This window comes from Pseudophryne corroboree, chromosome 10 (assembly GCF_028390025.1).
Source record: "Pseudophryne corroboree isolate aPseCor3 chromosome 10, aPseCor3.hap2, whole genome shotgun sequence".
Taxonomy (NCBI): domain Eukaryota; kingdom Metazoa; phylum Chordata; class Amphibia; order Anura; family Myobatrachidae; genus Pseudophryne; species Pseudophryne corroboree.
In genome coordinates this window covers 242176180-242248268 of record NC_086453.1, presented here as the reverse complement: position 1 = coordinate 242248268, position 72089 = coordinate 242176180, and the positions used below count along the sequence as shown (strand labels likewise).

At 44.8% G+C, this 72089-nt stretch overlaps 2 long non-coding RNA genes across 2 annotated transcripts; both read right to left on the bottom strand.

Annotated features, from left to right (window-relative positions):
* Positions 1-16912: 16912 nt before the first annotated feature.
* On the bottom strand, positions 16913-44203 carry LOC134965467 (uncharacterized). Its single transcript, XR_010188380.1, has 3 exons — positions 44049-44203; positions 29782-29911; positions 16913-17421 (listed from the first exon to the last, which is right to left on the bottom strand). It is a non-coding gene; the product is annotated as an uncharacterized LOC134965467 (long non-coding RNA).
* LOC134965465 (uncharacterized) lies at positions 24015-25838 on the bottom strand. Its single transcript, XR_010188379.1, has 3 exons — positions 25727-25838; positions 24504-24612; positions 24015-24415 (listed from the first exon to the last, which is right to left on the bottom strand). It is a non-coding gene; the product is annotated as an uncharacterized LOC134965465 (long non-coding RNA).
* Positions 44204-72089: the final 27886 nt, after the last annotated feature.

Sequence of the window (72089 nt, the reverse complement as noted above, 5' to 3'; positions counted from 1 at the left end):
GTTATCGGTTGCCAATTTTTATGTTACCCTGGGACGAAAGTATTATGCGACACATATCATGCCGCTGTAGTGCTTCCTGCTTTTCCTCTTTATAAGGCGAAGCAGGAAACAGTACTGACGAGATGTATTACCATTTTGTCTGCCAGAATGTGGGAGTGGAAATTCCCCACTTTGGCGATCCCTGCCAGAGCCCACAGTGCATCAGCTTAGTGCTAATGTGCTGTGTATCTCCTCCTCACTAGCTCTACAGTACTAGGCTTGTGCGAGATCTTGCAAGATCGCCCATGCAGTCCGGAGCTGGCAGCCACCACAGCGTAATCGATAACTGCGGCTGACCGTTCATATATTGGTGGGGACATCGGTGTGCTATCTTGTAGATAGCAGGGCAGATAATGTCAGGTCACTTATCAAACATCACCTTAGTAATACATGGGGGAGGACTGGCAACTGCTGCACTTAAAGTGTAGTTACTGCTTTCTCCCCTATAGCTTCATAATACATCTATCTCTCTGTGTAAAAGAGTCTGATTTCTCCTGTATCATCACCAAATCCTTGGACTCTCTTCCCCAGTGTGCCACCCTCCACTTTGTCTCTGCTTCACACCTCTTTCAGTGGTCCAAAACCTAGTTGAACAGTGCTGCAGACATGTGGCGCCCTAATTACTGTTTAAAAATAGTAGTAATAATTGCGCAGGTCTAGCTGGGGCTAATTGTGGGACAGGCTGCTGGCTGTGACTGAGGAATCTATCTTTATCTGTGACAGCTCTTTAAAACAAAGAATGATCCTCCCTCAAGTCTCTCTATGGGGGTCATTCCGTGTTGATCGCTTGCTAGCTACTTTTAGAAGCCGTGCAAATGCATAGTCGCCGCCCACTGGGAAGTGTATTTTCGCTTTGCAAGGGTGCGAACGCGTGTGCAACCGAGCGTAACGAAAAAGTTTTTTGCAGTTTCTAAGTAGCTCTGGACTTATTCAGCCCTTGCGATCGCTTCAGTCTGTTTGGTCCCGGAATTGACGTCAGACACCCGCCCTGCAAATGTTTGGGCACGCCTGCGTTTTCCAAACACACCCACAAACGCCCTCTTCCTGTCAATCTCCTTGCGATTGGCTGTGCGAATGGATTCTTCGTTAAATCCATCACTCAGTAACGATCCGCTTTGTACCTGTGCGCAGTAGTAACCTGTTCACTGCGCTGCGAAAAACGGCATTGAGCGATCAACTCGGAATGACCCCCTATGTCTCCTCCTGTGCAGTGGCTGTAAATTTCTGTCATCCAGGCAGTAGCCCTTATCGCCCTCCCTCCCCCAATATGCCCATCTGTTTCTCCCTTTGCTATGCAGTGTCCACTATACTGAGCCGGGGAATGTGACTGTGCAGAACAACAGCTTTCTATTGGTCCACATGGTCACACTCCTGTCATAAAGCACATGAAGTACCCTTTATCATTCAAACTGTGTAAGCTTTGTAAACATTTTCTGATTATTGTACAGTTCACAAATGTTGCCAGATGGGATGTACACATTCTATTATCTGTGTAAGCATGCCTTTTGTTTGTGTACGGTTAATTTTATAACATGCTCCAGGCTATTGTGTGCAGGCATACCAACAAGTTGAATCCTACTTTAGCTGACCTGCTGGAGCAACAAACAATGTGGCATCTGCAAGTAAGCTGAGTACTGAAGCAGGCTCGCAGGCAGCTCCACACAAACAAAGAAGAACAGTATTCACTCTCATGGACATTCCTGACACAGGTAATAGCTATAGTTGGAATGATTGAATGGAGGCAGCTGTTTGTCAACAAGTGGATTATGAAACCTTTTCTACTGTCAGCCAAAAGAGAAAATCATTGAGCTCAGTCCCTACCATGTGGGTAGAGGAGTGAATAGAATGGCTCCACAGGCAATGAGGTATGGGAGTATATTATTTGCAGTTTGGGAAATCCCTAATGTTTGTTTGCAAACCTTTTACATTTTTATGTATCTTTAAAATAACAGTATATTTTTAGCTCACTATGGTATAATGCTTACATAATATATTTAACCAATGTTAATGTACCAGGATGACAAGGGGTAAAAAATAAGACTTACCTATTGAAAACCAGTTGTCTGGCAGGGTGAGTCCCGCTCATGAGAGCTCACAATCTAATGCCAAATGTCAGAAATGAGACCAGAAAAGCAAATGTCAGTCAGAGTAAAGATTGGGATATCAGTGATGGTATACCAGCACAGAAACACAGCAGATAAGAATAGGCTATTTGGGTTAGTTTAGGGGATTGCTTTTATTAGGGATAGGATATTAGAATTTGGTTAAGGTAATAGGTGTGGGATTATGGCTAAGGAGAGGTTTGCGGTGAGGGTTGGGTTAGAATCAGGGGTTAGGATTGTTAGTGTATTTGGGATAGAGTATTATGATTAATGTTTAGGATAAGGTTTAGGTTATGGTAGTAGGATAAGGGTTATGGATTTTCAACATCCCTGATTTACCGGTATTGCACTGGATTCAGAGTATGACCCCAGCTCCCAGGAATAGTGGTGCAGCGAGGGTGGTTTAGCCATCCGGTGGTCAGTGTTATGAAGGGAAAAGAGTCCTGGCCTACAGCAGCATCAGGAAGAGTTCCAGGTAGAAATGCACGGCCAGGTTACCGAGGTCCAGCTGGGGTTACATGATGTAACCAAGATGGAATACATTAAGTACGGATGGTGTAATGGTTAGCATTACTGCCTCACAGCACTGAGGTCATGGGCTCGATTCCCGCCATGGCTCTACCTGTGCAGAGTTTGTATATTCTCCCCGTGCTTGCGTGGGTTTCCTCCGGGTACTCCGGTTTCCTCCCACAATCCAAAAATGTACTGGCCCACCACTCGCTAGTTCCGCCACTGAGCTTTAGTCATTACTGGTGAGCACACCTCTCAGTCCAAGGTTTATGCCTGGGTACTCCCAGTGTTAGTCCAATCTGTTGGCTCTCTAAGCAAGTTCCTATGTAATACGTGCTGCTGTGCATCCATCAAACATAGTGACCTCTGAATACCCATTGGCTCCTCTGCTATAATCTACTGTTATTTATACTCAGAGACTCTCTATGTTTTCTCTGAACTGGGCACTTTCTGCAGTACCCTGACTTGATCATGTTTGTCAGAACCTACTGGTAATCAGAGACTGTTCATTGTGGCCTCTCATATCTCAACCTGTTCTGCCAGTACCAATAAACAAGTTCCATTTCATCTATGAGTAGAGTAGAAACCTTATTAAACCTTCTAGTTTTAAACATATGGCCTTATAAACAAAGGTTCTGCTTTCGAGTCCAGATGACTCACAGATTCTGACAATGACTAGTACAGATGTAGCCATGCTCATCATGGCTACATCTCCCGTCTACGTGCACACACAGCTTGGCTAGGTGCGCGCGTGCCTGGCCGCACCGAGCTGCATATTTTGCCACCCCAGTAAAAGTGAATAGGGCACGTTCATGCCTAAGGCAAGCATGTGCCTTAGATGCGAATACGAATATGGCAAACAAGGCACAAATGGGCCTAAATATAGCCATGATGAGCATGGCAACATCTGTATGTATGTGGGAGACAGGTAAGTTTTAGACTGAGGGAGAATTTGACCAGACATAGGAGGGAATTACATAGTCAAATCGTAAATTCCACAGCTAAATAGTAAAATTGGATTGGTTATGTTGACTCCATTCCCATGTTTCATAGCACAAATTCTACAAGTCATGAAGGCTCATTTAGGAGTGCATGTAGCTCTCAGTTTGACTTTGCTGATCCTATCCCTGAATTTGATCATGTCGTGAATGGTTTTGGTTTTTCCATTTTTTTTTCAATAATTAACAAAAACAGCTAAAATCACATAATTTGGGCCTTTTTTGTTCTTAGAATATTAGTAAACTCAATAACATTCATTTTCAATCATTTCCACTAAATTGTAACCAGCTCACAATATTGATTTCATCCAGTTTAAGCCAAAAGGCTGCATCGAGATAGCTGGCTGAGTAAGCTAAGTGACAGTGAGGTGAGGCCTAGAGGCAAAGAGACAATACAAGAATTAAAAACAGATTGATTGATTGATTGATTGATTGATTGATTGATTGTGGTAGGCAACTGTATAGTCCAGCTCCTTGAGTCCTGTTTGAGAAAGAGCGTTATATAAATAAAATTATACTATTATTATTATTATTATTGATGAACTCAACACACACAAGTTGTACTATTAAAAAGAGCAATTACTTTTTGCACAAATGACAACTCACAGCAGCGAATCATCCCGCTTATATTTTTTATGGCAACAATAAAAGAAGAAAAAGATTGATTGATTATGGTAGGTATTGGCAACTAAATGGTCACCTAGGGAAGACACTGATGTGAATGAACATTTCTATGTAAGGCCTAGCAGCAAATGACAATAAAAGAAGAATGAAAAAGCTTGATTGATTGATAGTGTTATGCACTGGTAAATGTAAAATCCATATGCTATGTAAGGTAAGGCCTAGTGGCTAAAAGACAACAAAAGAATAAGACAATAACTAATTCCCCCCACCAAAAAATATGCAGTCCATAATGAAAATAGAACTATAACCAATACAAATATCTCTGCAAATAGGAACATCCCCAATGTTCCCCCCCCCAAATGACAGCCCATTTTGAAAAGAAAAGTGGTGCAAGGATGTGCCTTGGGCCCTCACACCCTCCCTTATGTTTGATATTAAAAAGGACATGTATAGCTTAACAGAACAAGCACTTAAGTGACAGGGACTGCCACTTAGTGGCTGAAGTGCTTGCTTTGTGTGGGCAGCCACAAAACAAGCTACCAATGGGATTTAGTCAGATACAGTATGCTGACAGCTCTGCAGTGGCAAGATATCATTGTCACTACCATCCTTATACTCTTCCTCATCAGTACGTACATCACCCTCACACAATATCAATTAATCCCCGCTGGAATTCACCATTATAGAAATCTCTGTACTTTGACATAATTGCCAGGAAAGGCATTCCTCATGTAATTTCCAGTTTATTTTGATGAGCGTCATCTTTTCCACATTTTGAGGAATCAGCCTCCTACGCTACTCGCTTACAAGGTTCCCAGCTGTGCTGAAAACTGTCTCCAAGTACACACTGGAGGGTCGGCATCTGAAATAATGCAAAGTCAGTTTGCATAAGGGCCTCCAAATTGCCTTTTTTTCTTTTCAGTACTCAAAGGGACTCTGTGACAAATCTCTTTTGTACAGTGTCATGAGAATAATTCTCCACCATTCTTTAGATGGTGACCGTATCAGGTGGAGTTATGGTAGAGGTTTCACTTATGTTGGCCAATTCTTATAGACTCGACTAAATGTTTAAATGTTGTGTTGATTCCTTATCATCTCCACTCTGTCTTTTTGCCAAGCTGAGTTTTTTTCCTGGCAGCTGATAGAGAAACTGAAGGAGGAGATGTTGTGTCTTGTACCACTTGAGCTGACAACTTCTCACCAGGAGCTATTTGCATCTCTTAAGATCAGGGTCAGTTGAAAATAAAGTCCCGACATACAATTTAAACCTAGGATCAAGCATGTTTGCCAACATGTAGTGATCTTATTTCAAGATATCAGCAACCCTTGTATCCTGGCAAAGTGAACTACAGTAAGGAACCATGAAATGATTAAAGACACTTCTCAGGTTGCTACCACTAAGGGTTTCAGCACCTTTCACAACACAGAAATCAGTCTACACTGCACTGCAGAAAGGAACAGTCCCCATCATCTCCAATGTCATGGCTTGTTGTGTGGCTTTGGATGGCTTTTTGCTGTTCCTCCATGTACTAAAGCATATAAAGGGTGGCATTTTACATAGCTACAACCTCTTGTTTCAGTTGGTGGCAGGGCAAATTGATCTTTTCTTGTTGTCTCTGCATGCTGTTGCTGAATTCTTAAAAATGTCCCAACATTTTTTCTGGCCACAGACAGTATGTACTGTATGCCCTTGTCATTTAAAAAAAACATTTACCATCAAGTTGATTGCATAAGCAAAGCATAGGACATGTTGGTATTCAGCCAGCTGTAATGCCTTCACAATGTTTATGGCATTATAAGAAATAACAAATCCTGATGAAAGTCCAAGCGGTGTAAGCCATTTTTTCATGACATCCCTTAGTTTTTCTAAGAGGTTGTCAGCAGTATACCTCTTAGTGAAGCCAGTGATATACAGAGTAGCCTGTCCCTGAATGAGCTGGTGTTGTTTATTAGATACTGCAACTGAAGATGAATCACCCACCCAGTGGGCTGTCACAGTCATGTAATCTTTAGTTTCCCCTTGTCCACATATCTGTGGTTATGTGGACACTGGGTAAAAATGGACTTTTGTAGGCCAATAAAATTTTTTTTTATGTCCTGGTATAGCCAAGAAATGGCTTTTCTGGTAAAATGGAACTGAGATGGAATTCGGTACTGGGGACACAGGACCTCAATTAACTGTGAAAAACCATGTGCATTAATGGTGGATATTGAATGTAGATTTAATATGAGCATAGCCGTGATAGTGTCAGTGATTCACTGTGTGACTGGGTGAGAGCTGCCATACTTGCTTTCCCTTGCAAAGGATTGTTTCATAGTCAATTGTGTTTTTTAAATGCTAGTCTTCTTGGTCCCCTACTGGGATGAAGATCCATCCCCAGGAGCAGGCCTAGCGCTGAAGGATTCTTCTAAAGAATTGTGGATAGAGGAGGTGTCACCTAGCCCTAACAAATTGGATGAAAAACTACCTCTAATCATTACTGAGGATATTGAGTACTAAGGTGTTTGCAGTAAATATTGCTGATGCTGGGATATACTTGAGAGAAGGGAGATAGCTGATGCTGGACTGCTTGTTATTTTTTAGCACAAGTTACTGATTTTCTCCCCAAAACTTTCCATGAGCGTTCTGCAAATAACATAACAAGGAGGAGGTTCCTAGATGGTTAACAGCCCTACCTCTACTTACTATGGTTTTTCAAATACTACAGATGGCTGGAAAATTATTGCCAGGATTTGGGTAAAAATAATTCCACACATAAGTGTTGGATTTGTTGGTCCAGGTATGACAATGGCCTTATTCTTATCATGGTCAAGAGCTGCTTACACTGGTAAGTGACTTACACAAAAAACATCCTAATCCTCAAAATCCTCATTAGTGTCGGCATCAGATTCAGAAATATCAACATCATCCTTTTGCACTTCCAAAGTGGCATCCTCAATTTCTATGTTATCAGATATGCTTCTTCTGCTGCTCATCCCTACATTTGCAGAGGCTGCAGAAATGGTGGAAGGCATCTTCTTTGTGAGTACATTATCAGAGAGGTCAGGCTCACACATACTGTAGCACTTGTGGACACACTTGCGGGTTTACTTACTAAGTGCGTTTTTTTAGATGTGGAGATGTTGCTCATAGCAACCAATCAGATTCTAGCTATTATCTTCTATATGGGTCTAGAATAATAAGTATAATCTGATTGGTTGCTATGGGCAACATTTCCACTTCTATAAATCCGCACTTTAATAAATAAACCCCTTAGACTTTCCTTAAGTACTTGTGACATTTTTGTTTCTGAACACACAGTTTGTTCTACTTCCTTAGTGGTTTTCATTTTTTTACATCTCTTCTAGATTCTTAGCGAAAAGGTCTTGCATCATTATGAGAGTCATAAGATGCCTCACTGACAGTTGCAGAACCACCATTTATAAATAAATGCCAAAGCCTAAGTCTTTCCTTGCCATTGCATGTGGTAAATGTCATGTTGCCAATTTTATGATTTTCTGCACTGCACTTTCCCTTTAATAGAGGTGTTTTTGACTGTACCACTGAATATAATTTTTTTAAATTTTCGATTCCCTGACTTAAACCCTCTATGCCAATGAGCATTGGCTTTAGATGACATTGCAGGACTATCATTGTCATCTTGAAGAAAATAAAGAGAACTAGTCTCCTGGTAGTATGCCAATTCCACCCTCCTGGTGCTAATATTAAAGTTATATATAATATAAGGTGATATATGTAAAAAGTAAATTCAATACACTGCAGCGTATGTTTTAAGACTTGGTTAGAGTCTTCAGCATGTATAGTGAGTGAATAATTAAAACATTGCGCTGTGAAATGCTCAGTTATTATTTTAAAAACAAATAACAAATATAAAAAGTAAAAAATATATATAAAAAATATATATAGTGGCTATGTATATATCAGTGATGAGGTTGGGAGACTTCCGCAAATATCACATAAAATACATTTATTTCATGACACATTAAAAATAAAAACCTAAAATACTAATCACATATACATACATACATATATTTCATATATCAAAAAGGGACTATCCCTAGTCAACACACAAAAAAATAGATATAACTTTTTAAATTGTTCTATAAATGCATGTGCAACGATTATTGTGAATGAGTTGTTGAAGTCCTTAATAGGCAATGTGTAACAACTGTAACAAAAAATCTCTTGCACTGGGTCCACACAGGACAAAGTTACTTTGTATGCCGGCGTCCCGGCTACAATGTGAAGACAGTTCAAAGAAATAATGAAAGCGGTGCTGTATAGTTACCACTGTTTCCTCCTGCTGAAAAAGCATGTCCGTCTCTTTTCACTCAGTGGTGAGGCCGTCACCGCCCCGGGTGATGTGCGCCGGGATGGAATATCCAGAGGGGTGGAATGCAGGCTCTCGTGTAGAATGTGCTCACCGTAAAAGCTCTGTTTGCTCCGTTCGCTAACAGCCAGATGACAGCGGTGATAGATTAGCCTGCGACTGCGGGAGCACAACACCTCACTCGGATAAATGCGGCAGCAGAATTGCAGTGGGCAGTGATCCAAGCTTTCTATTTCCCATAGTGGTAAACCAGTGCAATACTATTTCAGGAGTATAGCGTAAACACGTTTAATCCCACAATACCTTGGGACATCATGACTAGTTGAAGCATCTACATCAGTGTTATTATTTGCTTGCTGCTCTTGCTCTTCTTTCAACTGGTCATCGTGATCCATATTGATGAACACACTCAAGTTGTACAAGAATAATACTTTAAAAGAATTATTTATTTGAACTTTTTTGTTCAGAAATTAATACTCACTGCAGAGTTACAGTATGTGTTATGTATAGACAGCATGGTACGACCTGCGAAGTCACAGTACTTGTGTGTTATGGACACACAATAGTAACTGTATTTGTATGTTAAGGATTAAGGGTACACAGTGGTCACAGTACTGGTATGTTATGGATATATTGTGTATAAATGTCCTGTGAAGTCAAAGAACTTGTATGTTATGGATACACAGTAGTCACAGTACTTGTATGTTATGGATACACAGTAGTGTACAGCCTGCAAAGCCACAGTACTTGTATGATATGGGACACCCAGTATTCACATTACTTGTATGTTATCAATACACAGTGGGGTACGACCTGCAATGTCACAGTACTTGTATGTTATGGATAAACAGTAGTCACAGTACTTGTATGTTATGGATACACAGTGGGGTACGAACTACAAAATCATAGTATTTGTATGCTATGGACACAGTGAAGTATGGCCTGAAAAGTCACAGTACTTGTGTGATATAGATACACAGTGGGGTACACCCTGCAAAGTCACAGTACTTGTATGATGTGGATACACAGTGGGGTATGGCCTGTAAAGTCACAATACTTGCATGTTATGGATACACAGTGGGGTACAACACAAAAGAAAAACAATTTTCTTTTCACTCTTTTTACGGTTTTTACCTTTTTTTACGCTTTGCAGATGGACACTGGACAGGGGAATCATCAGAACTGGAACAGATCGATACTGGACAGATGTGTCGTTAGCACTAGAGTGGCTAGAAACTTGCCATATTCATCAGCAGCACTGGAGTGAATGGACACGGGACAGGTGCATCGACAGCACTGAAGCAGATGGACACTGGACAGCCACTTAATGGACAAAGCACAGCCACTTCTGGATGGACACAGCACAGCCACTTAATGAACACAGCACAGCCATTTACGATGGACATAGGCAGCACAGGCAATAGTGTATGGAGTCTGGTCACAGCACAGCCACACGTATGGACACAGTACAGCCACTTCTCTGAAGTCGGGACACAGTCTGGACAGAACACAGCAGAGTACAGAGCAAAACACAGCAGAGTACAGTGCAACACACAGCAGCATGCCTGAGAATAGAGTGAAATGGTGTCAAGTCTCCACCGAGGTTCCTATATATAGAATCCAAAACCCGTGAGAATCTGATGCCAGGATGATGACATTTTGCCTCAGTTTGGAATCCGATTCTGGCAGGAAAACATGAGTCATGGCTCAGATTGGCTCAGATACCAGAAGTTTGGTGGTCTCAGATTCCAAGGAATCTGAACCATTCATCTTTATTAGGAATATAAATCAGTAACAAAAAAAAATGACTGTTATGAAATTGTAGTTTTTTCTTTGTACCTCCTATTGAGAAATGGCCATGAGGCATAGCAATGTACAAAAATCATCTGTTAAAGGACATAACCTAACCAGGTCACATTTTCTCCTAAAGTAGTCAATACAGTATCTTTCCCAATTTTTTTCCTGTAGGTGAAAAATGTATCTCATGCTCAAATTTACCATTTTGAAGGATTACTATTGTTGTAAATAGCCATTATAGGTGCCAGAATAGTAGAAATTACTGGAGGAATAGTCTAGGGTAATATAAAAACTAGAGAAGAGTGGGTTCGGATCTCCAAGTTCCGAACCACCATCCCCCCCTTCCCCGAACTTCACATTCCAAGCCGGGAACTGAGTCCGGCTCTGGAATTCCAACCAGACTGGGAAATTAGAACGAGACAAAAAGTCTTCATCCCGCTGTTGGATTCTTGTGGGTTTTGGATTCCATAAAAACAGCCGCACATCGCTGCCATTTTCACTCTGGACTTGGAGAGTGATGGAAAACAGACCTCTGTCTCTCTCTGTGGGTGGTGGCATCGTGTGGGGTCAGTGTGTGCTCTGTATGGGTACTGTCCTATCACTGTAGTGTCCCTGTGATGTTAGGGGTGCTGTCCTGGCTGTCACTGGTGTTTCATGTGCTGTTAGGGGTACTGCAGCTGTACATGGGTGTTGATGTCCTGGCTGTCACTGTGTTGTACAAGGGGCTGGGACACTGTCCTCATGTATGGTGTGAAAATACAGGGGTGCTGTTGTTAAAATAAATGTACACTGGTCCTGTCTTGTATGTTGTAACATTTTGGGGGTACAGTGACAATAAATGTACACTGGCCCTGTCTTGTATGCTGTCAAAATTCAGGGGTGCAGTAAAAATAAGTTTACACTGGGCCTGTCTTGTATGCTGTAAAAATACAGAGGCGCTGTTGTTAAAATAAAAGTACACTGGCCCTGTCTTGTATGCTGTAAAAATACAGGGGTGCTTTTGTTAAAATAAATGTATACTGGCCCTGTCTTGTATGCTGTAAAACTTCAGGGGTGCAGTGAAAATAAATGTAAACTGATCATGTCTTGTGTGCTGTAAAAATACAGCGGTGGTGTTGTAAAAATAAAAGTACACTGGCCCTGTCTTCTATGCTGTAAAAAGGGGCACTGTTCTGTGTGCTGTAATAAAGGGGTGCTGTACTATGAAATGGAGAACAAAAATTGGGGGGAAAAATAGTGGAAGATCAGGAACCACTTCCAGTTCCTAGTACTAGTGCTGAAGCTGCTGCTGCCACCAGTTATGACATTGATGATGCAATTCTATCAACGTCATCTGCTAAGGCCAATGCCCAATGTCATAGAGGGCATGTAATCCAAGAAGCATAAATTAAGAACAAAAAAAGACAATATCTGATAAGAAACGTAAAACTGACAATATGCCATTCACAAAATGAAGTGGCAAGGAAAGGCTAAGGCCTTGGCCTATGTTTATGATTGGTGGTTCAGCTTCTCATGAAGATGGAATCCGTCCTCCCTCTTGAAAATTAAAAAAATTAATGCATGTTAAAGCACAGGAAAAAACAACTGTGCGATCAGAGGAATCACAAATCCTCAAGGAGAGTCCGAGTGTGTCCACGGTTGCAATGTCTAGGCCTGACCTTTCCAAGGCAGTATAGAAAGAGGAGGCTCCTACCACCATTTGCATGACCCCTGCAAGTGCTGGAAGGAGCCCTGCCAGTCCAGTTGCTAATATTGAGAATGTCACTATAGAAGTACACCAGGATGAGGAGGATATTGGTGTAGCTGGCGCTGAAGAGGAAGTTGACGATGAGGATTCTAGTGGTGAAGTGGTTTGTTTGAATAAGGCAACAGAGGAGACAGTTGTTGGCCATTGGAAGAAAAGGCCCATTGTCATGCCTGGGTAAGATACCAAAAAATCCATCACTTTGGTGTGTAATTATTTCTCTGTGAGGATGAGGATGTAAACACTGAAGGGGTGAGGACTCAGAGGATGAGGATGAGGATGACATCTTGCCTCTGTAGAGCCAGTTTGTGCAAGGAGAGATTAATTGCATCTTTTTTTGTGGGTGCCCAAACAAACTAGTCATTTCAGCCACAGTATTGTGGCAGACCCTGTCGCTGAAATGATTGGTTTGTTAAAGAGTGCATGTCCTGTTTATACAACATAATGGTGGGTGGGAGGGCCCAAGGACAATTCCATCTTGCACGTCTTTTCTTTGCCACATCATTCCAGGGGTGCTGCCCTATGTGGGGTGCTACCCTTCTGCCCTATCAGTCCAGGGATGCTGCCCCACTGCTGCTTAATTCCAGGGGTGCTGTTGCCTGTTTGCTGTGCTGTGTAATTCTCCAGGGGTGCTGCCTATGCTGTATAAATCCAGGGGTGCTGACATATTATATATACCAGGGGTGCTGCTATACTTGAACCTAGGTTTAAATTAAATCCTATAGCAGAATATGAAACAAGATTCAATATCACAAGCAGATTTGTGAAAACATAGCCGCAAAGGTGGACTTGGAATTTGCAATTTTGACTAAGTGTTTTCCAATGAGGCCACATTTGTGGCCAAAGTCAGTGTGACTCAGAAGATACTTAATCATAATCCAGTGCAACTGCCAGAAAATTATTTAACCTTAATTTTGATTTATTATTAATATTCCTTATTTTGGGATTATTTATTTACAAGATGCGCATTTGTTGTACAGGGTTCTTTCCCTAAGGGTTGAGTAGGGTTATCGCAAGACCTTATGGTGTTAGGAGAACAGAGTTTCAGTGCTCTTGCATTGCATCAGCTTTCCATTGCACTGCAGCACCAGATGGGCCATGAGCTCCTGTGAGGCAAAGTTACTGAATAAGGCCCAGTATGGAGTCTCATGGTGGGTTACAGCAAGGAAGATGTCTAGCTTGCCAGGCTGAGGCAAGCTGTGGGCACAGAGGTTAGCATTGCTTCCTCCCACAGTCCTACTTATAGTATGAAATTATTTTCGATTGTAGAGTGCTAAGCTCCACTATGCCAGGGGATGAATAACAAAAAATGCACTGCACAGTCCTGCTTAGTACTGTACCGATCCCACTTGATCTCAACTTGCCCCATCCGGGGCTGCTGTGGGGGCTCAGGAGGCGCTGCTAAAACATCTAAGGAGCTGCTTTATTTTAAAGTAAAATATGAATTAAAAAAATAAGACACACTGGTATACTCACATGTGTGAAACTGGGACACACAGGTATGCTCACATGTATATAACTGGGAGCTGTGAAAAATGTAAATACGGCATCTGACACAAAATATGTAAATAAAAATGCAATAACAAAATAGAAAAAAAGAAACCCACAAGATTTTCACAAAATAAGTCTCCAGACTCTGTGGAGGGGAAAATTTCCAATCTTGATCCTGTGGTATACACCAGTTTATTTGCATCCCAACATTAAATACAAGATTATCATAATCCCTGAAAATGGAGAAGGGGGTACAATTTCGGAGGCTTTGGCCCCTAGTTTTTCAGTTTGTCCAGTAATGTGGTAATTATATATTTGCTTGGTTTAAGATCATTCTGTTCCACACCAATATAGAAGTGGAGGTGAAAGCCTGTGTGTTGATCCTGATTGCGTGTGCCTCTATAATTTTCAATCACCTTCTTGTTGCTGTCCTCTTCCTCTTGCCTCTTCTCATAATGTGAAAAGTCATCAAAGAAGGAGGTGGTATGTTTATAGCTAGCTATGATTTGGAGAACTTGGCAAGCTTTTTTCAGGGGGACCACCTGTCGCTGAAATGATGGGTTTATTAAACTGTGCATGTCCTGTTTAAACAACATAAGGGTGGGTGGGAGGGCCCAATGACAATTCCATCTTGTGCCTCTTTTTTTCTTTGCATTATGTGCTCTTTGGGACCTAGTTTTTAAAACTGCCATCCTGTCTGCCACTGCAGTGTCACTCCTAGATGGGCCAGGTGTTTGTGCCACCCACTTGTGTCGCTTAGCATAGTCAAAAAGCTACCTCGTTGGACCCTTTTGGCCTAAAAACAATATTGTGAGGTGTGAGGTGTTCAGAATAAACTGGACATGAGTGGAAATGAATGTTATTGAGGTTAATAACACCGAAGGATCAAAATTACCCGCAAATTCTGTGATTTTAGCTGTTTTTATGTTTGTTTGTTTTTAAAACATCCAGATCCAAAACCAAAACCCAAAAGTGTGGTTTTGTCAAAGCCAAACCAGATCCAAAACATGAATGGAGATCCAGATCCAAAACCAATACACAAAACTCGAATAGTGTCCGCTGCACATCTCTAATAAAAACCCACGGTAACCTTTGTATGATCTTAAGGTTTATGGTCAACAACCAGTCAATAATAAACACAGTCAAATCCCTAGTGCTTATAAAGTCACCAATCCTGCTCGATTATATTAAATAATTTTTCTATTAGTAAGCAGCTCCCAAATGGCACCACTGAAGTGTCAAAAAATTAAACTATATGAAGAAAGATATTAAAAATATATCAAGGGAGCGCTATATAATAAAAATAAAATTTTTAGTTACACCTCATGGATATAACAAATTAAAAACAGTATATCATGACATAATAGTTTACACATATAACATACAGCAATTATTCAATATTCATACTGATTTTGTAATAGCTGACACCAGTGCCGTAACTAGGCATTTTAGCGCTGTGTGCAAGAAATGACAGTGGCGCCCCCCCCCATGGAAGATAGGGGCAGTGCGCGCCGTAGGCGTGTGAAAAATTTATAGGGGCGTGGCTTCACGGGGAAGGGGCGTGGCCACAAAATAATAGCAATTCATACTACGGTGCACAGTAGTCTACATTATTCAAATTACGCTGCACAGTAGCGCCACTACACCAGGTAGAGCCCCTTTTATACATTACAGCAGACAGCGTCCCCCTTTTTACACATTACAGCAGACAGTCCCCCTTTTTACACATTGCGGCAGCCAGTCCTCCTTTTTACACATTGCAGTAGCCAGGCCCCCTTTTTACACATTGCGGCAGCCAGGCCCCCTCTTTACACATTGCGGCAGCCAGTCCCCCTTTTTACACATGCAGCAGCCAGTCCCCCTTTTTACACATTGCGGCAGCCAGGCCCCCTCTTTACACATTGCGGCAGCCAGGCCCCCTTTTTACACATTGCGGCAGCTAGGCCCCCTTTTTACACATTGCGGCAGCCAGGCCCCCTTTTTACACATTGCGGCAGCCAGTCCCCCTTTTTACACATTGCAGCAGCCAGGCCCCCTCTTTACACATTGCGGCAGCCAGTCCCCCTTTTTACACATTGCGGCAGCCAGGCCCCCTCTTTACACATTGCGGCAGCCAGTCCCCCTTTTTACACATGCAGCAGCCAGTCCCCCTTTTTACACATTGCGGCAGCCAGGCCACCTCTTTACACATTGCGGCAGCCAGGCCCCCTTTTTACACATTGCGGCAGCCAGGCTCCCTTTTTACACATTGCGGCAGCCAGGCCCCCTTTTTACACATTGCGGCAGCCAGTCCCCCTTATTACACATTGCGGCAGCCAGGCCCCCTCTTTACACATTGCGGCAGCCAGTCCCCCTTTTTACACATTGCGGCAGCCAGGCCCCCTTTTTACACATTGCGGCAGCCAGGCCCCCTTTTTACACATTGCGGCAGCCAGTCCCCCGTTTTACACATTGCGGCAGCCAGGCCCCCTCTTTACACATTACAGCAGACAGTCCCCCTTTTTACACATTGCGGCAGCCAGGCCCCCTTTTTACACATTGCGGCAGCCAGTCCCCCTTTTTACACATTGCGGCAGACGGTGTCCCCCTGAGAGAGAGAGAGAGAGAGAGAGAGAGATACTTACCATCTCCCTGCTGGCAGTCAGGCTCCTCGTGCAGCTCCCTCGGTGCAGGCAGTGAGGTGAGAAGGAGGAGGAGGGATGGGGAGCAGGGAGCCGCAGCAGCGCTATGTCATTGGTAGTAAGCGCCGCTGCAGCATCCCCCTCTCCTTCCGTATTGGCTGCCCGGCGCTGCTGTGGATGCTGGGATGGAGGAACCGCATCCCAGCATCCACAGCAGCACCGGGCAGCCAATACAGAAGGAGAGGGGGCTGCTGCAGCGGCGCTTACTACCAATGAAATAGCGCTGCTGCGGCTCCCTGCTCCCCCTCCCTCCTCCTCCTTCTCCGCTGCCCGGCGCTGGTCTCTTCTCCCTCCACAGCGCGGCGCATGGCGCACACAGCAGAGGCGGCATGTAATGAGTCAATTTGACTCATTACATGCCGCTGTCCGTGCGCCCTCAGGGCAACTGCGCTGTGTGCCAAGCCCACTTGGCACACACGTAGTTACGGCCCTGGCTGACACCGACATCACTGAATATGACGTGACGTATTATAGAAATAATAATGCTCCGTGCCTTGTAATGTCCTGTAAAAGAGGGATAATATTAGAACATATGATTGGTCTCTTGTGAAAGTCTTAGCTAGAAAAAGAGTAGACCCAATAATGTTCACCTTACTTAATTTCCATAATGCAGTGTATTTAGAAGTAGTGACGGCAAAACATGAGGCATTAGTCTGACAGTGCAGACACGATAGTAAGTCATCTTCCGTTATTGAATAAAATGACTGCATATAGGGGCAGAGGGAGGGCGCTGGAGATGTTCTATAGCGTTGCGGTGCTATGTTCCACCTGTGCCCACAGCGGTAGTATCAATGTCCATGCAGCCATGCTGACATGAACATATGGGGCTCTCTCTTACCAGATCTAAGAACTTCCTCAGCCGCCGTTGTAATGCAGTCCTTACTCAGATTGCTGCATAGTATGAGCAGGTAATATGCTGGCTGGGCTTGTCAGAGGAATAATGCCGGTGAGACGGTGTGTCCAGTGGATGCAGTTCCTTTGTTATTATGCGTTTCTCCGCACCTGTGTATCGGCGGTTTCGTCAGAGGATGTAACACAAGCTGACATGAGCAGTTTTTAAACCCAAAGGATCCATTCACAGTTTAGAGCAGATGATATTCTCACCTGTGGGATATATATGTAATCAGCTGTGATAGTATTTAGTCTATGTCTCATATGTGTCAACCTTTGTTACACTTCAATTTTACACATTATTAAATTTAAAATGAGCAGGATGGTGGCTAATTATAAAACATCATTATGTGCTTATAATATTTAACAGCATCAACAATTACATAATATCCAATTGTGAACTTCTAAGCAATTTCCTAATATCAGCAAGCATATAGATACAAGTTATGGAACACATAACAACAGGTCGATATCCATAGCATGATGGTCAGAGACATGGGCCAATATTTACTAATATTCATGTTTGAGTCGGTTTGTGTAGTGTTTAAACTCGTTTTGTATCGGGTGCATTTTCATGCAACTTTTTGAATCCATATACGCAAAGTTATGAAGCAGTCGACTTTATTGTTTTCGTGTTTTCCGATGTCGATGCCAGTCGGGTTTTTTTGGTACATTTACGCCCGTCATTGTCGTTTGCGTACGTGTTTTTGATGTATTTGCTGGTTTTTTTCCTAAGTTAAACGCGGCAGGGTTTTTTTTTCTTCGCGGCCGCATTTTCACTTTCAGTTTCGATTTTCATCCCCGTTCGTGATTGGTTGTGTTTCAGATGGTAGGAGTGTCTGTGCGCAACCATATAAATACGCCCCAAACCGTCCGCACCTCGTGGGTTTAGTTAGTGGTGAGGAGGAGGGAGGTTGTGCTGTGGAGGTAGGTGAATTTGTGGTTTGAAGAGGAGTGGTGGTAGCGATTTCTGAGTTATTATTATTATTATTATTATTACATTTTATTTATAAGGCGCCACATGTGTTTCGCAGCGCCGTACAAAGGACAGTACAGGGGACAAAACATTGCATTACAGTAAATAAATAACAGAAATAGAGTAGAGGTAACAGAGCACCACACATTCTCAAGACATAGTACAGCTAAGATGTAAGTATTGAGGGAGTGATCATCGTACTACTAGAGGCTGGTGGTCATAGATGGAGATGAGCCTTTACTAGCAGGATAAAGATGGTCGTTGAGTAGGGGAGAGCTGTGAGTGAAATGTGTTGAGACGAGGGCTTAGATAACAAGAGGAAAGAGGGCCCTGCTCTGAAGAGCTAACAATCTATTGGGGAGGGGCGACAGACAGATGACAAGAGGTGCAGGCAAGTGGGAGGTAGCCTGATGGCAGTATGCAAGCAAAGCTGAGATGTTCACGGCATGAGGCAGGGGGGGTGGAGGCGCGGCTTCAGCTCTGGGTTATGCATCAGAAGGGTACGCTTTGATGAATAGGTGGGTTTTTAGTGCCCGTTTGAAGCTTTGCAAGGTTGGGGAGAGTCTAATGGAGCGGGGGAGTGCGTTCCACTGAAGGGGTGCAGCACGGGCAAAATCCTGAACTCGTGCATGGGAAGCAGTAACCAGGGCGGTGGAGAGGCGACGGTCATTAGTCGACCGTAGGGGGCAGGAGGGAGTATGAAGGGAAAGGAGGTTGGAGATGTAGGGAGCAGTGGAATTAGAGATGGCCTTGTATGTGAGGGTGAGGAGTTTGAAGAGGATTCTGTAGGGGAATGGGAGCCAGTGTAGATTTTGTTGAAGGGGAGTGGCAGATGTGGTGCGGCGTGAGAGAAAGATGAGCCTAGCTGCGGAGTTCAGGACAGATTGGAGGGGAGCAAGATGGGAGCAAGCGAGGCCAGTGAGGAGGACATTGCAGTAGTCAAGTCGTGAGATGACCAGTGAGTGGATGATGAGTTTAGTTGCACTCTGGGAGAGATATGGCCTGATACGAGCAATGTTGCGTAGCTGGAAACGACAGGATTGTGCCAGAGCTTGGATGTGGGGTGCAAAGGAGAGGGAGGAGTCAAGAGTGACGCCCACGCAGCGGAGTTGGGGAACGGGGGAGATGGTGGTGTTGTCAACAATGATTGAGATATTGGTCGGGGGTGTTGCTCTGGATGGGGGGAAGATGATGAGTTCCGTTTTGTCCATGTTGAGCTTTAGAGAGCGTTCAGACATCCAGGAGGAGATTGCAGAGAGGCAGCTCCAAACCTGAGAGAGGACAGAGGGGGACAGATCAGGAGATGAGAGGTAGAGTTGTGTGTCATCAGCATAGAGGTGGTATTGAAGGCCAAATGAGTTAATGAGCGCACCCAGGGAAGAGGTATACAGGGAGAACAGAAGGGGTCCAAGGACAGAACCCTGAGGGACACCAACAGGAAGGATGGAAGGGTGTGAGGTGGTGCTTGAGGCAGACACAGAGAAGGAGCGGTTAGTGAGGTAAGAAGAAAACCAGTCAAGGACAGTGCTAGAGAGGCCAGCGTTTTGGAGTGTGCCGAGGAGGAGAGGATGATCTACGGTATCAAAGGCAGCAGAGAGGTCCAGAAGGATGAGCAGAGAGAAGTGGCCCCTGGATTTGGCCGAAAGCAGGTCATTGGTGACTTTTACCAGGGCAGTCTCAGTTGAGTGGAGTGGGCGAAAGCCAGATTGTAGTGGATCGAGGATGGAGTTGTCAGAGAGGTAGCTTGTGAGACGGCTGTAAACTAGTCGTTCAAGTAATTTGGAGGCGAAAGGGAGAAGAGAGATGGGGCGGTAGTTAGTGGGTGATGAAGGGTCGAGGTTGGGTTTTTTGAGAATAGGTGAGACCAGAGCATGTTTGAATGGTGAGGGGAAGATGCCGGTGGAGAGGGACAGGTTAAAGAGGTGAGCAAGGTGGGAGCAGGCAGTGGGGGAGAGGGAGCGGAGAAGACGGGAGGGAGGGGGTCCAGGGGGCAGGTGGTGGTGGGGGAGGATAAGATGAGGGAGTGGACTTCCTTTTCTGAAGTCGGATGGAAGGAGGACAGGGTGGGATAGATGGAGGGGAGGGATAGAGGGGGCAGGGGGGTAGCAGAGGGGTGACGGCGGGAGATGTCGTGTCGGATATCCTCAATTTTGGAGATGAAGAAGGAGGCAAAGTCAGTGGCAGTGAGGGATGATGGGAGGGGAGGAGGAGGGGGGCGAAGGAGAGTGTTGAAAGTTTCAAAGAGACGGCGTGGACAGGAGGACTGAGAAGAGATGAGTGCTTGGAAAAAGGATTGTTTGGCGAGGGGCAGAGCTGTAGGAGGAGAGAATAAACTTGAAATGGAGGAAGTCCGGCAGAGAGTGAGATTTCCTCCAGGAGCGCTCAGCGGAGCGTGAGCATTTTTGTAAGAAGCGTGTTAGTTTGGTGTGCCAGGGTTGGGGTTTGGAGCGGCGGAGGGGGACAGAGGAGAGGGGGGCCACAGAGTCGAGAGCAGTGGTTAGGGAAGAGTTATAGAAGGTGGCTGCCTGGTTGGGACAAGTCATAGTGGAAAGAGGAGAGAGGAAAGTCTCGAGGGAGGACAAGAAAGTGGGGTTGAGAGACTCAAGATTGCGTCTGGTGGTGGTGGGTCTGGGCGTGGAGAGGAGGAGGGAGGATGAGAGGGTGAAAGAAAGCAGATGGTGGTCAGAGAGAGGGAAGGGAGATTTTGAGAAATCAGAGAGATCACATCGGTGGGTGAAGACAAGGTCGAGGGAGTGGCCGAGATTGTGAGTAGCGGTGGAGGTCCATTGAGAAAGTCCAAAGGAGGTGGAAAGGGCAAGGAGATTAGTGGAAGCGGCATTAGTGATGTCAATAGGGATGTTAAAGTCTCCGAGGATGACAGAGGGGAGGTCAGAGGAGAGAAAGTGGGGAAGCCAGGCAGCAAAGTTGTCAAGGAAAGGTGAACAGTGGCCAGGGGGGCGGTAGATCACTGCCACAAGGAGGTGAATGGGGTAGAAGAGGCGGATAGTGTGGACCTCAAAGGTGGAGAAGGTGAGAGAGGGCTCAGGTGGGATGACACAGAAGGTGCAGTTAGGGGAGAGAAGGACGCCCACGCCTCCACCCTGGCGACCATCAGGTCTGACTGTGTGGGTGAAAGAGAGGCCTCCGTAGGAAAGGGCAGCAGGGGAGGTGGTGTCAGAGGAGGAGAGCCAGGTTTCAGTGATGGCGAGAAGGTGAAAAGAGTGGGAGATGAAGAGGTCGTGGATAGTTGGCAGCTTGTTGCAGATTGATCTAGCATTCCAGAGTGCACAGGAGAAAGGAAGGGAGGGGACAGGGGAGATAGGGATAAGGTTGGCTGGGTTCTGAGTGTTTGTGGGTGATTTTGAATTTGGGGGGCAACCTGGCAGTCAGGATTGGTATGTGAAGGGATCGAGGAGCCATAATTTGGTACAGTAGTGTTAAGGGGAATAGAATGGTGTAGGTGTAATATAGAATGAACAAGGAGAATGCGGGGTGTAATGTAAGCAAAAGTGCAAACAGTATTTTTAGAAATAATGTTAGGAACGGAAAGGCTGAGATGGATACACAGTGGTTGTAGATTGTGTTTATGAGAGTGTGAGCAATGTGTGAAAGCAGTAGGGCTGTTACTTAATCAGACAGGTTGTTCAGTGTCCAGGCTGTGCAGGCTGCAGTCGTTGCTGGTGGTGGTATGGGTAACTCACTGTAGTCTGTTGTTTGCAGTTCTTTTGTGGAGATGGGGGAGATATTCTGCTGTCCCTCTGTTTCTCTCCTGTTCATCTCCGTATATCTCCATAGATTATATCATCATACTTTGTACTAACATACTTAGCAACTAAAATGCTAGCAGCCTGAAGTGCTTGTAGCCTTGGTCAATACTAGTTAAATAACCATGCAGACATGGATGCAGGGTTAATTGATAGCAGCCCCTACCCTCTGAAAACTCCACCCACAGCAAAAGGTTGCATCAAGGTGTGAACAAATCACTATACCTCCACTAATACACAGTGAGAACAGACTATAGTCTGGCCCAGAAACAACAAGCAAAATACAAAATTATCAATACCTATCATAGTAGAAAAAGCATGTAATGTCTGGATGTTAAAGTTGCAGCAGTGAGAGATTGTCAATACCTATCATAGTACAAAAAGCATGTAATGTCTGGATGTTAAAGTTGCAGCAGTGAGAGATTGTCAATACCTATCATAGTACAAAAAGCATGTAAAGCGATTTCTGAGTGTGGTATTATGTTTGAAAGTCGTCTTGTCATTCTTGTTGTCTTGTATTTTGTGGTTTTGTCTCATTTTTAGTCCAAGTTATTTTTCTTTATAGTACCTTGTCAGTGTGTGTGTGTGTGTGTGTGTGTGTGTGTGTGTGAGTTGTGTAGTGGTAGTGGAGGAGTGTGTTGTTTGTCTTTTTTTTCCTGTGTTAACTGTTTACACACACAATTATGTGTGACTCAGAGGTGGAGGGTGTGAGTGAGGGGGAGGAGGTTGGTCAGGTGGAGGAGGTGAGTGTTAATGAGGATAGTGAGGTGGAGGAGGTGGGTGAGGTTGCTGCAGCAGCCTCAAGTGATAGTGACAGTCAGAGTGCTCCACAGCCACGCACCACTACTAAGACTGGGTGGAATGTTAAGTTTAGTTTTGCTGAAAATGTGGCATTGGTGCGTGAGCTGATGAAGTATCAGAGGCAGCTATTTGGCCCGGAGTCCGCCAAGGTGCCAACACGGAGGAAGACGGTGTTGTGGGCGAAAGTAGTTGCTGCTGTCAATAGTGAGGGGGTGGTCAAGCGGACTGAGGACACGTGCCGCAAACGGTACTATGACATAAAGCAACGTGTGAAGTCCAAAATGGCCAAGGAGGCCAAGTCGGCTCGGAAAACCGGTGGTGGGCAGCCCTATATTGCAAGTTATTTGGAGTATGAGGAGCCCATGCGGAGTGTAATCCCTCCAGAAGTTGTCTCTGCAACCCATGTCCGGGATTCAGATAGGCCCAGGAAGAATGGTGAGCATGTGTTTTTTTTTTTTTATTATTTGTTTTTTTTTTGGAATGTGTGTCATGTGACGTTGCATATTACTCCCATCTTCTAGTGTGTGTCAGCAAATACATTGTTTTGGTTAATGTTTTATATAAAAGTCAATGTAACATCTTACTTTATTGTATGTCATGTGTTTTTCAGACAGTTTTTTTTGCATGTGTAGTTTGGACTTGGTGTGTCTCTGAATTGTCCTGCAATAATGTTTTCCTGTTGTTTTTTTTTGTATTTAAAATTGTGACTATGTTTTATATTTAAGTGATCCATGTGGTTTTGTTTAAAAAAAGTGGTTGTGATGTTAGAGGCTGGAGTACTGGAAAGTGGTTTGGGAACCACTTACATGTGTAATGTCATCTTTAGATAATGTTATGTTTTTTTTGTATAATATTTTTTAAAAATTTTTGTTGTTTGCTTGTATTTGTACCGTGACACCACACTGCAGTGTTTTTTATTAAACAAATTTCTGCATTTTGTTTTTGCTCATATAGTGGTAATGTGTCTTTGGAGTGCCACATCACAGAGCAAATTAGATATTGCATCTGTAATATTTTTCCTACCAATACAAAATGAAGTTGATTTTTTTTTTAATTTTTATAAAACTTTCCTTGAACTTGTGGCCTATGTCAGTGTCCTGTACATGTTTTCCTGTGTTTATGTTGCCATAGTGCATATGTGTTTTGGTCATTGTTGTTGTTTTTTTATTTTTTCTGTTCCTTTTTTTATTTTATTAAAAAACCAAGCATTTCTAAAAGAATAAATGTTTATAAGCATAATGGGTGGATGTATACACAATAGCATGATTTTTTATTATAATTCATTTTATACAGTGTCTGAAAAAAGCAGCACTCCTCGTCGGCCAGTAACTCCTATCACATCGGATGATGATGATGCTGCGGAAGCAGGTAAAGTGTCCATTGTAGTATAGGGTATGCTTGTAAAGGAATGGCCATAACCAAATTGCACTTTCATTAAAAGGTCCATCAAAAGAAGTATGGAGCAGCAGAAGTGGCACTTCTGAAAGACATCACCACAAAAAACCTGTGGCCGAAAAGAAAGCAAGGTCGTATGTTCCGGCCCAAACACAGCAGGCTACCCTGCCACGAAGATTATCGTCCGTATGTTCTTTCCCCCCACTCCAAATTTTGGACACACCTCCAAGGCGTCATCCACACTCCCCTCATCTTGATTGTGAGTATCAAACTGAAATTTTTAAAAAAAAATTCAGTACGTAATCTAAAAATTTCATAACCGCATTAAGTCAAAACACATCAAAAAAGTAAATACTTACCGCAGTAAGTAAAAGCTGAAATGTAATCCAATCTAAATGTCCTTGTCCACATCCAGTAAAGATATGTATGTCCACTTGAGCCATACAGTATGACATTGTGTGTAAGATGCTGCAACAAAAAAGCATGTTTGTTTTTTTGAAAAAGTAAGGGTTTTTTTTTACAACATTTCACATGTGTGTTTGAGGTAACATTGCAAAATACATATAAAAACATGACTATGTTTGTTTGAACAAAGCTATAAGGTAAGACATTATGTATTCCAATGTGTTTTTATGGTGGAGTATGTGTGAGCTACAAAAAAAATAAAGTGTTTGCTTTCACAATTAAGTAACCAGACACATTTGCCACAAACAGGCATATGTATGTATTTAAGCTATGAGTGATGATGTTGCTAGCCAGAATAGTTGAAAGTAACAGTGAATCACATGTGTTCCATGTGGTAAATTTACTAAGATGGCCATTCTATTGAAGATGGGATGTTGCCTATAGCAACCAATCAGATTCCAGGTATTATCTTCTAGAAGGTGCTAGATAAATGAGAAGTAGAAGCTGATTGTTTGCTATGGGCAACATCCCATCTTAAATAGAACTCCCATCTTAGTAAATTGCCCCCCCACCCCCATGTGTAGTGATTTGTTTACATTTCTCAAACATATGGATAGCTAACGGAGATTTAATTAACATTTCAGCTTCGAGTCCTGGGAACAGCATCCCTTCACAACAACAGCAACACAGTGACATGGAGGAGACAAACATCTTAGAAATGCAGCCATTAATGCAAGGAATGAGCCCCCCAGCACCTGTGAGTACACCACCACAGCAAAGCACACCACCACCACAACACAGCCCAACAACACCAGGAACACAAGGCCCTGATCAGGTGTTTTGGACCATTTGGGCTAGACATCAGGCCACTAATGAAGATTGCCTAGGTAAGCAGACACAAATGTTAACAAGCCTACCATCTCACCTCAGAAGAATATCCAGAAATCTGAGTAGACAAAATGAGCAAACAACCAGAATAGGCAATACCATGGAACTCATGCGTACAGACATTACACAGGTCATGGGCAACTTACAGCGCATAATGGAAGAACAGCACAGACAGCAGCAAAGTTACATGATCATTTTTCAAAACAATCAAAAGATTAATGAAAGTTTAGTCCGAATAGTAGACAATCAAAATGCTGCTACACGTGAACTCAATGCCACCCTCACTAACCTGAATGAAACACTCAGATGCATGCACCAACCGCAAACAAGCAGCAGTTCTGGTACGACTACTCCAAATGTCACGCCAGTCTCATCACCACCAAGACGCTCCACCAGAGCACGACAACATAACAGTGCTAAAGGCAAAGGGCAGGACAAGCAGCCACCAAAAAAAAATGTGAAAAAAAAACAAGTTAGACATTTGTGATAAGTAACTCAAAAAAGTTAGCAAGTGTTTTTGTTGCTAAAATAATATAACACTTAGGTCCTTGACCCTTTTTTCAACATCATTAATTATAAGTGGCCCAAAAAATATTATAAATTTAGGACGCACATTTATTCAAAACCATTTTTATTTGGTATTGGAGGCGGGAAATGTTGATGGAGCCACACATACATGTTAGCAGGAAGTAAACTGACCCCTTGATTTTTTTCTAATCATTACTCTTTCTAGATTCCAATCATTCTCTTTGCCTGCAGATACAATAATTGCCAGCCAGGCAGAATGTCTTTAGCAGGAAGTAAACTGACCACTTGATTTTTTTCTAATCATTACTCTTTCTAGATTCCAATCATTCTCTTTGCCTGCAGACAATCCAAAATACAATGTTAGTGATACATATCTTAGCTATCTTATCTATACAACATTACAAGAAGAACACAATTGAGTTGCGTAAAAAGCTTGTAATATGTTGCCTTTGTTTTGTTTGAAAAACATTGTCCAAATGAATGTCAGTATTGTTTGGACATGTTTGTGTGTTTAAAATTATTAAGAATGTTTTGACACGTGATGCAGAAACAAACAAATATGTAATTTTACAACAATAAGCACAAACTGTGTATAATAATGTATATGTGTGGCAAACTGTGTATTTACTTACACATCATCAAGTTTACAGCATCAAACATTAGGAAATAAAATATTCCTGATTACAGTAAGTTTGTGTGTCTTAAATATGATGGTGCATCATACATAGGGACATATGTATTCCTCAAGGCTAACATATTATATGTTGAGGAGTGTTTTTTGGGAACACAGGTTCGCAAACTCGGCCCTCAGGAACCCACACAGTGCATGTTTTGTAGGTCTCCTCACAGAATCACAAGTGACATAATTAGCTCCACCTGTGAACCTTTTAACATATGTCTGTGAGTAATTCATACACCTGTGCTTCTACTGGGTTTCGTAAAAAACATGCACTGTGTGTGGTCCTGAGGGCCGAGTTTATGAACCTGTGCATTAGGACGTTACACCCAATGATAAAGTGAAATACTAAATGGATGATGTGGGCTTGTAAGAAATTAGCACTGCAAGTTTACGATTACTTATCCAGACTTAATGCATGCCACTCATAATCTGTTGTTTTGAGATTTAAAATACACACAATACACATGCGACATTTGTTTTTCATATAGCGAGGGTATGTTTGTATGTGTCAAGGAGACAGACACATTCTGAGTAATGGTTTTGGAGAAAAAAAACAAAACATCTATTTATGATTACACAAAAAAAGAAATAAGCAAACCAAGCTTACCTTAGAAATAGCGATTGATGATTTGTTGCCTAACCTTCCTCCCTACATCAGTACTCCAAGTATCACCAGATGTCTCTAATTCCTCTACTTGCTGGCTGCTTTCTTCCTCCTCCTCCTCAACATGTGGCAGATGTTGTTGCAAACACATGTTATGAAGAAAGCAGCAGCAGAACACAATTTGAGTCACCTTGGAGGGACTATACAACAAAAGGCCACCAGACTTATCCAGACACCGAAACCTAGATTTCAGCACACCAAAACATCTTTCTATCACATTCCGCGTGGACTTATGTGCATGATTGTAATTGTGTTCAGCAGGAGTATCAGGTCGGGACAATGGAGTTAGAAGCCAAGAGAAACAGCCATATCCTCCATCACCTAAAAGACAGATATAGTAACGTGATTCATGTTAAGATACAGCAACACATAAGTAACACACTGTGGGGCAGATGTATTAACCTGAAGAAGGCATAAGGAAGTGAAAAACAAGTGATATGTGCAAGGTAATAAAGGCAGCAGACAATCTGTCCCTAAGTATTAAGTTACATATTGGAGGTGATTAGCTGGTGCCTTTATCACCTTGCACAGATCACTGGTTTCACACTTCCTTATGCCTTCTACAGGTTAATACATCTGCACCTGTATTTGGACAAAGTATACTCAGGCCTACACATATCAAATTACATACCCAGCAGCCATCCATCTGGCATTTGTCCGTCCTCAAACTTGTCAAAGAGGGATGACTGACTGAGGATGAAGGCGTCATGGCAGCCCCCAGGGTAACCAGCAACAACACTCATTATTCTGAGATTTGCATCACAAACCACCTGCACATTTGTGGTGTGTTCGAAATGGCGGTTTGTATATATGTGCTGCCTGCCCCTAGGTGGTCTCAGCTGAATGTGTGTGCAATCTATGGCTCCAAGCACATTGGGCATGCCAGCCAGCTCATAGAAATCTACCCTGACGGCATGCTACTGAGACTCCTGGGTAGGGAAGCAGATTGAGACCTCGATGTGGGGCTGCAAAACAGCCAACACCTTTGTGTACATTTTAAAGAACAATAAACATGAGATTTTAGGACAGAACTGGCCACTGAGAAATTAAAACAAACACAAAACAGAAGAGGTCGTTAGGTATACATCACCTGGGTTAAGATTCTGGAAAATGAGGGCTGTGAGATTCCTATGACATCCCCAGACACAGCCTGAAAGCTGCCAGTAGCCAGAAAGTGCAACACAGCCAGGAGTTTGTGCAGGCCTGAGACAGGGCGAGAGCGTGCTGTCTCAGGATCTAGGCCCAGTTTGACAAGGTCATATAGACAGAAAATGTTGTTACGATTTAGACGGAACATCTGTATGACCTTATCATCGGACAATGCGTTCAAGTTTAAACGCCCCCTAAAAAAACGATGCCTGCGCAGCCTCCGTGGAACTTGTACAACCTGCTGACCATGTTCAGTTTCTTGGCCCTGGTTACTTACAGGCTGATGTCTGAGTCTGAGGAATCCCACAGCACACAAAAGATCACTGGCCCACAGTCCTGCTGCCATTTCTTGAGTGTAGGTGTATTGAAATGGGCCTAACATCCTTTTATAGGCATCCTAATTCAGGTGTGTGTGATTTTTTATTTGCAACACATGTAAACACGACTGAAAAAAGCAGGTCTATTTTTTTGCCACTTTTTTAACAAATCGCAAAAAAATACGACCGCATTTGAGCACTCAGAGACTAACACCCAAATACGAATGAATAGTGAATTCCCGTATTCTATGAAATAACAGCCGCATTTGACCGATGGTCTATTCATTCGTATTTCGGAACGTTGTCATTCAAACCATTATGAATAGACCAGACACTGCCGAGATTGGTGCTTAGTGAATTCCCGGATTGGGACTTAGAACAAAAAACACAAATCGGCCAAACTCGGAATTTTAGTAAATACTGGCCATGGACTTCCATAGAGAGAGACTCGGGTTCGGATCCTGGCACATATTGGTCACATTTATTTTTATTTAATATATGATTCTCAATTTTTTATAAATAACAAATATAGCATACTATTCCAAAGTGCTCATATAGCAACACAAATAGAGCACCAAAACATATAATTAACAATGCTCATTATGAAATGATTACTAGGATTACACCTGAGATAATTTATATAATAAAAAAGAATATATAGAAAACCGGACTACCGGTATCTAAACTCTAGGCATATATAGTGTATGCCTCAATATGATTTAGATTGAAAGCACGAATAACCACATTGTAATAACAATCATTTTTAATAATAATAGTCTGCAATTTAACTGTCTCTTGTATGTAACCTACATGGGGAATCAAAAAACTCACATTTTTCCAGCTCGGCAAATATTTTTTTTTATCTCACAATTCATCTAAGACTAACTTCATCTTCCTACTCTTTCAGTGAGAATTTAAAAAAAGGATGTTTGTAATATTTAATGATGAATTTTCCTAAGAATTATCTATAGATTTTCACAAAATTTTGAATATTGTCAGGGTATTACCAATGTTTATAGTGACCTGTATGTTTATTGCAGTTTTCCGTTCATCGTCATGTTGAATGCTGATCAAATTCTAAACTTCTCTGGGGAAAGTTTTGGAGAATGTCAATGTCCTTTCTAATTTCTCGAAGGGCTGAAATGAGAGGATGGTTATATTTATCCATAACAGTGATTTTTGTTTGACCCTATATCAATGCAATCACAGAGATCGCTATCACTTGCTACAAATAAATTCTTACCCCCAGCTGGGATGTGGGTGGTTTTATAATCATGAGACTGTCATCTGGATGATAGATAGACAATGTCTAGTTAGACAGTCAATAGACAGACATCATATGTTAGACAGACACTAGGTCGACAGGGTCAAAAGGTCGACATGAAAAAGGTAGACAGTACAATTGGTCAACAGGGTCAAAAGGTAGACAGGGTCAAAAGGACATGAAAATGGGCGACATAAAAAAGGTAGACAAAGGTTTTTTTATGTTACATGTTTTTGGAATTTTTCATACCTTCTGTATCCATGTCGGCACAGACCTCGAAGCATGCCGAGCAAAGTGTGCCATGCGAGGGGATGACTTTTTACAATTGGGGGTCCCAGATGAAAAAAAATATCCACACAAAACCCATAAATGCAAAAAAAAATGGTATCTACCTTTTTATGTCGACCATTTTCATGTCAAGCTTTTGACCCTGTCTACCTTTTGACCCTGTTGAACTTTTGTACTATCTACTTTTTTCATGTCTACCTTCTCACCGTCTCGACCTTTAGACCCTGTAGACCTGCCGACAGTCTAACATATAGTGTCTATCTATTGACTGTCTAGCTAAACACTGTCTATGTATTATACCGCACCCCCTGAGACTCAGATTTAACAAAGCAAACATATTGATTTTGGGGAGTTTAGCCCCTGGAATAATCCATATTGAATAATAAGAGCTCCAGTCAGGAGCAGGGACGTGCAGTCAGGGGAGGCAGTGCCTCCCCTGTCATTAATGATTAAAATAATACAAAGAAGATATTTATGACACATTTTCTGTGTCATAAGTATCTTCTTTTTATTAATTTAATCATTAGTACTATCTAAAATGGGTTGGGAGACACTGATCGTGGTGACTCCCATTGTGAATGGGAAAAGTGTGGGAGTGGGGGGCGGGCAAGGGCAGGGTCAAGCCACGGGCTGTAAAAGCCCATTCAAAATCTATTACAAAGCGGCACCTACTAAAGTGCTGCTTTGCTACAGGGACATGCTTTCAAACCATGAAAGCACGCCCCTGTCAGTGAGGCCACAGTGATTGGCCAGCGGATCCGTCACTGGATCCACTGTCATCACAGTGGGTTTGCTGGGACACGGCGGAGGTGCGGGCTTCAGAGGCGGCGGGACGTGGCGGGATGTAGCGGAGGTGCAGGCGACATTGGTGGTGGGACGTGGTGGAGCAGGACGCGGTGGAGGTAACCATAGTGGCAGGCAGGGATCCGAGATTCCTGCCTGCCATTCTGCAGAGTTTGGCAGCGGAGCGGTACCATTTAAAAAAATGGTGCCTCAGCATCATTTTTGAAATTCAAGATGGCTGCTGCGAGCCAATCATGGCTCACCAATCATCGCCACGCCCTCTCTTGCTGACTTATATAAGTCAGCTCGAAGCAGCGGTGTCAGTCCGACGGCGGAAGAGGAGCAGTGTAGAGCTCCTAAAGATAGAAGATGCCGGAAGTCCTGGATGGGTGGCGGCTATGCAAAAGAGCTTAAAAGCCACCACCCACCAGGTGAAGACGCCGAAAGTCCTGAGGAGATGGCGGTCATGCAAAACCGCTTAAAGGCCACCGCCTCCCAGGTGAAGACGCCGGAGGAAGACGCCGGAAGCCCTGGGAAGGCGGCAGCCATGAAAAAGAGCTTAAAGGCTGCCGCCTCCCAGGTGAAGACGCCGGAGGAAGATGCCAGAAGCCCTGGGAAGGCAGCAGCCATGCAAAAGAGCATAAAGGCTGCCGCTTCCCAGGTGAAGACACCGGAGGAAGACGCCAGAAGCCCTGGGAAGGCAGCGGCCATGCAAAAGAGCTTAAAAGCTGCCACCTCCCAGGTGAAGACGCCGGAAGCCCTGGGAAGGTGGCGGCTACCCAGGTGAAGACGTTGGAAGCCCTGGGAAGGCGGCGGCCTCCCAGGTGAAGAGGGCGGCCATGCAAAAGAGCTTAAAGACTGCTGCCCCACGTGAGACCCTGCTTAATAAAACTTTTTTTTTTTAAATGTGTGGTGTCATTTATTGTAATATTTTCTTTACAGGTTGACTACAGGTGCCAGTGGGCCCTTTATGTCTGGGCATGCTGGTGCTTGTGGTTCTCCAAGTGCTGGCATGCTGGGACCTGTAGGCGACCTGTAAAGAACAATATTAGCATTCAGTGAACCCCGCACCCACCGCCACACGGAGGTGTGGGGCATAGCACTGGGCTTCCAGCCTAGTGCTGGTTGTTGCTCGCGGGGGGACCCCCTTTTTTCTGGGGGCCCCACTTTCCTAGGAATTACAGCCCTGGGTTGACTGATTTGGGGGGTGCCTAATGTTATGGCAGGGGGACCAAACACTAAGTGTCTCCCCTGCTATGGCATTACCCCTCCTGGGTGGTTCATCCTGGTGCTGGTTTTAGTGATATATGGGGAATTACACTTTTATATTTTTTATTTCTCTATGGAGGGGGGGGGGGGGGGGTTGGTTAGCTGTCAGTGCCTCCCCAGCATCTGACCTCACCAGGCTGGGAAGTCTAGGGCTGGTTATTGATTTTTTTGTTTTGCTTTACATAACAGAACCTGTACGAGTCACTCTGAGCATTGCCTGGAAAAATACATCGACCACAGACAGGTGTAACATAGTTGATGAGGTTGATAAAAGACAAACTGCCCATCGAGTTCAACCTATAAATTTAATTCTTGCACTTTACTGTATTTAGGTATGTTTACTACAATGACCCAGCTGAAATATTGATTTTAAGTCTAACAACTATGATTCGTACTATTACAAAAATATTTATTTTAAACGCTATATCCCTCGCTAAATTTTACAGCTAGAAATTTATCTAATCCATTTTTAATTATCTAATCCATTACTGGATTAGTCTACCATTACTGCCTTCTCTGGCAGAGATTTCCAAATCTGTATGGCCCCTACTGTGAAGAACCCTTTCCTATGCTTGATATGAAATTTTCTCTCCTCTAACCTCAAAGGGTGAACACATGTCCTGTGTAAATTTTTCTCATTAAATAAATCACTTGATAGCTCCATGTGTTGTACCTTTATATATTTGAAAATATTAATAATGTCTCCTATTAGGCGCATCTTTTCAAGTGTAAACATATTCAATCTAGTAAGCCATCACTCATATTCCAATTCCTCTAACCCCTTAACCAATTTTGTAGCTCACCTTTGAACTCTTTCAAATTCCAAGATATCTTTTTTTTATAGTATGGAGTCCAGAACTGTACACAATATTCCAGGTGCGGCCGTACAAATGATTTATATAGTGGCAGTGTTTCTTTTACTATTCTGTTGCACTGTTTCTGCGAGTTCTATCAGGTATACAAAAGGATGTTTAGTAAGTCCAGGGTTTCTATTGCTATCTATTTTAGATAATTGATGTTAGGCCCAATTGTTTATTGCTTTCTAAAATTTAGTTTTTTGCAATTTCCCATTGGATTCGCCTTTAGTATAGGGCCCTGCACATATCACGATGCGCCGCCGAGGTGCCCGACGGCCGATACGGCCGACAAGCGACCCGGCGGCGGGGGGGCAGTGACGGGGGGAGTGAAGTTTCTTCACTCCCCCCGTCACGCGGCTGCATTGAAGTGCAGGCAAATATGGACGAGATCGTCCATATTGGCCTGCATGCACAGCCGACGGGAGACCAGCGATGAACGAGCGCGGGGACGCGCATCGTTCATCGCTGGAGTCTCCACACTGAAAGATATGAACGAGTTCTCGTTCATTTATGAACGAGATCGTTCATATCTTTCAGAAAATCGGCATGTGTGTAGGGCCTATAAGTCTCCAATTTGTCATCTAGCCGGAAAATCACAAATAAAGCCACCAAACTGACAACAAGTAAAACTAACCCTAAGGGTCATCTTTATTATTTATCTGCACTTGTTCCACATCATTTATACTGCAATATAAAATTAACCCATTTTGGCCCGGGTGGGTGGTTTTCTACCTAGCACTTTAAATAAATTTCCTTGAATAATGAATGCTGCAAAATGAAATGTGTGCATCTATCTATCTATCTATCTATCTATCTATCTATCTATCTATCTATCTATCTATATATAAACGATAATGTTAGCCATCACATATTGTTTTTTCAACCCTCCATTCCCTTTTTAGCAACTTTATTTGAAGCTAACAGTAATACTACCAAAAATGAAAATTTCTAATATAAAAAGTTAAACCTTTTTAAAATAGAAAAAAAATAAAAAGTATTCCTGTGTCATGATGTGCAGGGGTAGTAGTCACAACATATGTAATCATTTTTCACCTCACGTGCCCCACACCTGTGTTATCTGCGTGTAAAAATCAGTGGGTAGTTTTCTACCCAATGTGCCAATAGATTTAGTAATTTTGGAGCTTTTTTGTTAGACACTGAAGTTTGATCCCTGGAAGGGTGTTTACTCTCACTTTCTGGTGGTAATTCAGACTGTATTGATGCAGCGTCAGTAATCGCAGTCTGAATTTTCTGTGGAGTGCGCCCAGGCAGCGGGTGCATTGTGCGTGCGCAACCAGGAGCCCAGCGAGATGCTAAAAGCATCTCTGGGCTGTTATCGCCTCTGCCTGACAGGCAGTGGAGGTCGCGGGGTGGGAGGGGGGGTGCCTCCGGACAATGGAGGTGTGTCCAGATCGTGTGTGATAATGATTGTAGTTGTGCTAAATTTAGCACATCTATGATTAGGTCTGAATTAGGCCCTCTGTCTGTGGCTGAACAGCAGGATCCTATCCCAGGAGGCAGAGACATGGTGAGGGGGGTGCAATGGGGAAAAATGTAGCTGAAATGTACATATGGGATTATATTTACTAAAGTATGGGTTTTTAGAAGTTGAGATGTTGCCCATAGCAATCACTCAGAATCTACTTATAATTTATCTTACACCTTCTAGAAGATAAAAGCTCGAATCTAATTGGTTGCTGTGGGCAACATTCCCACTTCTAAAAACTCACATTTTAGCAAATATACCCCATGGTGTCTGACTAGTATGTTATTTTATCTTGGATATACAAGCAGTAGAGTTTTACTGTATTATATTCATATTTATTTATTTATTTATTTATTTATATCTATTATATTTATGTTATGTATGTATTTATTTATATTTATTTGTTTTTAAAAATACATGTAACTTTGGAGTTACATGTTTGAAAAGATAAAATAAAAGATAAAATAGAGTTACTGTATATTTTTATGTTTTTATTTTTATTAGATTAGACCAGTGGTTCCCAAACTTTTTGGAATCATGGCGCCCTAGAGTATCAGAATTTTATTCACGGCACCCCTTGGCCAAAAAATTCTTAGCAAGACATTTTTAAATAAATATTAAATAAAAAATGTAATTTATAGGTCATCTTTAGGTCCCATTATGTGGTGAGGAACAAGATTTGACTCTGTTTGACCACATATGTTATGATTGGCTACCACCAGCTCTGGTTTTGTTAATTACATTAACCAGAAATAATTTTGATTGGTCCTGGACCACCAATCCACGGCACCCCTGCAAATGTTCTAAGGCACCCCAGGGTGCCACGGCACACAGTTTGGGAACCACTGGATTAGACCATTCAGCAAATAAGCAGTTCATGCAATTTGGTGTCATTTCTTGCAATTTCTTGATCAATAAGCAAATAATCCCCTTTTCACTCGACACTCATGTAAAATGTTAATTCACAGGAGGCTTATCAGATTCTGATTCAAAGCCTGGTGTCTGTGTTCTGCAAATGGTTGCTTGTACCAAACCTTGTGGGCAATTCAGACCTGACCACAGCTGTACGTTTTCATACAGCAGCCGATTATCGAATGACTGCGCATGTGCAATGGATGCAGTGACAGGATGGTGTGAAAAATGAGATCGCACAGGCGTTTGCAAAACGAATGACAGGAAGAGGCTGTTTGTGGGTGGTAACTGACCGTTTACTGGGTGTGTCCAGAAAAACGCAGGCGTTCCCAAGTGTTTTTAGGGAGGGTATGTGACATCAGCTCCGGCCCCGATCAGCCTGATTTCATTGCACTGGAGGAGTAAGTCCTGGGCTCACTCTCCCTCTTCCCTTCCTTTCTCTGCAACACCCTCTCTCTCTCTCTCTCTCTCTCTCTCTGACCACCTCCCTCTCTTGCTCCTCTCTCTCCACTATTTCCCTCTCATTCCCTCTCATCCCTGACACCCTCCCTCTTTCTTTCCCCAACACCCTCTTTCAGTCCCCTCTTTCTTTTCCTGACAACCTCAATCTATCTCTTTTTCTCTAACGTCCTAGTGGATGCTGGGGACTCCGTCAGGACCATGGGGAATAGCGGGCTCCGCAGGAGACAGGGCACATCTAAAAAAGCTTTTAGGTCACATGGTGCGTACTGGCTCCTCCCCCTATGACCCTCCTCCAAGCCTCAGTTAGGTTTTTGTGCCCGTCCGAGAGGGTGCAATCTAGGTGGCTCTCCTAAAGAGCTGTTTAGAAAAGTTTTTTTTTAGGTTTCAATCTCAGTGATTCCTGCTGGCAACAGGATCACTGCATCGAGGGACTTAGGGGAGAGATTTCCAACTCACCTGCGTGCAGGATGGATTGGAGTCTTAGGCTACTGGACACTTAGCTCCAGAGGGAGTCGGAACACAGGTCAGCCTGGGGTTCGTCCCGGAGCCGCGCCGCCGATCCCCCTTACAGACGCTGAAGAGACGGCAGAACGGAGGTCCGGAAAACAGGCGGCAGAAGACTCCACAGTCTTCATGAAGGTAGCGCACAGCACTGCAGCTGTGCGCCATTGTTGTCACACGGCTCACTGACTCAGTCACGGAGGGTGCAGGGCGCTGCTGGGGGCGCCCTGGGCAGCAATATAATTACCTTTAGTGGCAAAATAAATACATCACATATAGCCATTAAGGCTATATGTATGTATTTTAACCCAGGCCAGTTTATTAAAAACCGGGAGAAAAAGCCCGCCGAAAAAGGGGCGGAGCTTATTCTCCTCAGCACTCAGCGCCATTTTCCTGCTCAGCTCCGCTGGTGAGGAAGGCTCCCAGGACTCTCCCCTGCACTGCACTACAGAAACAGGGTAACAAAGAGAAGGGGGGCATAAATTGGCGATATTTATATATTAAGAGCGCATATATAGTAAACAACACCTTCTAGGGTTGTTTATATACATTTATAGCGCTTTTGGTGTGTGCTGGCAAACTCTCCCTCTGTCTCCCCAAAGGGCTAGGGGGTCCTGTCTTCGATTAGAGCATTCCCTGTGTGGCTGCTGTGTGTCGGTACGTGTGTGTCGACATGTATGAGGACGATGTTGGTGTGGAGGCAGAGCAATTGCCGAGGATGGTAATGTCACCCCCTAGGGAGTCGACACCGGAATGGATGGCTTTAGTTATGGAATTACGTGATAATGTCAGCACATTACAAAAGTCAGTTGACGAAATAAGACGCCCGGCAAACCAGTTAGTACCGGTTCAGGCGTCTCAGACACCGTCAGGGGCTGTAAAACGTCCTTTACCTCAGTCAGTCGACACGGGTACCGACACAGATGAATCTAGTGTCGACGGTGAAGAAACAAACGTATTTTCCAATAGGGCCACACGTTATATGATCACGGCAATGAAGGAGGCTTTGCAGATCTCTGATACTGCTGGTACCTCAAAAAGGGGTATTATGTGGGGGGTGAAAAAACTACCTGTATTTTTCCCAGAATCAGAGGAATTGAATGATGTGTGTGATGAAGCGTGGGTTACCCCCGATAGAAAATTGCTAATTTCAAAGAAGTTATTGGCATTATACCCTTTCCCACCAGAGGTTAGGGCGCGCTGGGAAACACCCCCTAGGGTGGATAAGGCGCTCACACGTTTATCAAAGCAAGTGGCGTTGCCGTCTCCTGATACGGCCGCCCTCAAGGATCCAGCAGATAGGAGGCTGGAAACTACACTGAAGAGTATATACACACATACTGGTGTTATACTGCGACCGGCAATAGCCTCAGCCTGGATGTGCAGTGCTGGGGTAGTGTGGTTGGATTCTCTGACTGAAAATATTGATACCCTGGATAGGGACAGTATTTTATTGACTCTAGAGCAATTAAAGGATGCTTTTCTTTATATGCGAGATGCTCAGAGGGATGTTTGTACTCTAGCATCAAGAGTAAGCGCGATGTCCATATCTGCCAGAAGAAGTTTATGGACGCGACAGTGGTCAGGTGATGCGGATTCCAAGAGGCATATGGAAGTATTGCCATATAAAGGAGAGGAATTGTTTGGGGTCGGTCTTTCGGACCTGGTGACCACGGCAACTGCCGGCAAATCCACCTTTTTACCTCAGACCCCTTCACAACAGAAAAAGACACCGTCTTTTCAGCCGCAGTCCTTTCGCTCCTATAAAAAGCGACCAAAAGGACAGTCTTATCTGCCGCGAGGCAGAGGAAAGGGTAAGAAAGGGCAGCAAGCAGCCCCTGCCCAGGAACAGAAGCCCGCCCCGGCTTCTACAAAGCCATCAGCATGACGCTGGGGCTTTACAAGCGGACTCAGGAACGGTGGGGGGTCGACTCAAGATTTTCAGCAATCAATGGGCTCACTCACAAGTGGACCCGTGGGTCCTGCAGATAATATCTCAGGGTTACATGCTGGAGTTCGAAAGGTTTCCCCCTCGCCGGTTCCTAAAGTCTGCTTTACCAACGTCTCCCTCAGAAAGGACGTCGGTTTTGGAAGCCATTCACAAGCTGTATTCTCAGCAGGTGATAGTCAAGGTACCCCTCCTACAACAGGGAAAGGGGTATTATTCCACTCTATTTGTGGTACCGAAACCGGACGGTTCGGTAAGGCCTATTCTAAATCTGAAATCCTTGAACCTGTACATACAGAAATTCAAGTTCAAGATGGAGTCACTCAGGGCAGTGATAGCGAATCTGGAAGAAGGAGACTTCATGGTGTCCTTGGACATAAAAGATGCTTATCTACATGTCCCGATTTACCCCTCACACCAAGGGTATCTCAGGTTCGTGATACAAGACTGTCATTATCAGTTTCAAACGCTGCCGTTTGGTTTGTCCACGGCCCCTCGGGTCTTTACCAAGGTAATGACCGAAATGATGGTTCTTCTACGAAGAAAAGGCGTATTAATTATCCCTTACTTGGACGATCTCCTGATAAGGGCAAAGTCCAGAGAACAGCTGGAAGTCGGTGTGGCGCTAACACAAGTAGTGCTTCAGCAACACGGGTGGATTCTAAATCTTCCAAAATCTCAATTGACCCCGACAACACATCTGCTGTTCCTGGGTATGATTCTGGACACGGTTCAGAAAAAGGTATTTGTCCCGGAAGAGAAAGCAAGGGAGTTATCCGAACTTGTCAGGAACCTCCTAAAACCAGGAACTGTGTCAGTACATCAATGCACAAGAGTCCTGGGAAAGATGGTGGCTTCGTACGAAGCGATTCCATTCGGCAGATTCCATGCACGGACATTTCAGTGGGATCTGCTGGACAAATGGTCCGGATCGCATCTGCACATGCATCAGCGGATAACACTGTCACCGAGAACAAGGTTGTCTCTCCTGTGGTGGTTGCAGACTGCCCATCTGTTAGTGGGCCGCAGATTCGGCATACAGGACTGGGTCCTGGTGACTACGGATGCCAGCCTACGAGGTTGGGGAGCAGTCACAAAGGGAAGAAACTTCCAGGGCGTGTGGTCAAACCTGGAGACGTCTCTTCACATAAATATACTGGAGCTAAGAGCGATCTACAATGCTCTAAGTCTGGCAAAACCGCTGCTTCAGGGTCAGCCGGTGTTGATCCAGTCCGACAACATCACGGCAGTCGCCCACGTAAACCGACAAGGCGGCACGAGAAGCAGGAGTGCAATGGCAGAAGCTGCAAGGATTCTGCGCTGGGCGGAGAATCATGTCATAGCACTGTCAGCAGTGTTCATCCCGGGAGTGGACAACTGGGAAGCAGATTTCCTCAGCAGACACGACCTTCACCCGGGAGAGTGGGGACTTCATCCAGAAGTTTTCCACATGATTGTGAACCGTTGGGAAAAACCAAAGGTGGACATGATGGCGTCTCGCCTCAACAAAAAATTGGACAGGTATTGCGCCAGGTCAAGAGACCCTCAGGCAATAGCTGTGGACGCTCTGGTAACACCGTGGGTGTACCAGTCAGTGTATGTGTTCCCTCCTCTGCCTCTCATACCAAAGGTACTGAGAATTATACGGAAGAGGAGTAAGAACAATACTGGTGGCTCCGGACTGGCCAAGAAGAACTTGGTATCCGGAACTTCAAGAGATGCTCACGGAGGATCCGTGGCCTCTACCTCTAAGAAGGGATCTGCTTCAGCAGGGACCTTGTATGTTCCAAGACTTACCGCGTCTGCGTTTGACGGCATGGCGGTTGAACGCCGGATTCTAAAAGAAAAGGGCATTCCAGAGGAAGTTATTCCTACCTTGATTAAGGCTAGAAAGGAAGTGACTGTACAACATTATCACCGCATTTGGCGGAAATATGTTGCGTGGTGTGAGGCCAAGAAGGCTCCAACGGAAGAATTTCAATTGGGTCGATTCTTACATTTCCTGCAAGCAGGATTGTCTATGGGCCTCAAATTGGGGTCCATTAAAGTTCAAATTTCGGCCTTATCAATTTTCTTCCAGAAGGAATTGGCGTCAGTGCCTGAAGTACAAACTTTTGTCAAAGGTGTACTACATATACAACCCCCAATAGTGCCTCCAGTGGCACCGTGGGATTTGAACGTGGTTCTAAATTTTCTCAAATCTCATTGGTTTGAGCCTTTAAAATCGGTAGAATTAAAATACCTTACATGGAAGGTAACCATGCTGTTGGCCCTGGCTTCAGCCAGGAGAGTTTCAGAGTTGGCAGCTTTGTCATACAAGAGCCCATATCTGATATTCCATTCGGACAGGGCAGAATTGAGGACACGTCCTCAATTTCTCCCTAAGGTGGTTTCGGCATTTCACTTGAACCAGCCTATTGTGGTGCCTGCGGCTACTAGCGACTTGGAGGACTCCAAGTTACTGGACGTTGTCAGAGCATTAAAAATATATATTTCAAGGACAGCTGGAGTCAGAAAATCTGACTCGTTGTTTACATTGTATGCACCCAACAAGATGGGTGCTCCTGCGTCTAAATAGACGATTGCACGTTGGATCTGTAGCACAATCCAACTTGCACATTCTGTGGCAGGCGTGCCACAGCCTAAATCTGTAAAGGCCCACTCCACAAGGAAGGTGGGCTCATCTTGGGCGGCTGCCCGAGGGGTCTCGGCATTACAACTTTGCTGAGCAGCTACGTGGTCAGGGGAGAACACGTTTGTAAAATTTTACAAATTTGATACTCTGGCTAAAGAGGACCTGGAGTTTTCTCATTCGGTGCTGCAGAGTCATCCGCACTCTCCCGCCCGTTTGGGAGCTTTGGTATAATCCCCATGGTCCTGACGGAGTCCCCAGCATCCACTAGGACGTTAGAGAAAATAAGAATTTACTTACCGATAATTCTATTTCTCATAGTCCGTAGTGGATGCTGGGCGCCCATCCCAAGTGCGGATTGTCTGCAATGCTTGTACATAGTTATTGTTACAAAATCGGGTTATTACTGTTGTTGTGAGCCATCTTTTCAGAGGCTACTTCGTTTTGTTATCATACTGTTAACTGGGTTCAGATCACAAGTTGTACGGTGTGATTGGTGTGGCTGGTATGAGTCTTACCCGGGATTCAAGATCCTTCCTTATTGTGTACGCTCGTCCGGGCACAGTACCTAACTGAGGCTTGGAGGAGGGTCATAGGGGGAGGAGCCAGTACGCACCATGTGACCTAAAAGCTTTTTTAGATGTGCCCTGTCTCCTGCGGAGCCCGCTATTCCCCATGGTCCTGACGGAGTCCCCAGCATCCACTACGGACTATGAGAAATAGAATTATCGGTAAGTAAATTCTTATTTTCTTTTTCACTCATCTCTCTCTCAGACACCATCTCACTCTCTGACATCCTCTCTCTCTCTTACTCCCTGAAACCCTCTCTTTTGTTCTTCCATCTCTCCCTGACACATTCTCCTTCTCACTCATTCCCCTCATTCTCTGTCTTCCTTTCTCTCCTGCTCCCCTATGGGACATAGTAGGGACAGTGGTGGGGGCACTTTTATTGGTGGAAGCCCCCACAACTTAGTTTCCCCAGTGCCCCACTAGCCTTAAACCAGTCCCAGATACAACAGGCTATTTTGCAGAGTTGTAACGCGCTGGTAACATAGGGACTAATTTAGAGATGTATGCAAACTTGATGGTTTACGTACATCTCCGATGTTTATCAACCAGCGCATGCACAGGATCTGTACTGCACACGTGCAGATCTGTGTCTGCGACAATGGTCACTGAGTCCTGTGAGCTGCAGCATGATTGACATGCTGCTGTAGCTTTGGAGCTGAAGGGGTGGCTACGGCCATTGTTACAGAACATGACAACAAGTCAGCCCCTATTTTCTGGGTGTGATGAGGTCAGAGGTCCTGGGTGTCCTTAAATGCAACTGTACTGACCCCGTAAGTGTGAAAACACTGCCTATCCTGTGTAATCTGTGGGTTATTCAGATGACTGATATTAATGGAGATGATCCTATGCAGCATCTTCAGACACAGCAGTGGATCAAAGAAGCTAGCAGGGGGTGTCTATTTACACAAGATGCCTTCTATGAAATTAGCATATTTTTGCACAGCAGCTGTATCCAAAGACGTAGATACTGTATACATTTGTATGAACTGTGGCCATCTCTGAATCAGACCCATAATCTTTGATTTTGGCTTTTCTATCACCAAGCCGCAGAACAGAATTCTGTACTGTATTTATACATTTAACATTTTTCAGAATCTATAGCCTTGATAGTCGGCTGTGAACGTTTGAGCCCAACTTCAGCTAAACTGGAAAATGTATGATTAACTGCAAAACAGGGATAATATATTAGAACAATTGTGAAAATTCTACTTATCTTCATATTTATTTATATAAATTTAAGATGTATTTAGAAATGATAGAATTTTTAATGGGATTTTAATCAACCATATGCAGCCCATTACACAGCATCTCTTTATTGTGGTCCTAGGAGAAAATTCTCTAAAATTGTCACTTTATTTTATTATTGAGAACAAAACAACTACAGTATATTTATTTTAATTTTTTTCTTCCATGTTGTCTGTTGCTTAGATTTTGTTGTAAAGTCATTTTCAATTCCCAGATGGTTAAAAAAGCTCTCCCTCCCCATTACTATAATAGTAGGTTGCTATTTTTACACTGCTGAGGCATTTTTATGATCTAAAATTACAGTGTTCTTCTGCTACCACCAATTAAATAAATCTCTGGCTTGTGGTTCTGGATTTTGCATAGTCTATGAATGGAGTTTAAAGATTTTCTCACTAGGTGGCTATGCATTGTAATCTTCACACTGTGTACATCAATGTACTTTCTTGTATATACAAAAGCAATTTTGTTTTAACATTTATATTGTATGTAAAATATATTCTGCTATTTTTATGTTCTTGTGGTGATAGCAGTTTCATGTGTTTAGGCTTGACAAAAATAAAAGTAAAACAGGGTTGTGAAGGTACATAACTAGCTAATTAGAGAAATAAGAATATATATATATATATATATATATATATATATATATATATATATATATATATATATATATATATATATATATATATATATATATATATATAAACAAAAGGAAAATGTGGACTCATTCACTTGTACTTGATGAATAAATTAAATCCACATTTGTAGCCACAACATATATTCGGAATTCCACCTGATACAATAAAATGTTCACTAAAAGTCCACTTTAAATTTCCTGGACTGTTGCTCCCCTCGTTCTATGTCCCCGGAACTCCTCGGGTAAATGGAACTAGCAGAAAAATATGAAGAGGGGGCGCTTCATAGTGTAAAAACTTTTTAATCAAATAAAACTTCAGACATTAACAGAACTTTGAGATGTCAAGACTCGTACTGCATATAAACCAGTGTGGGCTGGTTACCACATGATACAATCAGTATTCCTCCCGGCAATTACCCGAACCTCATCTCTTGGCTCCCTGGACTCCTACCTCCCGCACCTGGCCGCCAACAGCGGTCACCGCGGGTCGGATCACTGGACCACTTGCTTCGGGACGGAGATAGCCGGAGGATGATGACGTCAGAGCAGCTCCGCCCTAACGCGTTTCGTCACTGACTTCGTCACAGGGCGGTGCCGTTCTGACGTGACAACTAGACATTTATTGGCTCTATTGGCCAATCATTAACTACATAGCTTGATAGCTACAACGGGGCAGTTCATTAAACACACTAAGCTGCAGGTTCTCCCCATCTGAACACCACGTGCAGCCACAATACACTTTATAGTTATTTCTATGCCACATTTTTAAATGGTGCCTGTATGCATATTGTTGCTTCATACCCTACTTGTATTAATTATATATTATATGTATATCATGATCTGTCCCGTTGTTTACATTATAAGTGCATACAAAAAAGAACACATTTACAGAAAAATATTTACAAGGAAACACATTTACAGAACTTGTTTAAGAAATTATTTATAAAAGGATTTTTTCTATTCCTTTAAAAAATTTTTATTTATTAATAAACACTAAAAACTCCTTAAGTAGCTCATATATATAAATATATATATATATATATAAAACTCATCTGCACCTTGTGCCTCTTATACCAAAAAATAATCAAGAATTCATCCTGAGATACCCCTTTACATCCATTTCAATATACTACTTTTTAACCGCTCACTTTTATAATTACATATCCTATGTTATTTTGCTTCAATTCATAGCCACTAAGAAACCTTCAACACACAGATGTTCCTATCTCTTACTTAATATGAGATAGGAACATCTGTGTGTTACATAGAATATGTAATTATAAAAGTGAGGGGTTAAAAAGTAGTAGATTGAAATGGATGTAAAGGGGTATCTCAGGATGAATTCTTGATTATTTTTTGGTCACACCAATGACTGGCTCTGGTACCCTCCTGTGGGGAGTATACCCCAGATATACTTACAGTCCATATACCAGGCGGCACTCAGAGACTTGTAACCAGCAGTATTAGTGCATAAAGACCCCGCAGGGTGCGCTTTATTGAGGTGACATTTCGGGGACAAAGTAGGGGAGAAGATCTTGAAACGTCACCCTCAATAAAGCACAACCTGCGGGGTCTGTTTGCACTAATACTGCTTGTTACAAGTCTCTTAGTGCTGCCTGGTATATGGACTATAAATATATATATATATATAGCCAGACATTTCATGACTTCCAAACACCAGGTCTCTGACCTACGATCCAAGCTCATTGATTGGATACCGCCACCACCCAGAGGTGGGGACCGTGCCCTATTACTGAAGAAAAAAGAGTTTTTGGATCCATAGACTTGATACGATAGCCCCGAGGGGCATGAATGAAAACAACCCCTTGTCAATTTTTCTGAAATAGAGTTTGGGCATAGCCCTGATATCACTTGACTATTGCTTTAATACAGGATCATGCACTATGTATCCATAATACGTTTACCCTGTTGATGATATTTCCTCAGGGTTGTTTTGATTTATGGTTATTCCTTTACCTATAGCACACTTTATTTGTACTTATATTTGCACTTTACTGCATCTAGTATGTATCCCCCTGTAGTGACCTCACCGGCCTTTGCTATACCATTTATTTACTAACAGTGATGACCCTTGTTTTGCTGCACTTACAAGTCAGGCAGCATTGACCTAAAACTGATATTTACAGTGCAGACCTATATCCCCACATTGCTGCCATACCCTATTGATACTTTATATAACGTTATTAGCAGTGAGAGCCAGTATCTAATGTTTACTTCGGCTGCCCCGCACATCGCGTCACCGGAAGTGACGTGATGCGTTCCACATGCGGTCCAAGGACGGACGTTGTCCGCTTCCTGGTCTCTGAGCCGCAACCATGGTGATATCACGTCACCGGAAGTGACGCGATACACCCCTTACGATCACTCACATTGACCGCACTACTGACACACTGCTACCACTTCCTGCTGGGCGCAGCCCACCACCATTGGGAGGTGATAAATATGCGGTCCAGCTATGCGTTCCACACGGCCGGTGGCCATGTTGGGGGCGTGGCTAGCGCCAATTACTATGGTATTTAGCAGGGGCCGGTGAGGCACCTTATGTGTCTCCAGTTTCCCTGCAACACTGATTAGAAGCTGAACTGCTGTCACTGCTGACTGTGATTATTCCTTGAAGAAGGCCCCGTCAGGGACCGAAACGTTGGACATTGATGGAGATCGTTTGATACATCATATGAACTGTGAGACTACTTTTTTCATTAAATTTACTTTTTGGCTTTATTTGATATTTAGTCTGGAGAGTGCTATCTTTTCCCACGAAAGTGGGATTTCCTGTATTGTACTATGGGCCCAGTCTCCTCTGTGACTGGATCTTGATAGGCACCCCAGCAGCTGACTGTATTAACGTGAGAGTGCAGGAATCTCTTGTATATATATATATATATATATATATATATAATACTAGGTGATTAATCGCGCCCTACGGGCGCTCTTCACACCGTCGTTAGGGGCTACGCCCCGTTAACCTCTGCACGCCTTTGAACATACGCAGGGTGGTAGATAACAGAATCAGAAACGCAGGGCAGTATAGAGGGCATACAGAAATGGTGTCCGGTTGAGATAAGATAGAGAGGAGTAGGGGTGGAGAGAGGGAATGTACAGAAACGCTGTGCGCTCGGTAAAGGATAGGGAGAGTCAGGGTGGTAGGGAGAGGATAAAGAGAGGCAAGGGGTTAGAGAGAAAATACCGTTGCAAGAGGCTACGACCCATTATCCCCTGCACGGGCTTCAGCTGTGCTATAATTGTTATTAGATGGAGTATTACCTGATTTGTTTTTTATGGCAGTGGGTAAATATTGTAAGGGGGGAGGGGGTGCGATTGCCAAGTAGGCCTTTGTGAGGGCGTGCAGAGTGGCCGCAGGGCACAATGAATAACATAGTGTAGTATATACTGCTAGTGTCTGCATTATGAAGTACCAGATGAGTAACAGCAATGCACTGTAGATAAGATACCAAGGTGCTGTGGCCACAGGTAGCAGAGCCGCTTATACACACAATGGCCACAGGTAGCAGAGCCGCTTATACACACAATACCCACAGGTAGCAGAGACGCTTTTTACACACAATACCCACAGGTAGCAGAGGCGCTTATACACAGTGGCCACAGGTAGCAGGGCCGCTTATACTCACAATGGCCACAGGTAGCAGAGCCACTTATACACACACAATACCCACAGGTAGCAGAACCGCTTATACACACAATACCCACAGGTAGCAGAGCCGCTTATACACACATTACCCACAGGTAGCAGAACCGCTTATACACACAATACTTACAGGGGGCAGAGGCGCTTATACACACAGTGCCCACAGGTAGCAGAGCCGCTTATACACACAATACCCCCAGGTAGCAGAGGCACTTATACACACAGTGCCCACAGGTAGCAGAGGCGCTTATACACACAATACCCACAGGTAGCAGAGCCGCTTATACACACAGTGCCCACAGGTAGCAGAGGGGCTTATACACACAATGGGCACAGGTAGCAGAGCCACATGTACACACAGTACCCACAGGTAGCAGAACCGCTTATACACACAATACCCACAGTGGGCAGAGACGCTTATACACACAGTGCCCACAGGTAGCAGAGCCGCTTATACACACAATACCCCCAGGTATCAGAGGCGCTTATACACAGTGCCCACAGGTAGCAGAGGTGCTTATACACACAATGGGCACAGGTAGCAGAGCCATGTGTACACACAATACCCACAGGTAGCAGAGCGGCGTATACACACAGTGTGCACAGGTAGCAGCGCCACTTATACACAATGGGCACAGGTAGCAGTGTTGCTTATACACATAATGGCCACAGTATTAGTGTTTCTAATTAATCCAATATCCATTGGTAGCAACTATGCTCACAAAAGTTTGGGGGGTTTGGAAAGGGGGTGGGTTCAGTGAGGTTCCTATCCGTGTGACTGATCAGCCCGATTCAGGGAATCACTTGTAGCGGCTGTGGATGGTGTCCGAGGTGCTACGTGTGGTGGAGGGGTGGGTGTGGGAGGGGGTCCAGAGGTGTTGTGGGTGGCGGAGGGATGGGTGCAGGGGCATGGATGGCGGAAAGGATGGATGCAGAGGTGCTGTGGGTGGGGGAGGGGTAGGTGTAGAGGGGGCGCGGATGGGGAGTGTAGTTGCTGTTGGTGGGGGAGGGGTGGGTGCGGGGGACTGTGGATGAAAAAGGGGGTATGGAGGTGATGTGTGTGTGGGAGGGGCGATGTAGGGTTGTGCGTTTGGAGGTGCAGGGGGGGTAAGCTTAGGTGATGGGTTTCAGAAGTGCTGTGAGTGGGGGAGGTGTGGGATGGCACGGATGGGGGATGTAGATGTTGTGGATGGGGGAGGGGTGGATGCGGTGGAGCTGTGGATAGGGGAGGGAGTCCGGAGGTGGTTCGGTTGGTGGTCCAGAGGTGTTGCGGGTGGGGGAGGGGCAGGTGTGGGAGGACCGCAGATGTGGAGGGTGTCTGTAGATAATGCGGGTGGGTAGGTGCTGTGGTTGTGGGAGTGGCGGGGGTGTTGCGGGTGGGGTAGGTGATCTGGATGGGGTAGGTGATGTGGATGTGCGGTAGCCAGGGGAGGGGCGGGTGCGGGGATGGCACGGATGGGGGAGGGGGTCCGTGGGCGCTGTGGATGAGTGAGGGGTGGGTGCGGGGTTACAGCGGTTGTGGTGGGCAAGGTGTGCTGCTGCAGTGGGTGGGGGAGGGTGCCGGTGCAGGGATACCGCGGTTGGGGTAGGGCGGTTGGTGGGGAGGGGAGGGGCAGGGGTGCGGTGGTGGGGAAGGGGCGGGTGTGGGGATGCTGCAAGTGGGGTGCCAGGGGTGGGGGGGGCGTGAGGGGGTGTGGATGGGGACTGTAGATGCTGCTGGTGGTGGAGGGGCAGATGCAGGAGGCTGTGGATGAAGGAGGGGGTCTGGAGGTGCTGTGTGTGGGGGAGGGGCGATGTAGGGGGAGGTGGGGTTGCAGAGGGGGAGGTTGGGTGATGGTTTGTAGAAGTGCTGGGGGTGGGGGAGGTGTCTATAGATGATGGGGGTGGGGGAGGGGCCGGAGGTGCTGTGGGTGGGGGAGTGGTGGCTGTGGGGGTGTGGTGGGGGTCTGGATGCGCCGCGGGAAGGGGTTAGGCGGGTGCGGGGATGGGCGGATGGGGGAGGGGATCAGAGGGCGCTGTGGGTGGGTGAGGGGCTGGTGCGTGGGTTAACACAGTTGGGGAGGGCCGGCTGTGGTGGTGTTGCGGGTGGTGGAGGGGCAGGTGCGTGGGTGTTGGGGGGGAGGGGCGGGTGCAGGGGTGCTGTGGGGGGGAGGGGGCCATTTGGCGGGGTGGTGCGTTTGGGTGGGAGGTGGGTGTGAGGGTGCCACGGTTGCGGGGGCGGGTGGTGCTGCAGGAAGGGGAGGGGTGGGGGTAAGGGAGCAGGGGTCCTGTGCGTAGGGGAGGGGCGGGTGCCATAGGTGGAGGGTTGGGAGCAGGGGTGATATGGTTGTGGGAGGGGTTGTGGGAGAAGCTGGTGTGGGAGAGCTGTGGGTGGGGGAGGGGGGGCTGCGGGTGGGAGGGTGGTGCCATGGGTGTGGGGACAGGTGCGGGGGGCAGGGACGGGTGCAGTAGTGCTGCGGTTAGGGTGTGGGAGGCGGCTGCGGGGGTTTCCGAGGGTTGGCGTGGGTGGGGGTACGGGAGCAGGGGTGTTGCGGATGGGGGAGGGGCGAGTGCAGGAGGGGCAGATGCGGTGGTGGTGCGGGTAGGGTGGAGGGGTGTAGTGGGGGAGAGGTGGGTATGGGGGTGAGGCAAGAGGCGGGGGTACCGCGGGTGGGGGAGGGGGCAGTTTGCCTGGGTGGTGCAGTTGGGGGTGGGTGGGTGTCAGGGTGCTATGGTTGCAGGGGCAGGTGAGGGGTGCTGCAGGTAGGGGAGGGGTGTGGGTGCGGGAGCAGGGTTGCTGTGCGTAGTGGAGGGGCGGGGTGCCATGGGTGGGGAGTTGGGAGCAGGGGTGATGTGGGTTTGGGAGGGTTGGGGGGGCTGTGGGAGAAGCTGGTGTGGGAGTGCCGTGGGTGGGGGAGGGGGGGGTCTGGGCGTGGGGGCGTTGTGCCATGGGTGGGGGACAGGTGTGGGGGGGCAGTGGCGGGTGCAGTGGTGGTGCGGATGGGGTTGGTAGGCGGCTGCGGGGGTTCCGAAGGTTGGGGGGTGGCATGGGAGGGGATGCAGGAGCAGGGGTGTTGCGGATGGGGGAGGGGTGGGTGCAGGAGGGGCAGATGCGGTGGTGGTGCGGGTGGAGTGGAGGATGCAGGGGTGTAGCGGGGGGAGAGGTGGGTATGGGGGTTGAGTGGGGGGGTTGCCACGGGTGGGGGAGGTGGCGGTTTGCCGGTGTGGTGCATTTGGGGGGGTGGTGGATTTGAGGGTACCACGGTTGCAGGGGCGGGTGCTACAGGTAGGGGAGGGGTGGGTGTGCGGGAGCAAGGGTGCTGTGCGTAGGGGAGGGGCGGGGGTGCCATGGGTGGGGGGTTGGGAGTAGGGGTGATGTGGGTGTGGGAGGAGCTGGTGTGGGAGAGCTGTGGATGGGGGAGGGGGGGGTGCTGGGGGTGGGGGCGTGGTGCCATGGGTGGGGGGACAGGTGCGGAGGGGGGGCAGGGGCTGGAGCAGTGGTGGTGCAGTTGGGCGGTGGGAGGCATCTGCTGGGGTTCCGAGGGTTGGGGGCGGGGGGGCGGGAGGGGTGGGTGCAGGAGGGGCAGATGCGGTGGTGGTGCGGGTTGGGTGAAGGGTGCAGCGGGGGGGAGAGATGGGTATGGGGGAGGGGCAGGGTTGCAGCGGGTGGGGGAGGGGCGGGGGGTGCTGCAGGTGTGGGAGCTACGGGTGGGGGCGGGAGTGCCGCGGGTGAAAGCGGATGTGGGGCTTGCGTTGGGTGCCGCAGGGGGGGGCAGCGGGCGTTGGTGCTGTGGGTGGGGGAGGGGGCAGAGTGCCACAGTGGTGGGTGGGTGGTGCGGGTGTTGGTGCTGCGGGTGGGGGAGGGGGTGGAGTGCCACGGGTGGTGGGTGGATGCGGTGGGTGCCGTGGGTAGGTGGCACGGGTGTTGGTGCTGCGGGTGGGGGAGAGGGTGGGAGTGCCGCGGGTGGGGGCGAATGTGGTTGGTTTCCGCGGGTGTTGGTGCTACGGGTGGGGGAGGGGGCGGGAGTTCCGCGGGTGGGTGGCGCGGGTGTTTGTGCTCTGGGTGCGGGAGGGGGTGGGAGTGCCGCGGGTGGTGGGTGGATGCGGCGGGTGTTTGTGCTACGGGTGGGGGAGGGGGCGGGAGTGCCGCGGGTGGGGGGCAGATGCGGGTGGTTGCCGCGGGTGGGAGGGGGGGCGAGTGCGGCTGTCAGTGTTCAGTATGTCCCCCTGACTCATCGGCAGCCGCAAGACTGTGAGGCGGGTAGTGTGAGTTCCGCTCACAGTCAGCGGCTGCGGTGTCACCAGAGAATGTACGGGGAGAAGGGAGACAGGGGACTGGGCGGAGATGGGGAGAGGACTGGGCGGACCGAGGGAGGGGACTGTTCCTGGCCAGATCTGTGCCTGTGACTCCGCCCAGCGTTACGGCCAGGCACAGAATCACAGACTTGGGCTAATATATAGGAGATATATATATATATATATATATATATATATATAGAAATAGAGACTAGGGCGCTTAGGTACAATTTTGTGGTGTCTATACCTTTTTAAGTTTCATGTCCCTTATAAGAATTAGAACACTTCTCAGTATATTATCTGAGCGGCAGCTTATAATACATAAAAATGTGTTTCGCAAACACATATAATTAGTTACAAGAATTAGTGAATACAAGCACCCAAGAGTATGGAGGATATAATAAAACAAGGGGGGGAAGGTATAAAAGAAAATGGTGATAAAAAACAGCTTAGAACACTTATCTGATATAGAGAAGCTTTTTCTCAGACAACCCTCTTTTGTGGCTTAAATACATGTGAAAAAAAGAAAAAAACAGCAAACATAGGCCCTCATTCCGAGTTGTTCGCTCGGTAAATTTCATCGCATCGCAGCGATTTTCCGCTTAGTGCGCATGCGCAATGTCCGCACTGCGACTGCGCCAAGTAAATTTGCTATGAAGTTAGGATTTTTACTCACGGCTTTTTCTTCGCTCAGGCGATCGTAGTGTGATTGACAGGAAATGGGTGTTTCTGGGCGGAAACAGGCCGTTTTATGGGCGTGTGGGAAAAAACGCTACCGTTTCCGGAAAAAATGCAGGAGTGGCTGGAGAAACGGGGGAGTGTCTGGGCGAACGCTGGGTGTGTTTGTGACGTCAAACCAGGAACAACAAGCACTGAACTGATCGCAGATGCCGAGTAAGTCTGAAGCTACTCTGAAACTGCTAAGAAGTTTGTAATCGCAATATTGCGAATACGTCGTTCGCAATTTTAAGATGCTAAGATTCACTCCCAGTAGGCGGCGGCTTAGCGTGAGCAACTCTGCTAAAATCGCCTTGCGAGCGAACAACTCGGAATGACCTCCATAGTGTGTACCATTTTTAAAACTTCATAGTGTATCACTGTCTTATTTCATAGGCATAATTAGGGAACCAGCTTTTTCCCAAGTAAGAACAATATATAACCTGGACAGTGTAATTGTTAAAATACATACATTTAATACACAATTTAACATAAAATGGCTGAATAAAATGTGTACAAGATAGCAAAATATATGAAGCTTATCTGTCCTTAAAAGGAAATGTCTGTAGGTAGTCCCAACGTCTTTCATCTGTCAGCATCCGGACTTCATCAAGGGGATAATTTGTCCTCCGTCTGGCGGTTGCTAGGTTACGTGAGTGCTTTCTGGATCTCCTGGTCACGTGACTGGGTCTTTCACAGTTGTTCAGCAATGAGCGCTCTGTGCAGCGATAATCAATGTAGATTAGGTGACAAAGTCAGTAGTGCCTCCAATGCGTTTCAGCCTCTGTTGGGCCTTCCTCTGGGAGAAATGGTTGCTTGACTAGTGAATAGCTTGGTTTTTAAAGGGTGTCTGTATTACTTGATCTGGTCATGTGGTTCGAGTATCGTATTCCTATAGGTCTAAACTCCTTATTTACCTTGTATCCATACTTTTATCCCTACAATAAACTGAAATCCCTAATTAATCTACTTTGTCACCTAATCTACAATGATTATTGCTGCACAGAGCGCCCATCGCTGAACAACTGTGAAAGACCCAGTCATGAGACCAGGAGATCCGGAAAGCACTCACATAACCTAGCAACCTCCAGACGGAGGACGAAGGAGGAAGCCGGTGACTGAGCTCGGTGACCAGCGGGAAAGGACGTCAGGTGAGTGTCCGTACAAGGTGGGGGTCACACAGCGGGCAGCTCTGCAGAGCACTCTCTTGGTTTCCCCTAACCTTAGACAGGCTTCACTCTCAGACCGATCGGCGCCCAGGGGGCGGCTGTAGCAAGACGCACCACGGGCAGCTGGGGCGAGAGAGGAGAGGCCAGAACCCCTTCTGATTTCCTACTCTGTGCTGTTACACCTGAGGCTCTTTACACCGTGAAGACCCCAAGGACTCACTAGAGCATAATTCCAAGTGTTACTGTGTGCTAACAGACTTGTGTGAAGCCGCAATCTGAAAGATAGACTGTGATAGATGTTTTAATGGACATCTTTTCAGAGGACTAAATCTTGAATCATTTGAATAAAAGAGCACACGGCAGTGCTTAAGAGAATTTACATTGGCCACCATTTATTTTTCATTATTGGTTTCAGTGTTACAAACAGTTAATCAATCTGGTCTCATCAGTGAATATTTGTAGAATTACCCTTAGATCATTTGTAGGGGATACATTAGATCACACATTTTATAAAGGGAACAGCTAGAGTATAACATACCCATCATAATCCACCTGTAAACAAACAGCACAATCCATCTATAAACAAACAGCATATAGCCCACTACAATAAGTAGTAGGATTGAGTGCAGCACTATAATCTATATTATGTGATGCCTACTTGGATGCTGTCACTCATATAATCCTCCACCATTCTTTCAATGGTGACAGAATCATATGCAGTGACAGTAGACATGTTATTAATCGTTGGCAGGTCCTTCAGTCCAGACCAGATATCAGCACTTGCTCCTGACTGCCCTGATTTCTGGGTCATTTTACTGAACGTTTGCTTTTTGGATTTTACATGCTCTCTACTATGATATTGGGCATCGGCCTTTGCAGATGACGTTGATGGCTTTTCACCGTCTCTGCCATGACTAGTGGCAGCATCTTCAGCACTAGGTGGAAGTGGATCTTGATCTTTCCCTATTTTACCCTCCATATTTTTGTTCTCCATTTTTTAATGTATGGAATTATATGCCAGTAATATATCTGGAATTAGATGGCAGTAATGTCTGGAATTAGATACCGCTAGATAGATACCAGATACCACTGTGACTGGCACGATGATGACCTATGCACAGTGACAGGACACTACCACAGCACACTACAGCAGCAAGACGCAGCACAAGACACTGAGCACTGACCAGTGATACTGAGCACTGATGATACTACTGAGAACTGACACTGAGCAGCACGATGCAGCACAAGACACTGTACTAGTATTAGTAATGTAGTATTACTGAGCACCACAAGACAATGAGCAGTGATACTGAGCACTGGTACTGAGCACTGATGATACTACTGAGAACTGACACTGAGCAGCACAATTAGCACAAGACACTGTACTAGTATTATTAATGTAGTATTACTGAGCACCACAAGACAATGAGCAGTGATACTGAGCACTGATGATACTACTGAGAACTGACACTGAGCAGCACGATGCAGAACAAGAGAAACACTGTACTAGTATTAGTATTAGTGAGCAGCACAAAAGCACTCTGGAATTGTGACCCCACAGATACCACTGTGACTGGAATGATGATGATCAATGCACAGTCACAGGACACTACTACCACAGCACCCTACAGCAGCAAGATGCAGCACAAGAGAGACACTATACTGGTATCACTGAGCAGCAATAAGCACTGATACTGAGCACCGATACTGAGATTTGACACTGAGAGACCACAGCCACGTCCTCTCGGTACCCTCTGCAACGCACGAGTGAAAATGGCGGTGACGCGCGGCTCTTTATATGGAATCCAAATCTCGTGAGAATCCGACAGCGAGATGATGTTTTGCCTCATTCGGGTTTTCCGAGTCAGGGCACATGGAGTTGGGGGGGGGGGGGGGGGGGTCGGTTCTCGGTGAACCAAATCCGCTCATCTCTAGTCACAAAAAATATTATTAATATAACAAACTGTGATAATATGCATATACCTCAATAATTTAAAGATCAATAAAGTATAAGCTGCATTATAACAACTGCTAATGGTATGCTTATACTGCTCTAATATACATGTAAAGAGATATGTAAACATATACAGGTAAGTGGACAGATAAAGGGCTAGATAAAAAGTGAACAATATAAAACACATTACCCACCAAGGGGCTGGTTATCAAAAAGAACATATAGTTCTAAAATGCCCTGGGAATCTTCCAATTTACCTACAAAAGTACATGCATAATCATAGAGATGGCTATAAAAAAATGAGACAACCCTATTTGCTCATTTAATCCCATAGGTGACAAAGTACCTGTATATTCATCGACTCTCACACTGAAGCAACCGCAATGACCGATCACCTCCCCGAATTGATGGGGGAATGTGGTCAATCATGCGGTACCTCAATGCAGTAAGTGGATGAGGAGCAAGGCAAAAATGCCTAGCTAACAGCTGCTCGCTCGTTCCTTTAAGCAAGGCTGCCCTTATAGCAGGCCTGTGGGCTGTAATACGTTCTTTGAACGTGCGTTCGGTCTTACCTATGTATGACAGCCCACAGGGACAAATGATTTGGTATATTATAAACTTCGAATTACATGTAAGGGTGTGTCTAATTTCATAATGTTTACCTGACAGCAGATGAAAGAATGTGTTACCAAAAATCATAAAACTGCAAGTCGTACATACACATTTTAAACAACCCTTTTTGCTATATGGAGCACTAGACGAGGTACTCCCCAATTCATGTGTAATATTGGTTTTTACTAAATAATGTCTAAGACTACGACCTCATCTATAGCTAGCCAGCAATTGGGTGTCTTTCATCTTAAGATCAGGGTCACTCTGAATCATGGGCCATACACATTTTGATATTCTATTTATGCTATCACTAGCACTATGATAACGAGTGACCCATGGCATCTTATCATGAAGTTTTTTGATGGTACTTTGTTTAAGCAGTTTTTGTCTATCCTGCCCAAGAGCCTTCTTTTCGCATCACTAAGTAGTCTGGGATTATATCCCCTACTAATAAACTACTGCTCCATAAAATCCATCTGTGCTGTCACAATTTCTCTATCAGAATTGACTCTCATCACTCTCAGAAACTGGGAGTATGGTAGTCTTTTTTTTTTAGTGAGATGTGGTGGGCACTCTGCATATGCAACAAGTTGTTCCTGTCTGTAGGTTTGCTATATAACGTAGTAACAATCTGTTGATTGGAAATCTTAATTTGAACATCCAGGAAATTAACACTTTATTTACTGATGGAATAATTAAATTTTACTGGATGGTCACTGACATTATGTGAATCAATGACTGACATAAACATCTCAATACTGCCTTGCCACAATATGAGCAAGTCATCAATAAATATTGTGTAATACACTATCTGTCTAGCAATTGCTTCATCAGAAAAATATATGTCCTGCTCTACCGCAAACATAAACATGTTAGCATATGATGGGGTCACACTGGACCCCATCACACAGCCAACACACTGAAGGAAGAACCTATTATCAGACAGAAAAAAATTGTTTGTCAAAATCAGATTCAATAGCTCTAAACATAGTTCCACATTAGGATCGGCATATTTAGGATAATCCGTTACAAACTCTTTAACAGCCAAAAGTCCCATGTCATGAGGTATGATCGTATAGAGCGAGGTCACGTCTACACAGGTGTTCTTCAGTATGCCGGCAGTTGGCTCCCGGCGACCAGCATACCGGCGCCGGGAGCCCAACAGCCGGCATACCGACACTTATTCTCCCTCGTGGGGGTCCACGACCCCCCTGGAGGGAGAATAAATAGCGTGGCACGCTTAGCGTGCCACCGTGCCCATAGCGTGGAGAGCAAGGGGTTTATTTGCGCTCGCCATACTGTCGGTAAGCCGGCGGTCAAGCTCCCGGCGCCGGTATGCTGGTCGCCGGGAGCCCGACCGCCGGCATATCATAGTGAACCCGTCTACACAACATAACCAAAGCTCACTTCCATCAAGTGTAATCTCCTGTTATTGATTAAGAAGTACCGCCATGCCCCGCAAATACTTAGGGTGGTCCTGGATTCATGGTTGAAACAAGCTGTCAAAGTAAACGGCTGTTGGTTGAAATAGGGACTTGGTAGCGGCTATGATGGGATGCCCTGGGAGGGTTGTGTAGGGTTTTATGCACCTTATGAGTGGTATAAAATAAAGGTGTAATGGGGTTAGATGGAATCAAAGCATTCATTAAATCCTGCAGAATAACTCCTGTATCCACTCCATGCTTGAGAATATTGACAAGCTTCTGTTTAAATAAAGCTGTAAGATCCTGGGATAGTGGTCAATATGTAACAGTATCGCTCAGATGTCGCTGAATTTCTCTTATATATTCTGTTTTATCTTTGATGACAAGGGCACCACCCTTGACTGCCGGACGAAATACAAGGGAATCATTGTTAGCCAGTTTACGCAGGGCATGATGTTCCTCTTTACTAAAATTAGGGTGTCCTGCTTGAGATGTAACCAGAGTGTTCTTGACTTCTACCTCGAGCATTCTCATGAAGGTTTTAATAGTGGCATTAAATGATTTAGGCTCAAGGTTGATCAATGCTGTATCTTAGTTAATGCTTGTGGGAGCACATATTTACTTGGAACATTCTCCATCGCACTTGGGGTTTTTGCAAAATGTTCCTTAAGTTTCAACTGTCTGTGTAATCAATATTTGTCAGTCTGCATTGAAACGGATCAATTGAAGTGGTAGGGACGAATGAGAGACCTTTTGATAAAACAGATATCTCCAAAGCCGATAATTCATATGTAAACAAATTGATAACTACGTTTTGGTCTGTTTGGGTGGCCTGCCGGCACGTCCCTTTCCTTGTGCATTGCTGCCCCCTCCTTGTGTATTTTCTGTGCCTCCTCCTGCTATCTTGGCCCTTGTAGTGACCCCTAAAGGGCGTTCGTGGTCACCCAAGGGATGCGCAGGTTCAGTATCACTGGTCAATTATTTAAATTTATATGGTGAGTCTGTGCCACGAGTATTCCTATTTCTATGGCGGAAGAATGGTTTGTGAGAGAATGGAGGACAGCTTTTATCTGTCCATCTATACGCACTGTGATTCTCATAATCCAAATCCACTGCAGCCCTTTTGTCCTTCTTAAATTTGACCAATTCTTTTTTATACAGTTGTAGCTGTGAATCCAACTTCACCACCCACTCAGTGTTGGCATCACTGGCTTTATCAAGCTTATGGGTCACTTCAAAAAATGCTAACTTATGTTTCATGTTGGTCATTTCTTTAGTGGAATGTTCTATAATCTATAAAATTAAATCCATTTATTTAAAATCGCTACCCACTTACGAATTCTCAATCCCCTTGGGATTTTCTTAGCTCTATGATATTCACTCAGAGAAACACAGTGGTAAAAGATTTCTATCTCCTTCTTCTTCATTCTCAACCAATCACGGTTAACATCTTCCATAGAAGTCTTATCTAATTGAGCAGTAAGGCTCTCTTTATACAATATTTCATCAGCTTCAGATTCGGAGTAACTAAATAAATCGCCAATAGGATAACTCATATGCATATAGCCACTCGCTGTATCAGATACTTCATCATCTGCCATTATAAATCACAACATGAACGTACTGTCTCTTTAAAAAGTAAATGTCTTAAGTTAGCAGCAATCATAGCTTAACAGGCAATCACATAAACCCAATTTTCCAACTGGCGTCATAAATGAATCTCTCCTCCACTCTTGTTCACAGATTGCATAAAGTGCATAAGTGCTTGATTAAAAATATATATGTGCAAAACCGTGAAAAGATATTTAGAAATAAGCCATTCACTTGATGTCAATATCAATATTCATCCAGGGACCCTTGACTAAATTGGAACCATGCACATGCTTGCAGCATAGTAACCATATACAATTATGGCAAAAGTCTGGCTCTCCTCCTTACAACCACAAATGATCGGGTTCCCCCACAGTAAATAGCATACATACAAGGTCCATTGGTGTGGCACTACTGATACTCAAAAATGACACTTTACAACAGCATGTAATCAGCAACGTTTCAGTGCATAGCTTATTACACTGTCATCAGGCTAAATAAAGTATAAGGATATGCTTACCTTAAAAGCATACCACCATGGGAATGCCGTCCCCGGAAGTGGGACTGTGCACACAACTGGCGGTGTGATGTTAGTGACGTCACAAATTGCTACTCACTATTGTGCTCCCATCACCATAGCAACGGTTTACTGCTGCTTAATACAAATCTACAGACATGGAGCATACAACGTTACAACAATATTATTAATGTAACATCACAAACAATATTATTAATATAACAAACTGTAATAATATGCATATACCTCAATAATTTAAAGATCAATAAAGTATAAGCTGCATTATATCAACTGCTTATACTGCTCTAATATACATGTAAAGAGATATAAACAGAAAAAAATCCCCCTATGGCGCTGAAATGGAAGCAGCAAGAGATGGTACTAAATAGGTCACCAAACTACTGCAACAATAGAAAAAAGAAAAGTACAATCTCACTTTGCGCTTCCAAATGTCCAAACGGTCCAATGGTCCTCACAAGGGAGTATGAAGGTATTCAAACCAACATGAAACAAAAAACATAAAACACCACATAGTGTAATACTGTAAAAGATGAATGAATAGAGTTCCTCCCAATGTGTAGAAAGATAGTAATGGTGGCAAACAGTCCCAAATCCAAGATCCACCTCCATCTGAGAAGAGTACACCGAAATGATGTTTTGAAGGGGTGTCAGCTGAGATGCACAAACATCGTTTCCATTTATGGTATGGCTGTTTGTTCACCACTTTGAAATTTGTTAAAACTCTTAAATAAATGAGTTTCTCTAACGTCCTAGTGGATGCTGGGGACTCCGTCAGGACCATGGGGATTAGCGGCTCCGCAGGAGACAGGGCACAAAAATAAAGCTTTAGGATCAGGTGGTGTGCAATGGCTCCTCCCCCTATGACCCTCCTCCAAGCCTCAGTTAGGTTTTTGTGCCCGTCCGAGCAGGGTGCAATCTAGGTGGCTCTCCTAAAGAGCTGCTTAGAAAAAGTTTTTAGGTTTTTTATTTTCAGTGAGTCCTGCTGGCAACAGGCTCACTGCATCGAGGGACTTAGGGGAGAGAAGTGAACTCACCTGCGTGCAGGATGGATTGGCTTCTTAGGCTACTGGACACCATTAGCTCCAGAGGGAGTCGGAACACAGGTCTCACCCTGGGGTTCGTCCCGGAGCCGCGCCGCCGACCCCCCTTGCAGATGCCGAAGATGGAAGAGGTCCAGAAGCAGGCGGCAGAAGACTTTTCAGTCTTCCTGAGGTAGCGCACAGCACTGCAGCTGTGCGCCATTGTTGTCAGCACACTTCACACAGCGGTCACGGAGGGTGCAGGGCGCTGGGGGGGCGCCCTGGGCAGCAATGTATAATACCTTTTTTATGGCTAAAAATACATCACATATAGCCCCTGGGGGCTATATGGATGTATTTAACCCCTGCCAGGTCTCAGAAAAACGGGAGAAGAAGCCCGCCGAAAAGGGGGCGGGGCCTATTCTCCTCAGCACACAGCGCCATTTTCCCTCACAGAAATGCTGGTGGGAAGGCTCCCAGGCTCTCCCCTGCACTGCACTACAGAAACAGGGTTAAAACAGAGAGGGGGGGCACTGATTTGGCGATATGACTACATATATTAAAATGCTATAAGGGAAAAGCACTTATATAAAGGTTGTCCCTGTATAATTATAGCGTTTTTGGTGTGTGCTGGCAAACTCTCCCTCTGTCTCCCCAAAGGGCTAGTGGGTCCTGTCCTCTATCAGAGCATTCCCTGTGTGTGTGCTGTGTGTCGGTACGTGTGTGTCGACATGTATGAGGACGATGTTGGGAGGCGGAGCAAATTGCCTGTAATGGTGATGTCACTCTCTAGGGAGTCGACACCGGAATAGATGGCTTATTTAAGGAATTACGTGATAATGTCAACACGCTGCAAGTCGGTTGACGACATGAGACGGCCGGCAAACATATTAGTATCTGTCCAGGCGTCTAAAACACCGTCAGGGACGTTATAATGCCCATTTTACCTCAGTCGGTCGACACAGACACAGACACGGACACTGACTCCAGTGTCGACGGTGAAGAAACAAACGTATTTTCCTTTAGGGCCACACGTTACTTGTTAAGGGCAATGAAGGAGGTGTTACATATTTCTGATACTACAAGTACCACAAAAAAGGGTATTATGTGGGGTGTGGAAAAACTACCTATAGTTTTTCCTGAATCAGATAAATTAAATGAAGTGTGTGATGAGGCGCGGGGTTCCCTCGATAGAAAATTATTTGCGGTATACCCTTTCCCGCCAGAAGTTAGGGCGCGTTGGGAAACACCCCTTAGGGTGGATAAGGCGCTCACACGCTTATCAAAACAAGTGGCGGTACCGTCTCCAGATACGGCCGCCCTCAAGGAGCCAGCTGATAGGAGGCTGGAAAATATCCTAAAAAGTATATACACACATACTGGTGTTATACTGCGACCAGCGATCGCCTCAGCCTGGATGTGCAGCGCGGGGTTGGCTTGGTCGGATTCCCTGACTGAAAATATTGATACCCTTGACAGGGACAGTATTTTATTTACTATAGAGCATTTAAAGAATGCATTTCTATATATGCGAGATGCACAGAGGGATATTTGCACTCTGGCATCAAGAGTAAGTGCAATGTCCATATCTGCCAAAAGATGTTTATGGACACGACAGTGGTCAGGTGATGCAGATTCCAAACGGCACAAAGATGTATTGCCGTATAAAGGGGAGTAGTTATTTGGGGTCGGTCCATCGGACCTGGTGGCCACGGCAACTGCTGGGAAATCCACCGTTTTTACCCTAAGTCACATCTATGCAGAAAAAGACACCGTCTTTTCAGCCTCAGTCCTTTCGTCCCCATAAGCATATCTGCCCAGGGATAGAGGAAAGGGAAGAAGACTGCAGCAGGCAGCCCATTCCCAGGAACAGAAGCCTTTCCACCGCTTCTGCCAAGTTCTCAGCATGACGCTGGAGCCGTACAGGACCCCTGGATCCTACAAGTAGTATCCCAGGGGTACAGATTGGAAAGTCGAGACGTTTCCCCTCGCAGGTTCCTGAAGTCTGCTTTACCAACGTCTCCCTCCGACAGGGAGCCAGTATTGGAAACAATTCACAAGCTGTATTCCCAGCAGGTGATAATCAAAGTACCCCTCCTACAACAAGGAAAGGGGTATTATTCCACACTATATTGTTGGTACTGAAACCAGAAGGCTCGGTGAGACCTATTCTAAATCTGAAATATTTGAACACTTACAAAGGTTCAAATCAAGATGGAGTCACTCAGAGCAGTGATAGCGAACCAGGAAGAAGGGGACTATATGGTGTCCCGGGACATCAGGGATGCTTACCTCCATGTCCCAATTTGCCCTTCTCACCAAGGGTATCTCAGGTTCGTGGTACAGAACTGTCACTATCAGTTTCAGACGCTGCCGTTTGGATTGTCCACGGCACTCCGGGTCTTTACCAAGGTAATGCCCGAAATGATGATTCTTCTTCGAAGAAAATGGACGACCTCCTGATAAGAGCAAGGTCCAGAGAACAGTTGGAGGTCGGAGTAGCACTATCTCAAGTAGTTCTACGACAGCACGGGTGGATTCTAAATATTCCAAAACCGCAGTTGTTTCCGACGACACGTCTGCTGTTCCTAGGGATGATTCTGGACACAGTCCAGAAAAAGGTGTTTCTTCCGGAGGAGAAAGCCAGGGAGTTATCCGAGCTATTCAGGAACCTCCTAAAACCAGGAAAAGTGTCAGTGCATCATTGCACAAGAGTCCTGGGAAAAATGGTGGCTTATTACGAAGCGATTCCATTCGGCAGATTCCACGCAAGAACTTTTCAGTGGGATCTGCTGGACAAATGGTCCGGATCGCATCTTCAGATGCATCAGCGGATAACCCTATCTCCAAGGACAAGGGTGTCTCTCCTGTGGTGGTTACAGAGTGCTCATCTTCTAGAGGGCCGCAGATTCGGCATTCAGGATTGGATGCTGGTGACCACGGAGGCCAGCCTGAGAGGCTGGGGAGCAGTCACACAGGGAAAAAATTTCCAGGGAGTGTGATCAAGTCTGGAGACTTTTCTCCACATAAATATACTGGAGCTAAGGGCAATTTATAATGCTCTAAGCTTAGCAAGACCTCTGCTTCAAGGTCAGCCGGTATTGATCCAGTGGGACAACATCACGGCAGTCGCCCACGTAAACAGACAGGGCGGCACAAGAAGCAGGAGGGCAATGGCAAAAACTGCAAGGATTTTTCGCTGGGCGGAAAATCATGTGATAGCACTGTCAGCAGTGTTCATTCCGGGAGTGGACAACTGGGAAGAAGACTTCCTCAGCAGGCACGACCTCCACCCGGGAGAGTGGGGACTTCATCGGGAAGTTTTCCACATGATTGTGAACCGTTGGGAAAGACCAAAGGTGTACATGATGGCGTCCCGCCTGAACAAAAAACTGGACAGGTATTGCGCCAGGTCAAGAGACTTTCAGGCAATAGCTGTGGACGTTCTGGTAACACCGTGGGCGTACCAGTCGGTGTATGTGTTTCCTCCTCTGCTTCTCATACCCAAGGTATTGAGATTTATAAGACGTAGAGGAGTAAGAACTATACTCGTGGCTCCGGATTGGCCAAGAAGGACTTGGTACCCGGAACTTCAAGAGATACTCACAGAGGACTCATGACCTCTGCCGCTAAGAAGGGACTTGCTTCAGCACGTACCATGTCTGTTCCAAGACTTACCGCGGCTGCGTTTGACGGCATGGCGGTTGAACGCCGGATCCTAAGGGAAAAAGGCATTCCGGAAGAGGTCTTTTCTACCATGGTCAAAGCCAGGAAGGACGTGACCGCACAACATTATCACCACATGTGGCGAAAATATGTTGCGTGGTGTGAGGCCAGGAAGGCTCCACGAAGAAATTTCAACTCGGTCGATTCCTGCATTTCCTGCAAACAGGAGTGTCTATGGGCCTCAGATTGGGGTCCATTAAGGTTCAAATTTCGGCCCTGTCGATTTTCTTCCAGAAAGAATTGGCTTCAGTTCCTGAAGTCCAGAAGTTTGTCAAGGGAGTACTGCATATACAACCCCCTTTTGTGCCTCCGGTGGCACTGTGGGATCTCAACGTAGTGCTGGGATTCCTCAAATCACATTGGTTTAAACCGCTCAAATCTGTGGATTTGAAATATCTCACATGGAAAGTGACCATGATGTTGGCCCTGGCCTCGGCCAGGCGAGTGTCAGAATTGGCGGCTTTGTCTCACAAAAGCCCATATCTGATTGTCCATTCGGACAGGGCAGAGCTGCGGACTCGTCCCCAGTTTCTCCCTAAGGTGGTGTCAGCGTTTCACCTGAACCAGCTTATTGTGGTACCTGCGGCTACTAGGGACTTGGAGGACTCCAAGTTGCTAGATGTTGTCAGGGCCCTGAAAATATCGGTTTCCAGGACGGCTGGAGTCAGGAAAACTGACTTGCTGTTATCCTGTATGCACCCAACAAACTGGGTGCTCTTGCTTCTAAGCAGACGATTGCTAGTTGGATGTGTAGTACAATTCAGCTTGCACATTATGTGGCAGGCCTGCCACAGCCAAAATATGTAAATGCCCATTCCACAAGGAAGGTGGGCTCATCCTGGGCGGCTGCCCGAGGGGTCTCGGCATTACAACTCTGCCGAGCAGCTACGTGGTCGGGGGGAGAACACGTTTGTAAAATTCTACAAATTTGATACCCTGGCTAAAGAGGACCTGGAGTTCTCTCATTCGGTGCTGCAGAGTCATCCGCACTCTCCCGCCCGTTTGGGAGCTTTGGTATAATCCCCATGGTCCTGACGGAGTCCCCAGCATCCACTAGGACGTTAGAGAAAATAAGATTTTACTTACCGATAAATCTATTTCTCGTAGTCCGTAGTGGATGCTGGGCGCCCATCCCAAGTGCGGATTGTCTGCAATACTTGTACATAGTTATTGGTACAAAAATCGGGTTATTATTGTTGTGAGCCGTCTGTTCAGAGGCTCCTACGTTGTCATACTGTTAACTGGGTTCAGATCACAAGTTGTACGGTGTGATTGGTGTGGCTGGTATGAGTCTTACCCGGGATTCAAAATCCTTCCTTATTGTGTACGCTCGTCCGGGCACAGTATCCTAACTGAGGCTTGGAGGAGGGTCATAGGGGGAGGAGCCAGTGCACACCACCTGATCCTAAAGCTTTATTTTTGTGCCCTGTCTCCTGCGGAGCCGCTAATCCCCATGGTCCTGACGGAGTCCCCAGCATCCACTACGGACTACGAGAAATAGATTTATCGGTAAGTAAAATCTTATTTTTTGTTCCTAATTTTGGTCCCTTTCTGGCTTTATAATTATGTCATGAGGGAAATCGGCTCCCACTTACACAGTGAAGATTGACCTGGAGCCTTAAAGAAACATTTACGTGTTTTACATCATCTTATCACAAGTAAGCATACATGTAAGGACCCTTTTATGACATCCCTTTAAAACATAATTTTGGTGTACTCTTCTCAGAAGGAGGTGGATCTTGGATTTGGTATTGTTTGCCACCATTACCATCTTTCTACACATTGGGAGGAACTCTATTCATTCATATTTTACAGTATTACACTATGTGGTGTTTTATGTTTTTTGTTTCATGTTGGTTTGAATATCTTCATACTCCATTGTGAGGACCATTGGACCATGAAAAGAGATATGTAAACATTTACAGGTAAGTGGACAGATAAAGGGCTAGATAAAAAGTGAACAATATGAAACACATTACCCACCAAGGGGCTGGTTATCAAAAATAACTTATAGTTCTAAAATGCCCTGGGAATCTTACTTACAGAATTACATGCATAATCATAGAGATGGCTATAGAAAATGAGACAACCCTAGTTGCTCATTTAATCCCATAGATGACAAAGTGCCTAAACTGTATATCCATCCTCATGATGTCTCTCCCATAGATCCGAGAAGCGGTGCCAGCGGCAGGAGACGGAGGGCAGCAGCGGTCGGGAAGCAGGAGCGGGGATTGTGAGTATTAAATTTTTTTTGTGGAAGTGGTGCAACTAGGGGGCACAATGCTACAGGGGGCACAGTACTGGGGCAATACTACTGGGGGCACAACTCTACAGGGGGCAATACTACTGGGTGCACAACTCTACAGGGGGAACAGTACTGGGGGCAATACTACTGCGGGCACAGCTACAGGGGGCACATTACTGGGGGGCACAACTACTGAGGGCACAGCTACAGGAGGCATAACTGACCATGCCCCTTCTACATGAAGCCACGCCCCTATTTTTTCACCCTGGGCACCACAAGGTCTAGATCCAGCCCTGTATGCATGCATGACCTTCAGACTTAATTTACTAGATTTCTACTAACCAATTGATTTAATGTTACACAGCACTCTCAAGGCTGTAGTCTGAGTAATGAGGTAACTGATTTTCACTATATTTACTCCTTGTCTGCTAGTCTGCACATGCTCCTGAGTAAAACTGTCTAACTGAAACAGCTGTTGAGCCGACCATTGTGATGTACTATCTTATATATACAATTGATTGGTCTGTTTGTTTTTTTGTCTGTCCAATTATGCATTTGGACACCCCTTCCTTGATTGGGATGAAACCAATGGGAGGTGGTCCACTAGAATACTGGCAAGGTTTTAGAGGGGTTAGGATCCCTGTTGGAACTCCTGTTGGTGTACGCTGGACAGAACTTTGATTGATCTGGGGAGCCTGTTCTGAGCCTTCGACTGTATGGATTTCGATAAAAACTTCACAGAGTAGTAACATTGGATCCCAGAAGATGTATTAGGGGGATGAGGTTCTGGTTGGACCATATTGTGTACCCAAAAGCCTGGAATAGCAACACTGATAACAAAAGGAATCTTGCATTGTAAAGTGATTTTACAACTGAACAGAAAGGATTAAACTGGGGATTAAGGCTACTGGTAACACCCCCCCTCCCCCCAAAAAAACCCACAAAACACGGGACAGTTACCTCATTGGTGTGTTGAAAGAGCTGCTAAGCTGCTAATTATTTTTAAAATGAAGAATATAAGAACAAAACAGAATAAAATTGTAACAGGTGTTTTAAGTAAATCAATTATCACATATTTAATAAAGACACACAATAAATATGACAAATGTATAAAAATTCATAAATAGAAATTCTGAAAGAGCTTCAATGCCAGTCTGTGGACCACAATTAGTCTGTCATATGGGCACATCAATACGCCAGTAATATCGTGAAACAGTTCAAATCTATCATTACAGATCCTTTGTGCAATATGAAAAAAGTTAGGAACTTCGGCCCTCATTCCGAGTTGTTCGCTCGGTAATTTTCTTCGCATCGCAGCGATTTTCCGCTAATTGTGCCTGCGCAATGTTCGCACTGCGACTGCGCCAAGTAAATTTGCTATGCAGTTAGGTATTTTACTCACGGCATTACGAGGTTTTTTCTTCGTTCTGGTGATCGTAATGTGATTGACAGGAAGTGGGTGTTTCTGGGCGGAAACTGGCCGTTTTATGGGTGTGTGTGAAAAAACGCTGCCGTTTCTGGGAAAAACGCGGGAGTGTCTGAAGAAACGGGGGAGTGTCTGGCCGAACGCTGGGAGTGTTTGTGACGTCAAACCAGGAACGAAACTGACTGAACTGATCGCAGTTGCCGAGTAAGTCTGGAGCTACTCAGAAACTGCTAAGAAGTGTCTATTCGCAATTCTGCTAATCTTTCGTTCGCAATTTTACTATGCTAAGATTCACTCCCAGTAGGCGGCGGCTTAGCGTGTGCAAAGCTGCTAAAAGCAGCTTGCGAGCGAACAACTTGGAATGACCACCATCCAGTCTTTAGGTAAATAGTTACCAATTTCCTTGGGGTTGTTGCCGGGTATTCCACCTAGCAAGGGTCCAGTACACAATCCGGTCCTACGCAGCTATTCTAAAAGAAATCCTCCATCTGTGGCACAGGATACAGACGTTACTGATGTACTAATATTATCGAAACAGTACCATACATGTAAGCGCCCTCAGATCTGTTTGTTTTGCTATTGGTGTATCCTGACGAAAGGGCTGACGCCCTGAAACATGTTGATGTAACACACCGCCAATAAAGGCGACTGCATAAGAGTCCTTGGAGTGCCGTGCTTTTTGTATGGATATATATATATATATATACAAAAGAAAAAAGGAGGGTACCCAATAGCGCTAAGAGAATGAAAGAGCAGCACCTCTAGAAGAACCTCCTGTTAGCAAAGGTCAGGGGAAAAACAGCAAAACAAACAGATCTGAGGGCGCTTACATGTATGGTACTGTTTCGATAATATTAGTACATCAGTTTAAAACAAAACTATTTTCAATTACATAGAATATAATTTAGTCATAAAAGTACAGAATAAAACAATGTACGTCTTTGTGATTTTACAGGGGACGTCTTCGGATATATCCGGTTTTACATTGTTTTTAGTGTATTTCTTTGTTGAAACATGCAATACAGAAGTAGAACAAAAGATCAACCCAACGCACTTCGTCCCTATCGGGACTTCATCAGGGGTACTTTATCTAAACAATAAAATAGAACTGAATATATGAACAGTACTAATTTCCAAATATTTGATTCTTTAAAACATATGTGGAGCCATTGTCAAAGTCAGAAAAATATCACGCTGCACGTTGCCATATATGCACTTCATGTGTGTGTGCACGCTGCATATTTAATCAAAATAATGTATTTTATAAGTTAATATTCCCCTGAGTTCAGCAAAGTATGGTATATTAAAGATGGCTCTTTGACCTTAGAGATTCCCCAAACAATAGTTTGCATGTTAAAAGGGCTTCACATGTTCTTATGCATAGTTAAGGACAGGAATAGTAATTGAAGATTAATTGTATTCCGAATAAATTACACCTAAGAATAGTCAGTTTCTGTCCCGCAGACGGAGTACAATAGCCTTTAATTACACTGAGCTTTGAGACTCAATGAGGAGGGCCAACACCTGTGTTTACGAAATGGGGCTGGATTTGTCTCCAGAAGAATGATTGCTGAGATGTCATTGTCTCAACTGAAAGTGGACAGTGAGACAGTATTCGCCAAAAAATAGCTTCCCACAAGACAGGAATTTGTTAGTCATCACCCAACGTTTTGCATAACCAAGGTCACTGATACAGCTAGCCCACATGTTGTGAAAGACACACACTTCCTGTGGTTGACACACCCCCACAGCTGGAATGCAGGTATGATTATATCCACTGGAAATCACAGGGCACAGACACTCACTCAGAACTAAGCTAGCACCCAGCAGCATGGCTGGTTCATCCCCAGGACTGACCTCCAAGCGAAAGGCTAAGTATTGAATCCACATGGCTGATTGGCATAGAATAGTTTAAAGTAGTTGTGAAATGATTGGTATTGAATAGTTAGTGGAGATACAAATGGCTTAAGGTTAATGAGGCTTGTGCAGTTGTGTGATTGTTATGTGTTGGTGATAATACTCTATGAAATCTGTAATGAATTGGAACAGTAGACAATCTGTAGCATAGCATTCCTGGTATACATTTATGGTTGGTGATTTATAACAGATTATAGTAGTTTTACATGATGCATCTTGCTGGAGGTTTAAAGTCAAAGCATACTTCCTTTTGTTACTGTAGTCATGTGCTTGTAGCAATGGCAGGCTGATATGTGTGGTTCTTGTGATGATTCATATAGCATAGCCAGCATACCATATGCTCTGGTTATTGAAATACTGAGTTTGTTTGGAATGTGAAATTGAATAAGATGGTTCTAGGAAGTTGGATTGGAATGTGGAATAAGATTAGTTGGTTTGTAAGAAATGGCTGCTGCTGGGTGTTTTCCCCTCCCCCTTTGAACCATGTGTTGCAGTCTTTGGAATCATGGGAGGTTTTTCCCAAAATGGAGTCTAGCTTCTGCCCCATGCGGCATTGTAGGGACAATTGTGTTGCTGGGTGTTGTGTATATAGGGACAGGCAGCCTGGGTAAGCTCAAGTATTTTCTCCACAAAGATTCTCAGCATTGACTAACTGCGCAGCGATTGTTCCTCACATGTGTAAGTTTCTCTGCAGCCATACAACCATATTGTCTTATTGTTATTGTTAGCCATTCTCTCTCCCCCTCTCTCTCCCCTCCCCCTTAAACGTACTTGTGTCTTTATTGTATTTTATGTGTAGTTACTTGGTTAGATATTCTATGTTATCTTGGTAGTGTATAAATTGTAAAGTGTATTCTTTTGCAAAGTGAACGTTCTCATTCTCTCACTAAAGGCGTTAGAACCTTAGACCGGTATTTGGTTGATTATTGTATTACTAAGGGGTTCTCAGAGCGTCATAGTCGCTCATACAGCTTTTAAGCTAACAAGGTTACACTGCATTACATCTACACATTATCACTGCACAAATGTTTACAGTATAAGTACATTCCTTAAGGTATAGTTAAGGGCGTACCCTTGCGGTACCTTTTGCGCCAATTGCGTACTGTGTTCTTTAACCTTTAACGTGTTTTTAATAGGACAAATATTATAGACATTGTCAATTGGGAGCTCGTCCTCCGGTCTTCACATATCTGCACTAGGTAACTTTAGCAGACATTATCGATCAGCAAAAGGCGGGAAGGTGCTATCCCTCGCAGTGCTGACCAGATAAGCGCCTGCTTCACTTAGTAAGGAGTGCTGAGGGAATTCGGGAACTGGAAGGTAAGAACAGTACGTTATTGTCTTTGTAAATCTGGTTTTTATTTCTATTTGGTGCCAACTACACACGCAGATTGGATGGTTTGTCTGTTTAAATAGGTTTAAAATTATTTTTAATCGCTCTGCATAGCGTGATAACTTTAGGAGTTTGAATTATGACTTTCTTTGTGACAAGAAGCAGCATGGTCTGTCCACCATTTTGTGTGGCCCTCATGGAGGTGGAAGGGGGAGGAGCAGCGGCCATTTTGGGAAGGTAAAAATTTTTTTTTTCCCAAGCGGCTGATTTTCAGTTGACTCAGGAAATAATCAGCCATCCATTGTCAAAAAGAAATCATCATTTAATGAGTTTTTTTTAATGCATTTATTTAGTCTATATCATAGTCAATCATAAGTAATAGTGATTGGTACTTATATGTAATATCTATATGCGTGTGCTTACATCAATGTATGTTATTAGATTAAATTTAGAATTGCATGTTCATTTGTGTAGTTTTCACATCTCACCTTCCTGTTTGCCATTTGCATTGATAACGTGCTAAGAAAGATTTGTTGCTATTAGAAGTTAAAGAGTAAAAGTAATACATTAAGGGGTAATTTGTAAAGCACGCACACAGCTTTGCCTAAGATACAAGGAAAGACCTGGGTGGTGCTCGGTAGATGATTGACGACCATCTACATTGATAAACGTGTTAATTGTATTTCTGTGGACATATCTGGCTGGCATACACGTGTTTCTAACAAAAGGGTTAGACTAGTGTACGCAACGTAAAGGCCGACGCACGCAGCGTATATTACGCAACGGAGCATCTGGGTACGCCCACGTAACTCAAATCACACTATAGTATTATTTTAACAGGCGAAAAGGTGG